Here is a 62,075-nt window from a genome sequence, read left to right on the forward strand (position 1 = left end):
CTTTCCGATGAATCCTGGAGCTGGTAATAAGCCACTGTTACTTTTCCATCTTGGGAAATAGAAGGACAATGACTTACTGTGTTCAAATGGACTGACAGCTATTTATCAAAGACAATTTAAGAGATATATGATTTATGTCCAAGATTATATGTAGGGACGCTAATGTGTTTACGTATTGAACATATCCAATCTTAAATCCAACTATTATATAGGCTGTCAGTGCCAACTATTGCTACAGATTTTACATTCTACAAATAGGAAAGAGCTGAATGCAGCTTAAAGATGAATTTGCTGCATAGAAGTACTATGAGGGGTGACTGTCATATACATATGTTTTCATTAGCCGGGTTAAGATGGATCTACTGTTAGGATCCATCAGATGAAAGGCTTTTCTCAGGCCTAAGCCCTAATTCAAAGCAATGTTGTTAAGGGACATTTTAAGGAATTAAGAAGAAGATGTAGGCATCTGGGACTTTTGTGTTGATGCTGGTTGGCATTGACTAAATCGGTGTAACACTCGTACAAGGCCTATTTATACATTCCTACATGGGCATAAATGAAATGTCCAAAAATGATCACTTATTACGACCATGCAGGTCTTCGCTGTACTCGGTCTTCATGGGTGACACCTTATGTCTAGAGATGAGCGAGCGTACTCGCTAAGGCAAACTACTCGAGCGAGTAGTGCCTTATGCGAGTACCTGCCCGCTTGTTTCAAAAGATTCGGGTGTCGGCGCGGGAGAGCGGTGAGTTGCGTAAGTGAGCAGGGGGGAGCGGGGGGAGAGAGTGAGAGAGAGATCCCCCCCCCCCCCCCGTTCCTCCCCGCTCTCTACCGCGGCTCCCCGCCCCCGGCCAGCACCCGAATCTTTAGAGACGAGCGGGCAGGTACTCGCATAAGGCACTACTCGTTTGAGTAGTTTGCCTTAGCGAGTACGCTCGCTCATCTCTACTTATGTCCAATCAGGATGGCATATTCCCAAACATGGAAACACGACAAACCCAGATATGCCAACACATAGAAATTTTATTAATATAAAGAGGGATAGCAATATAAAAAGTCAAGGGAACAACAACTAGGTATCTGGCCTTGGTCTAACAGGAAGACCTGTCTAGCAGCAGAGTAATCGTCTCGTAGGGACAGCCCCACATCAGGAACCTAGGACGACCCTGTCTCTCCCTAGGTGGCAGTAGAGAGCAGTGACACAGATGTTAGACTAAATAAAACCACACAAAACAGGAAAAAAGTTCTTGTAGTACTCCAGTTTACCAGTTTATATTAGATCTGCAGACTTATGCAAGTCAGGAACAGGTAATGCAGATAAGCCATAACACCTTCAGAGGAGTCTGCAAACATCAATACACCAGAATACAGACCAGAAGTCAGATAGAACTTGGTTCAAGTGGCTGACAACCCATTGGACAGAGTTCAGACAGAGTAGGGTTCAGGTGTCTGACAACTAAGGGTGACTACCAACTAGCATTTTTTTCCACTGCAAATTCGCTGCGGGTTTTTTTTTCCAATTGTCAATGGGACCTTCTAATGTTAAAAACGCAACACACAAAAAATGCAAGTTGCCGTTTTAGCGTTATTGGTACGTTGCGTTTTTAACATACGAAAGTCGCATTGACAATTTGAAAAAAAAAATTTGCGAATTGGCAGCGGAAAAAAAACACTAGTGGGTAGGCACCCTTATCGGTCGGAATTCAGATAGGATGGGATTCAATCCCTAATAGTCAGATATCACCCATTGGATTGCATACAAGCATAAGCACACATACAACACTCCTCTGACTGAATACAGACATAAGCAGTAAAGCAGCAAACCTCTGGCTGTATTTAGACACAACACAAAAGAGATATGCAACAGACATGACTCAAACATAAAGACGGCAGACAGAGAGCTGACCAGCATGCATGCTAACACCAGAATGAAGTCAGGAGAGTGACCAGCACCCTCTTGAAGGAGGGGCTTGAATATATGTGCTCAATTTCATGTTGATTGGCTGGCTGGGCTAATCAACCCCACAACCAGCTAAATTGACCTACGCCTACAGAGTTGTGCTCCTGTCTGTGCACAGTACCACAATAACTAGGAGCACAAGCTGACATACCGTGACAGTCAAGGTGCAGAGATTAAAGCAATGCTCAAGACAAAACTGTGTTATGCCTAGTGCAGAGACCAAGGGGGTGAAGTATACCACAGGGATTTTATTTCTGCTGTTATTTGAATAATTATGTCACTTGCCATCCGTTCAGGCCCTGTACAATACAAGTTTTCTTTAAGGTAATCTTCATATATAACTATCAGAGAAGAGCAAGTCTACTTGGTAAGGCAGTTACTGGAGCGAGCATCGCTCTTTTCGAGTAACTACTTAGTGATCCAAGCAGGCTCGGGTGGGCTGCGGGGATGAGCGGGGGTGGAGCGGAGCGGGGGGAAGAGAGAGATCTCTCTCACTCTTCCTCCCGCTCTCCCTCCCACCCCCCGCAGCCCACCCGAGCCTGCTCGGATCACTAAGTAGTTACTCGAGAAGAGTGATGCTCGTTCAAGTAACTGCCTTACTGAGTAGGCTCGCTCATCTCTAATAACTATCACAAAGAAGTATGCAGTTTTTCAGGAACCTCGAAGATCTATTTTAAGCCCTTTGACAATACAGTAAGTGAATATTAAAAGGCTATGAAAACTTTTGCAATTAAATTTGTTTTATAATTTGCTTCATCAAAAAATTCCTAGTAATTTAATGCTGTTGAGTCTGTGTAACTCCTTCACATAGCTGCTGTCTGACAGCACTGTTCCTACTTGTGCCTGCTCTCCCACTCCTTCATTATTAGTGATAGCAGCAGGCCAGATCAGAGCCTGGAGAGGAGGAAAACCATAGCAATCTACTGCTTGAGAGTCCATGTAACAACTTCAGAATGGGAAACCATCCAAGCCTTCAGGGTGGGCAGATCACAAGAGCTGTACAGGTATTAGGTTGTGCACAGGGGCAAAATCAGCTCCATTGCAGACTCTGCAAAAGCTGGAAGGGGGAAATTACACACTCTTTAGCATCTGTGGTTATACAAGCAAAAAAGATTCCTCATAGGCTGGAGAAAGAAAAAACATCACCGTAATGAAGCTGTGCTCAAGATGAGAGCTAATGAAGGCAGCAAGATCTTGGGCACACAGACCTCACATCCAGCATATATGACTGGAAAGGACACATCCACATAAATGTACATCTAGAAGCAGGTTACAAACTGCATATCAGCAGGTCTAAAAATTTGTGAAAAAAATGAAAATTGCTACCTCAAACAGTGCAACTTTTTTATCTCAAGGTAACAACTAATATATGCAAAAATCATTTTTCTATGTCAAATGTGTCCTTAGGCTTTAAAAGATAACTTACTGATGTACTAAAACACTTGTAAATTAGACATGTGACACACATGCACAAAAGGAGGCATTCAGGAGCAAAGAAAAGAGGTCCAGCCAGCCTCGGAGCTTAGTGATTGGCCAATTGTGACTGTGTAAAACATAGAATCTAAAGTGTTGATCTTTTTGGAATCTAAGGGGCACCATCGTAAACATTGCTGTTCTTATGTACGCTGGTTTGTATCTAAGGTCTATAGTGTTGACTTGCGTACTTGCAGTTACCTGCTGGAATGCTTCAGTAGAGAACATTTCCTATTTCAAAGACTTTTCTGTCATCACCCATAGGACTTATACTGGACATACAAGAGGTTTTCATCTGCTTGTAAATGCAGCTTAACTCGCTATTCAGGTTCACTGGCTGAAGAAAAAATGAGTAAATGTATATTCAGGAATAGTGATGGTAAACATTGAACATCCTGGTGCTTAATGTGTATGATCTATACAGTGTTTACTAAGGACTATAGGCTTATTACTCATAAATTGTACTGGATCCTTCCATTTTAAAGACATGTCAGACAATGACATTGTTGTAGGTCTAAAGCCTGCATACTAGACTGCTTCTCCAAGTGACGGGGCTGAGGTGCTTTTTTGAGTGCCTTAACTTCTCTGGTATCATTGTGGGAGTTGAAATGTTTTGTACAACATATGACTAAACTGCCATTGATTTACACTAAAACTACATGAATAAGCTAAAGTCTACAACAGAATATCAAACACAAGACTGCAAATTCTTGTTTTCAGTAATTGTATATATGTACTTGTAAGTGATAATAAGAAATGTGCCTGCCCTTCGACCATGTGAACACTATTTTGCCATTTTCTTTCAAAGATCTTCATGCTATCTCCAGATGATCAAACTTCTCAGCTCAAACTGAACAGGACCAGATTCCAATCTGATTATTTTAAAGAACTCATTGAGTTATTGGCAAAGAAAGTTGGGTATAACCAGTTAAGCTCCTCACCCTTCTAAACAATCAAGCTAAGTACTCAAATTGAGGTGGTAGTAGTGGGTTGAAGGATGGACTTATTCTTATTTCAATCACCAAGTTGTTCCGAAACATAAAACCATGTATAGTCAACCGTATAATGAGTTATACCAATCATGAATGTTGCATGAAAAAAGTAAAATCTTTGTGTAGGCAAAAGATCCAGTCCCATGATGTACACTAGCCTACTAAAAGTAATTGGACATCTGAGCAAGAATCATTAGTATTTATTTACATATGTTAATACTTAGTGGGGCCTACTTTGGCCTTAATGGCATTGGATACTCCCCGTGGCATACTTTTATACTAATGTTTGATGCACTTCATCTGGTATTTGCCAGTATTCATCTTGCAAAAATCTGGTGAGTTCTCTCAAAGAAGATGAACACTGTTTGTATTTCCTGACTCAAGGTTATAGTTCATCCCAATGATATTCAATGGGGTTCAGGTTGGGACTCTGTGCAGGCAAGTCCAATCGTGGAACATCCATGTTATCTCAAACCAACATAAAACAGCGTTGAATTTATGACAAGGCATGTTTTCTTGAAAGTATTACTGACCATTCCAAAAGTAAAGCCACATTGTGGCAGCACGTTATTGTATAGACTGTCAAGGTACACCTTCATGTTCATGGTTCTTGCCGCTAAAACCATTGGACCCAGACCATGCCACGTAAAATATCCCCAGACCAAAAGAGAACCTACTCTGTACTTTACTGTTGACTCAACACAGTCAGGCAAAAGGCGTTCTCCAGGCATCCTCTATACCACATGTGTCAAACACAAGGCCCGCGGGCCGAATCCGGCCCGCTGCCTCGTTTCATGTGGCCCGCGGCGTGCCGACGCTGCTCACCACTAAGCTATTACCAGCTGGAGTGCTGCAGCTCCCCGCTGGCATATTAACATTTTTCACAACACTTCTGCCCTATTCAGCAATTCCAGCAACCTGATTGGTTGCTTGGTGAATCAGCCAACCCAAACAACCAATCAGGCTGCTGGAACTGCTGAATAAGCAGAAGTGATGTGGAAAATGTTAATATGTGAGCGGAGGGGAAGCAGCGCAGACAGCAAGGAGGAGGTAAGTATGTGGTTTAGGGGGGCTAATGGTGGCTGCTGGGGGGGGGGGGATTTAGTGGTTGCTGCCGAGGGGGGTGTTAATGGTATTAATGGTTGCTGCTGGGGGGGGGGGGTTAATGGTGGCTGCTGAGGGGGGGGGGTTAATGGTGGCTGCTGAGAGGGGGGGTTAATGGTGGCTGCTGAGAGGGGGGGGTTAATGGTGGCTGCTGAGAGGGGGGGGTTAATGGTGGCTGCTGAGAGGGGGGGTTAATGGTGGCTGCTGAGAGGGGGGGTTAATGGTGGCTGCTGAGAGGGGGGGTTAATGGTGGCTGCTGAGAGGGGGGGTTAATGGTGGCTGCTGAGAGGGGGGGTTAATGGTGGCTGCTGAGAGGGGGGTTAATGGTGGCTGCTGAGAGGGGGGGTTAATGGTGGCTGCTGAGAGGGGGGGTTAATGGTGGCTGCTGAGAGGGGGGTTAATGGTGGCTGCTGAGAGGGGGGGTTAATGGTGGCTGCTGAGAGGGGGGGTTAATGGTGGCTGCTGAGAGGGGGGTTAATGGTGGCTGCTGAGAGGGGGGGTTAATGGTAGCTACGGGGAGGGTTAATGGTGGCTGCTGGAGGAGGGGGGTTAATGGTGGCTGCTGGAGGAGGGGGGTTAATGGTGGCTGCTGGAGGAGGGGGGTAAATGGTGGCTGAGGGGGGGGGGGTTAATGGTGGCTGAGGGGGGGGTTAATGGTGGCTGCTGAGAGGGGGGGGTTAATGGTGGCTGCTGAGAGGGGGGGTTAATGGTGGCTTCTGAGGGGGGGATAATGGTGGCTGCTGGGGGGGTCACTATTAGGGCTTGTTCACATGGGTATTTCGGTAGCACAAATACGCTGTGTATTTGCACAATCAAAAATTGCTAATGCCTGCATATTTAGGCACGGAAAAAAGAACGCAGATGGGCCCACTGAGATGGTGCCCAAATATGCAGTGAATACATAGGTTTCCTGCGCATTCACCACATATTTGCACGGCCCATTCACTTCAATGGCCTATTGGGGTGCGTAGTACGCAACAAAATAGGTCATGCTGTGTGAGAATATACATCATGTGAATGAACTCACTGAAACCAATGGCTTCTATTCACTGCATATTATGTACGCAAATACGCTTGTGTGAACGAGCCCTTACTATACTGTCTTACAATCGGCCCTTTGAAGGTCATCATAAGCCCGATGTGGCCCTCAGTGAAAATGAGTTTGACACCCCTGCTCTATACTTAGGTATGTCAATCTGATTTGAAGATGGAGTAGTATGATTCATCACTCCGTTGAACATTCTTCCATTGCCCAACTGTCCAATGACGACACTCCTTGCACCATTGTAGACAGGCTGATGCATCTTCTTTGAGAGAACTCACCGGATGTCTGCACAATGAATGGAAAGAAATACCAGCTGAAGTGCATCAGATATTAGGAGAAAGTATGTCACGGACAGTATCCGATGTCATCAGGGCGATAGTAGACCCCACTAAGTATTAACATAGGTATATAAATATTACTTTTCTTTGTGTCCAATTACTTTTGGTAGGACAATGTAACACTAAAGTTTCACTACCACTAGTGCCAGTATAGTAATAATGTGGAATTACGTTGAATACAGAGTCCATGTGCAATAAATAACCGATACAATAACTTGGCATTAGTGCATTAGTGATTCACATATGAGTAAACGGTCGCAGATCCTAAACCAATACGGTAATACTATATTGAGTCATGCTTATTATTTTAAAAGGAATCTAATGTTATATGCACAGATTATCCATAAACCAGAATAGTTTTACCTGAATGTACAAATGGGTGAACCAGTCCCAGATCAATCAACCAAAATGATTTCAAGAGTGTGTATAAAGAGAGAAAACTGATTTTAGATAAATAGTTCTGCAGATTAAAATGGATATATATTTTGTGCTCTCATTTTACACTGCTAGCAATTTCTGTACCCTCCTATTCAATCCACTTTAGATGATTTCTGTTTCAAGTTCAGTTATTCAAAATTCATATTAGAACAAGAAGTGAATTGTTGAGGTTTTTCATTTATGCAAATGGACAAGTTTTTGGGAATGCTGGTTGAGTGTGTTACTTGTTGGATTACAGTGATAGAAAGAAAAAGTGTCCCCATTATCAGTCGTCCTTTGATGAGGTGAAGAAAAAGAATATTGTCTATGTATGTGAAAACTTTGATTTTTTACAATCTGAGTGCAAACTACTGTAATTCTACTTATAGCATAGCAGTCATGCAGTGTGTCACATACCGTATGTGCTTGAGAGAGGAAGTGATGGTGGACCTTTGAAACCTGTTGCATAGCTTGTTGTAGAGGGTGGCCAATAAACTATTTACGTCAGTTATTTTGGTGAGTGACGTGCAGAATAAATAGATTGGCTGACTCTCATCTCCTCGTGAGATGTATAGCTGGTACGGTAAAGAAGTAAGTGGGAGCCCCAAAGTGGGACATAGAACATCATATTCCTTAACTTCTTTTACAATGATCCGTCTATAAGCCATCTATTGAGAGATGGGGAACCTTCGAAATCTATCCATGCCGCCCATATGGCTTGGGAGTTGACTGATATCTGGTCTAGCTCAAGGCCAGAACTTCTGAGGTCTTCCATATATTTGATGAAGTCCACAGTTTCCACCCAGGCTCTCCTTGGGATTGCCCCCCTCTGTCTCCAGTGTTGAGAAATGACGTGTCACAAAGCCATGATGAAGTGTCTCAGGAGGCCGTTTTTGGCTTGGTAACATGGAGAGGAGGGCGATCTCAGGAGTCAAAACCATAGGGGAACTACACACTGCACTGTACAACCTAGCAATGTCTCCCCAGAGAGAAGCAATTAGCGGACAGCTCCACCAGATGTGTAACATAGTTCCTACCTCAGAACCGCATCTCCAGCATTCGTCTGGTACATCAACGAAAATTCTATGGAGTTTGCCTGGGGTTCTGTACCATTGCGAGACTATTTTATAGTTACGTTTTTGAGCCTTGATAGATATGGACATCCTATGGGTTAGGGTGTAGGACTTGTTCCAGAGCTCTCTGGTGAGCCGTCTACCAAGCGACTCCTCCCATCTCGACTCGGCAAAATGTATTCTATCAAGTATCAGGAAATACTACGAGAAAAAGCCAAGGGCATTTAAGGAAACTGAAGTTTGGGCATCATTGGATCTTCCAACAGGACAATGATTCCAAGTATACCTTAATGTCTACCAAGTCTTGGTTTCAGAAGATGCCCTGAAAGATTTTGGAGTGGCTGTCATAGTCCTCTCACGTGAATCCCATAGAAAATCTCTTGTGAGATTTGAAAAAGGCCCTTTCAGCATGTAAACCCAAGAATATTAGTGAACTGGAGATCCCTACCCATGAGCTAATGGCTAAGGAACACTGTTGAAAGCTGGTGTCTGGCTATGCATCATGTATGCAGCAGGTTATAACAACAAAGAGTGCTCTAAGTACGCTTGTCATAAAGGGTTTGAATAACTCTGAGACTGCAGTAGTCATCAAAAGTGGCATTTTGTATTGAATTTTGAGAAACCACTTGTTATTATGGTCGATTCTGCTTTCCTGCTCCATTCAGGGAACAGGATAGGGAAATCCGTCTCTAGATGGAACTGGCCAGCGGCAGACGGACCCCATTGACTATAATGGGGTCCGGCCAGCTGCCCGGCTTTTGGATGCTTGATTTATTTTACAACTAGCTACAAGTTTGTCTATTTGGTAAATAAATCTAATTTGCAATGGGGGTTGAATAATATGATTGCAATTGTACGTAGGTTGTCCGGGCATGGTGAGAGCTGTAGTAACGCAAATGTAAAGCCACAGGTTGAAGACAACTGTTCTAGATATTCCAGCTCTACAGTATGTGGTTTCCCTTTCTTACAGAACACAGGTGAATGCACTAAACTGTCAAAATAGAACACTTCAGCGGGTTCAGTAAAATGAAGGATATCCAGTGAACTCAGAAAATGACACTTTCTAATGTATTGGTTTAATTACAGGCTTCAGAGGCAGAGATATGAATATCATGATAGAAAGGTTATTCACAGGCAAAGTCATATGCTAGGAGGGTACTTCAGAATAATTGCTTTAATAGAAAGATAATTATATATGTATAACATTCTCATTTTTTCAACTAATCCTTTATAGTCTTGTAAGACAGTTTGTTTTCCCGGCAGACATGGCATTTCTGTTACGTGTTAAAAAGAAAAAGAGTGTATGGGAAGAGCAAGGAGGGGGGATCGGCGTCTATTCAGACCAATTGCAAATGGCTCGTTTTTCACTACTGATTAGATATTGCAGAAAATATGTTTATTAATTATATTATTAACAGCCCCCCTGTGGGAGCCGTGTGATTACAGTGCTGGACGACCTAACCATACATATCTATATAACACTGAAGTTTTCCTATTCTAAAACTGTCAGAGGATTTTGACAAATCTCATATACAACATTATTACTGAATTAACTTTTCATGGTATTAAATACAGCGCAGGGACTGGCATCTCACAGCACTCCAAGCTGCCATGGAGATGCGATCGGTACGCTTTGTATATGTAATATGTAATGCATTTAAAACACTTCTTCTATCACATTCCTATCCCCTGGAAGATGCTACTCGAGCATGTGCAGATTGCGTACTATTACAATGATCCACACTGCAGTTAACTGCAAAACAGCTAAAAAAATGACAAAATACTCCATTATGAGACCATAGGAATGCAGGGGTATAGCAAGGCCCAAAGGAAATGTACAGGTGCCATATTACACTTTCATATTAGGCTAAGTCCACACCACCATATTCGGGGTGGTGTGCTGTCTGTGTTAATGCACAGACAGCATACGTTCACATTAAAGGCCTATGAGACTATGGAAAAAAAACTCATGCATGTCCTATTCCTATAGAGGAGAACTAGGATATTCCAATGCACTCAAAGATTGTGTGAAGCTGTAACATGGTAGCATGCATGAGCCTCAGTATACTCTCAATGAAACAGTAAGGGCTCTTTGGATTTTTTTTTCATACGCAATGCTGCTCTTGTCTATTGGCTGTGCTTGGTATTGCAACTAAGGGTGGCTTTACATAGGCCAATAGTTGGCTGAGTAATCGCTTAAAAGACCCAACATGGCAAGGGAGAGAGAATGGCTCGCCTGTCTAAGTCACTTGGTTTTCAGCTTACTATGTAAAAATGGGAGCGATATTCGTTGAGGTGGCTTTTGGGTGCTTAAACACCCAGCAGTCATCTTGTGTAAAGCCACCCTTATCCACCGGCCACTTTTGGCCACTTTGATCTTATGATTGGTGAAGATCATCCAGCAGATGGATCTCCACTGGTCAAACATTGGTGGTATATCATGGTTTCTTCCAGAGGCGTAAGTTGAAGCTCCTGGGCCCCACTGCAAAATCTGTAGCAGGGCCCCCAAGTCTGATTCTTTATTCATAGTGATGGGCTCCCTATATGGAAAAGAGAGGCCTAATGGGCCCCCCAAAACTCCTGGGCCCGGGTGCAACAGCATCCCCTGCATCCACTATAGTTACGCCAGTGGTTTCTTCTATAACTAGTACTGCTACAGTAAAAATTGTCTGCAGGTCCCCCCATCTGGTGACTTCCAGACCCCTGTAGTCTGGTAGACATTCCCTTCTAAAGCATTGAGCACTTATCTAAAAGTAGGTGCAATATAGCATTTCTACTGGAGTGTGGCACTTCAACATTTTAAGATCTGAAGAAAATGATAACCTCAAACTTCAGCATTATTTTATGCTTCTGATAAAAAAAAATGGCATAAGAAGCTTGATTCAGTGAAATCTAGAGATATAGGTAACTCCATCAAACATGTCTCTTTTGTTTTGGGTATTGGTACTCTATTGGTACATGATTTGATTATCACCCAAATTATCGCTGGAAATAGTGAATTTTGGAGATAATTGTCCCATAAACACAAAGCCGCCAACAGGGCACTGAGCGTGAAATCACTCACTTGTCAGAGTTGTTTGTTTTTTAGCAAAACTAACAATCAAGTGACTACAGGAGCAGGTCAATGTTTAAGTGACCTGTTTACTGCGAAAGGAGCAGGCTGGAATAATCCGACATCATCGCAGGTCATGTGTCCAGCTCTGTCAGTTTTTAAGAAAGTGAAGGACCTGTGATGACATCACCAACATGTGATCAGGGGCCGAGCTCAGAGACCCTAATGACTGATCCCATGATGGTGGCATCTTCACATGTAACTCACACAGTTACTCACTTACAGACAGGTGGTCGTTAGAATTCCGAGGTCGTGGGAGTTTGTAGGGAATGTAATCCACCCGTAATCTGCAAAGGGATGAAGGACATGTGATTACATCACCGTCATATGATCATGGGTGGAGCATGTAACTCACTCACGGACACAGAGCCCAGGTGACAGATCATATGACAGAGACATCATCATGGGTCCTGTAAGCACACGGCTGCTGCCAGGATCTGCATGTTTTATGTTTTAGGACCTTTGATTACATCACTGTCAAGTGATCAGGGGCGGAGTATGTAACTCACTCACTTCCAGAAAGACAGGGGGTCATTAGTATTTTGACTATCGCTGCTGTATAAGCATAAAATCGTCAGTTGCGCAGCAGTCCATGGGAGGGCTTTCGAATGCTTATGCGCCTGACAACTGTCCAGTATAAAGGGATCTTTCTACTAATAAGTACAATGCTAAAGGATACAAGAAGAACTTTGAAAATAATTTTTTAAGAAATTAGTTGGGGAATGGAAAATTATAAAAATTAAAATAAAGCAAAAAGGGCATAAACATATAACAATAAATTAAATAACCAAGATCATAACACAGAGAAGGTCACAAATCCAAAAATGGCGCATGGGGCATACAGATAGGGTATTAGTGTATCTTGACGCCACCATGAAGCTAGGGGTTTGACAGGGTTTGGTTGCAGGCACACCCCTGTCACACCCCCAGCTTCTGATTGGTGACTTTGCAAAGGTCCTGCTGAGCAGTGTGTTTTGCCATGGCTGGACGGCTACGGATTAGTGTAGGTGTTCAGCTGACATTATTTGCTGGAAAGGGGTGCATGTCATGGAAAAAAAATGTTAAGCCTAACTTGAAAACATCCCTAAACCTAATCCTCCTGCCAAGGCAAAACTCACAGCACTGGTATCATGGCGAACAGGTTGCTTATTGGTGTAGGTGGACTAACTGTGCAGGGCGCAAGCAGATTTCAGTTGGCCTTACCGGCGCTCTTCACCGCTGAAATGTTAGGACCAACGGCTCACCGCTTCCTGCTTGCTCTGCACTACAAGGGATTGGGGCCAAAATTTGTTACACTGCAGCCACCGGGGACTGCCGCAGGGGCCTCGGTAAGAGGAGGGCATAGTAAATGCAGCGCTGCCCACAGTGTGGATAGTGTTGCTGCCGCACACGTCGCCGGGAAAAGCACGAAGACTGACAGCCTGCTGGCCACAGTGAGGCTAGCGCTGCTGCTGGAAGGCCGCTGCCTCAGACACGGCCACCAGGAACAGTGACAGCAAGAAGAGGCGCAGGGGGGAAGCTGATGCTGGGAGCCCACTGACACCACCGCCAGGAACAGTGACAGGGAGAAGACGCTGCAGGGGTGAAGCCGCCGCCGGCTGTATGGCAGCGGCGCTATACTCACTTGACGAGACCGCAGTGGATTGCTGAGTTCCATCTAAGGGTGAGAAATATCAGCCTATCAGGAACAGGGGGCGTCAACCCCCTGTCAAGCACCTATTATCTTTTCACCATCCACACTTCCGGTGGCGTCAAGATACACTAATACTTACAGATAGTACAGTAAGGTGAAACACCAAGTAAACTGAAAGCAGGTATAAAACAGGATAACAGCAATATACAAGGGTGTTAAAAGCTGTATCCGGCACCAGACTGAGGCCACAGGCAGTTTTAGGTGTGGCACCCCATATCCTGGCTAGCCCCACTAGGATGTGACAAAGTATTAGGGTCATGCTGACCCCAGCAGGCAGAGGAAGGGTAATAACTAAAACTTATTTAATAATCACAATGCGTTTTGGAATCCTATTCATCGCTTTACTTGAGGGTGCAAACATAACCCTCAAATGTGATATTTGCATTTTGAAAGTAATGTAGTCTCTGTAACAATTTTTCTCCATGGTAATGTGCATACCTTTTAGTTCCAGCAGCACATCAAGTACTATTAGCTAGTTCCTTGCATCATCTGACCCAAATGAGAAGTATCTTCTTTCATTGGATGGAAGTAGCCGAATCCTTTATATCTTCATGCTTTTCTATGCACTGCTTTGCACTTGGCCTATTTGATGTCTACTACTAGTTTGGGATCATTGATTTGGATGTCCGGTACTACTATGTGAATTGCCTGCTTGTACTATCTCTCTAGTTCTTTCTGTTTCTGGGAAAATAGGGTCATAACTGATATAGCTCCTATTCGTACACCCACATGAGGTGTTATCCAGCTTCTCTAGAATATTTTATAGCAAAACTGTTTGATGCATAAACAGGGAACTTTACCCTTCTGAACTTGGAGATAGCACTTTTTAACTACAGATCCCAGCATTCCAAAGTCCACTCATAGCAAAGCTGGTTTCACATGAGCATATTATGGATAAGTGTCCTGGTCCAAATGTTGGTCTACTGAACCAAACTCACAGCGTTCCTATGATGTTCGGATCAATAGGCCCGCAGTTGAACTGTGATACTTGTCTGTATTAATTGCTCATAAATGCGCAAATAATATGCTGATGTGAAACCAATCTAAGAGGAATTTCACTGTGACCTGAGGCAGGGATGGGGAAAGAAAGACCTAGTAATGGAGAAATTGGTACCATGACTAACAATGGTGGCTATCAATTAGCTTTTTGTCCTAGAAACTGAAAATAGAGGTGTGGAACACAAATGACTGAGGTTTCAAAAGAAAGACTGGACACTGCGAAAAAGTAAGGGTGGCTTTACATGGGGCAACTATCGGCAGAAAAATAGCTTAAAAAAACTCGAGAATCCCACGGGGTACTAAGTAAGAAATTGCTCAGTATTGGCTAGTCACTTCATTTTGGCTCGCTTAAAAAATACAACTAGTCAGCGATTTTTTTTGCTTAGTGTAAAAAGGCAGAATGACTGCCTGTTCACAGTGAATGGAGGTGGATGGACTGAAGAGATCTCAAGCATGCTCTGCCTCCATTCAGTGAATGACTGTGTGGAAGCACAGGAGCAATAAGTCTTGGGACAATTATTGGGTGCTTATGCACCTGACAGTCATCCCATATAAAGCTACCCTAAAACTTTAATCCAGTTTAAAATGCTAAAACCAAAAATGTTTTAAATACTTTCCTTTAGGATTCTCCATTGTTCCTTCACTGCTGCTGTTCAGATTCCGCGCTGCACCTCTCATTACCTAACTGCGTTACCTAACAATTTCTCCATTGGTCTATGACATTAAGTGAGCGGGCCAGGCAGTCATAGTAATATCACTAGTAATTATAAGAATATAATAGCACCAGTGTTTCTGATGGCACAATGCGCCACACAGCTCTGCTACATGCACGTCACACACACAGCTCTGCTACATGCATGTCACACACTGCTTTGCTACATGCATACATCTCACACACACACAGCTCTGCTACATGTGCATGTCACACACACAGCTCTGCTAAATGTGCGTGTCACACACACCACACATAGCTCTGCTACATGCGCATCAGACACACACACACAGAGCTCTGCTAGATATACATATCACACACACACAGCTCTGCTACATGCATGTCACACACAGAGCTGTACTACATACATTCTTCATTAGCGTCTGCTGGTTTAGGATCTGTGAGGACGTCACCATCATTTGTCAGGGGTGGAGCTAAGAGCTGGTGACTATACCATGATGGTGACATCCTCACAGGTCCTGGCAGCACAAGGCTGCTATCCGGCTCTGCAGGTTTTTAATACACCTGTGATGATGTTACCATCATGTGATCAGGGGCAGAGGTCAGAGCCCAAGTGACTGATCACAAGACAGTGACATCATCACAGGACATGTCAGCACACAGCTGCTGTCAGGCTCTGCATGTTTTATGCTTTAGGACCTGCAATGATGTCACCGCCATGTGGTCAGGGGTAGAGTATGTGAAGCAGTCACTCACAGACAAGTGGTCGTTAGCACTTTGACTATGGTTGACATGTCATTACATGGGCCTGTGATTGGCCAACATGCTCACTTGACAGTCTGCAGTCTTGTTAACAGATGAAGCGGAGAACCCAAACAGTAGTATCAAGGGAATGGAGAAGAATTTTAAAGGGGTTTTCCAGGACTAAAATACTGATGTCCTGAATCAACAATCTGATTAATTGGGGGCCGAACACTCCGCTGATCAGCAAGTGCTATAGCCTCTTCTCAGGCCTGTTGATTTCATGTCTTTCGGTTATCTGGCTTATGCGCAGCTTAGTTTACATTCAAGTTAACAAGACTTAGTTGAAATACCAAGTAAAGCCACTATGAAGTGAACAGCACTGTGCCTCATATACAGTAAAGAAGGTGCAGCGCTCATCTGAACACTGTAGCCTCTTCAAATAGCTGATCAGTGGGGGTACCAGATGTCAGACCCCCACTATCTCATATCAATAACTTAGTCCCAGAATATCCCTTTAAAAGTAAGTTTATTGAGCTGGAATTGAGTTAGAATTTTTAGCTTTGAACACCTTTTACTTGGAGGTTGTCTTGTTTACTTATTGATTTGTTTCATCTGTTTACAGTATATGTTGTCTATTTAAATAGCCATTCACTAATCTTTAGTCTACTGTTCTTTTCTGACAATGCTAGCCGTATTAATGATTTCACAACTCTTCATCTAGTCACAATACATATTATTTTGGTATTCTGTTATGCCCTTTTATAACATTTACAGAGACTGTTAGTAAATAGTATTAGTGTGTTATTTCTACTATCATTCCATACTAATATGTGTGTATATTTCAGCTGTATTTTGAATGGTAAGATGATACATGTAAGTTCTAAAAACAAAAACTTGTGTACGAAGTACCAGTGAATTGAAATATCCAACAGATGGCGCTCTTGTAAAGGCACACTCGCAATGTGACAAAACCCGTCTAACCTTTCTGCATAAGTAACTCTTCTTGTTACTAATGTAATCATAAGGATATAAATATTACATTGTCCATACAGCAAGTGTTTTAACTAATGCGCTTCGTATATTTATGTCTCATTTAAACAACATCCATTTTCCTTTTATTATTTAGATAAAGGACATTTTCCATTTTACGTGTGAACAGATCTCCCCAAAGCCTCATCACATTAATGTTCTTAGGGTGCCAGAGCTGTGCTATTAATTAAACATAATTTGACTGGCCCTAGGAGTGGGCATTTAGTTAGAGGAAACTGTTACAGGGGACAGATTTAAGGCCTGAGGAAAGGACAGTGACTATTAGGCTTTGTAAGGCACTGACTGTTCATTAGATTCAATTTGTCAAGAGAAAACAAGTGGTTGCATAGAATTTAATACAATCTCTGTATTGTATCCATGTAGATGTATGCCTGCAGGATAAACTTGGTCTCCTCTATAGTCATACATGTATCCTTCATTAAAATCTAATTAAGGAGGATTTGGTGCCACCCCTCGGGGAATTTAAGGGTCACCATTTGCTGTTCTATCACTCCACTGGGACATTGGGTTTGTGCTCAAATAAACATAGATATTATCGAGCTATGGATCTAGACGAAGGGACTCTGTTATACGCTCTTTTTATGCTCATCTCTTTTGTAATATCCATAGGCAAAAAATGCAAGAAATATTTTTCAATTTCTTTCTAAATTGAGTTCACATCCTGTGAACACTTGATGGATAAAGTTAATAGGAAAGGTATCAATGCAGGCGACAGTTAGAGGGGGTACACTTACCTTCCGGCACATTAGGAGTACAGTTTTCCATGATTGTAATTTTTACATAATGAATGACAGTACTCGAATTAATTGCAAGATAAGCGATGAGGGAGTGAGCGTACAGGCTCAGGTCAAATACTCGAGGCATTTGCTGTATATATGTAATATAATTGAGCACATGAATACAAACCATTATAGATGCAGGGAAACACTTTGGCATCTTCTCACTTTGTATAACTTCATAACTTTGAGCCATTCTTGACTGTTTAGTGCCTACATGATTGACCCATTCTAGTTCTGCACCATAAGTGGGTTGAGTAGTTAACAGGTATGAGGCCAGGTGCAAACATGTGTACAATTTGTCTGACCTTTTGGCCAATGCAGGATGTAGTTATAAAGACTGATTCATCACTGTATCTCAATACTGGTGTCCTATATTGAATTCACCATAGTGTATTTGAATAGGAAGACATGAAGCACTACACTATGGTATAGAGCACCCCGGAACATGAAACTCAGTGTTGTATTGTGACCCCTGCAAAACATGGAGAGTAAAATCCAGTTATAAAGTTGAAGAGTAGCATGTGGAAAGTAGAAATCTGCTTTCTTCATCTCTCTAAGTCCCATAGGACCGCTGCTATGACTGAAGTATGGAAAGCATACTCAAAGTGCCCTCCTTCTGCTACGATAGGGGCAGATCATCCAGGAAGACATCCATTGTCATCTACAGGAGATTCAGGTACCAATCTGTATTGAGAGTCCCTGGAATGAACACAGGTCCAACGACGGCTCTATGCACGCATCGTAGCAGAAGGAGGCCACTTCAAGTACTCTTCCCCTACCTCAGTCATAGCAGCTGTCCCACGGGACCTAGAGAGATGCAAAAAGTAGATACTACTCTTCAACTTTGCAATTGAGTTATACTCTTCATTTCTTATAGGGGCCACAACACAAAATTGAAATCCATGTTTCAGGGCCCCCAGGGTCCCATGTGCCATACCATCGTGTAGAGCATCCAGGCCTTCTTCTTCAAGTACACTATTGTTATTTCAATATAGGACACCAGTATTTTTTGATTACACCCCGTATAAGCAGCAGTGTTCCTACACTTACATATGCTAAAATTATAGTGAATACTACATAGTAGAATGGCAAATGATTTGCTATAGGAGTTCAAGGAATGTGTGACAATAACAGATTACATATGGCCCCGACGTAGGAAAAAGAGGGACAAGAATCAGAGAATCCAAGCTGTAAATTTAGCCTCAGACTTCCACATACCTTTGGCTGAATGGATGCTATGGGCCAGCTTTATCTGCTCCCATGTACTTTGCTGTATTGTTAGTATATTAAACAGGTGTTTCAGGAACATATGTTCTACTGGATATCTTGGCTACAACTTGAAACTTAATTTTCAGACATACCTAACCAGGACAGATTACTCGGGGGGGGGGGGGGGGGGGGGTTACATAAAAGAACATCCTCACAATACAGGCAGGTTCCTAAAGGACGCTTGGCCAATTCACATACCATTACAATGAGGATTATCTGCATGGTGAAGTAATACCCATCACATCCAGACCTTATAGCACAGACCCTCCTCACTTCATCCTTTTCTATATACAGTCCTCATGATATTGTCCGCATGATCCTCAACCATCCATGAGGTCACATCACCTATGCTGAATGGTGTAGCTATAGAATAACTCTATTCTTACAGAAGTTGACACTCTTGTGGTCTAAATATAACAAATCTGTATATGCACGATCCATTCATATGTGGTCAGTGAGAAGCAGTTGTCTGTTTACCAATTGAGACCATACAAGAAAGTCTGTTCAAAAACGTAAAAACAACATTAAAAAAAAAGTTAAAATGGGATAATATACATCATGCACCAAAGCTTGGCATCCAGAGTCCATGATCCATTTACCAGAATTTGGACTGGACACTTTTTTTAAAAGTTTGGCGCCCTTGACTAAGTATATTAGGCTATTTGATATAAAAATACAGAAGATACCTTACAAACAAGTCTCTTGCAGTAACATATTCTTCAACATCTACATATATCAAAGGCTTTAAATTAACTCATATCAAGACCATTATATAGAGAGACAAGAGTATCCCTGGGGGTGAATGAAAGAAGGAAATATACACTAAAAAATATGTTTAACCTATTGATGAGTTTACCCCACCCGTCCTGCTGAATATGTCTTCCACACTGTTCCATGAGCTGTGTGACACACAGCTTTAAAAGCAGCTTCTGAGGGTGATATTACAATGCTTGGTTATATATGTATCACTTTGATGCATTTACATTAGGAATAAATATGTCATATCACCTCAGGAGCACTCAGAAACATTTATGGCTAGAAAAGAAAAACTTATTTATTTTTTTTTTTTACTTTCTGCTTTTTCCCCTCTAAAATCAATAATCACTTAATGGCATGTTCCACCTGCGAAATGCGGCCTTCACCTCCATTAGCGAGCTACTTCTGCCAACAATTAATAACTGCGTGAACACAATATACCCAACATGACTTAGAATAACTGTTAAATTAAAAACCCTATGTCCTCAGAATGAATTGAAACATTGTTACAATTGTATTTATCTAACGTGTTCATTATTTCTAAAACATTAGGGGTTTTTGGAAAGATGGCATTTCGTATGGCATTCTTTCCTTTTCTGTGTTCTAGATCCCTGCCAAGTTACCATAAATATAATTTTTTTTCCCTTATTGTTAATATTTTGCTAGTTTTATTATGCTAATCAGATTATTTGGATAAGAGATTGCTGTAACCTTTTCACATGAAAAATAAAATGCCATGGCTGTAAACAAACTGCATTCTGATGAATGTTTAGCTTCAAGGCTCCGTGTATGCATTAAGATTATGGCCCCAATCAGTCCCAGGTTCCAATAACTTGTTATGAAGAAGACTGCCTTAGCTGTGCATCTATACTCTGAGATACTATGTTTCAGAAGATTATAGAAGTGTGGAAGAATCGCACATAGCAACCAATCAAATTCCAGCTCTCATCTTTAAGAGACTCTGTTGAAAATAAAAGCAGCAATTTGATTGGTTGCGATAGGTAATTGCTCTACTTTTGCCTTGCACTAGTTTTGATAAGTCTCCACTGCTATTACCTGCTGTTCCTTATACATAGAGCACTTGCCCCTTTGTTTTTAAGAAGCTAGGCTTGCATCCAAAAGAAAGGCAGCATGCTGAACAGGAGAAAGGACCCAGGAGAAACTTTATTAAGGCAATGTGCTTCAGTGCCGCACTGGCACCTTCAACCGGCTATTAACCATTGATTAATAGTTACTGATGACAAGAATGGGGGCCCCGGAGGTCCATAAATGAATGAAATGGTGGTCACACATGCACACCGCCACTCCATTCGTTTCAATGGGACTGCTTGTACTCAACTATCTCCAGCAGTTCAATTGAAGTGAATGTAGTGGTGGTGTGTTTGCTTGATGGCAGCTCCATCCATCTGAAGACCTGCGGAACACTTATTCTTGGGATCCGTGGGGGTTCTATTAGATGGAACCCCACCGATCAGATATTTATTCCCTATCCTGTACATCGTCAATGGGGTACAACCTTTTCAAATCATCTACACAGACAGCATATGATGGCATGTGGACTGACTACACAGGGACTCTATGTGACATTGTATGGAGTATGCGCATGTCCCAATGGATGCTATGATGCTTCCAATTTACACAGTGGTCAGTCTTTTTTAATTGGATCATAGGGAAGGAGAAGAGTGATTTGATGAAAGTAAGAGAAAAATCATGTATTCATACAAATAAAGTATGGAAGATTAGCTGCAATAAGGCATATATAAAGTGACCAGTATTGATTAACCAACAGTGTTCCGTGATGGTACATAGAGATCCATGCAGGCTTCTGCACTGACATCCTGGATAACAGGGCTGGTTCTAATTACATATAGGGTTAATGTATCCTATTGGCTTCTAATGATCTATATGAGCCTTCCTTTGATCTTTATAACACGTGTCCTGGATTAAAACTCATAAAAAAAGAAAAAGTGAAGGGGGGTGGGGGGAGGCAGCTAAGTCTAAACTACATGTCGACCAGTTTCATCTATTTTTCAGTTTGCTCAACAGTCAATACAGGATTATGTAAATGCTCAAAGCAGTATCGTTCCAAGAATTTTGCAGGCCTGTTCCTTCCAACAGATGCTAATAGAAATGTTGTGATACTGTTACACGAAAGTCCCAATTTCCACTAACTTCTATGAATCATGATTATATAACTCAAGGACTCATTGGCTATAATGGGGTCCGTCTGATTGTCCCCATACAATCTTCTACATGTCTCCCTGCTTACACAGAATATGTGAATCCAAGCTAAGAGCGTTTTTAGGCTATATTCATATGGATGATCATTTCCTGCAAGTCCGATATGGACAGAACTTGCAGAGTGGGTTCATTAATACCAGCAATTTTTTACTGAGTTTGAAAAATTGCTTCATGTCCTATTCTTCTGCGATTCTCGGACGAGATTAGGACATGCAAATGTGCAGTATACCCCACAGTGGACAGCGCATGGATGGGGTGCCTGTGTGCTGTCCGATATGAGTTGCACCTGAGAACTTTGGGCGCAACTTTCCCTTGCATAAACAAGTCGATCAACTGAGCATTTGCTTGCTTATTGGCTGACTGTTGGTCCCTATAAACAATCCAATTGTTGGGCGAACGAGTGTTCAGAGGAACGCTCTGCCCAATCGGCCATGTAAGGGACCTTTCACATGGGATGGAATAGGCTGTGGATTTTGATGTGGAATTTAAACTAGCTTAAAACCCTCCTGCAATTTTTCACCAGATTAACATTTAGCCCTGCGGATTTTGATGTAGAATTGCGCAGCTGTGGATTTGTTTGGTCCTGCGTCATAATTCCATTTTGTGTGAAAGGTCCCTTAAAAGATCATTAGACTGGAAAGGTCTGTCTTGATAAACCAAGGCCACAAACATTAGTAGATGACACTTGCAATCTCTAGGGATACACTGAGAGGTGCAAAAGTTGCATGTAAATGAGATTTTCATACAACTATTGCGCAATAAAAACTAAGGGACATATAGTTAAAAAAAGGGACTTTTCACATGTGCAGAACATTTCTACAAGATGCACCTAAAGATGCAGAAAATTCTGCACCAAACTCCTTCTGCACCGGGGTTATGGCGGGGTTATGGAGAGGAAATCCGCAGCTGATTAAGTTGTATCGTTAGGTGCGGATTACGGAAATAGTCTGTTCATCTGAAAGCATCCTTAAAGGGGTTCTAACAGGTTCTATCTAAACATGCAGCATCCATTTCCATCCGTTTTTCATTGACTGCGATATTAAATAACGCGCATACATTTCCATATTTTTTTCTGTGGGACGGAAAACTTTAATAGGCGACACTTTTCAATCCCACAACGACAAATAAAAAACAGCATAGAAACATATACGGTAGCTCGCTAAACACAGTCATACGTATGCACTATTTAACTACCTTTAACCCATTCTAGCCTAAGGATCTGTGAAACGCTACATTTTCCCCTAAAAAAAAAAGTGTGCATTTCACGGATGACCATATGTCATTGCAAACCTACCCTAAGGACTCTCTTACACATGCGTTTTCCTTCGGCCGTATCTCCCACGCAATGCGTGCGAACAAATCTCCATAAACTATTTGGCGGGTATATATAATGCACGTTGTGTTCTTTATTTGGCTTCCTATCTTGAAAGTCATCTAAAGTTTCTTCCACGTAATCTAGAGAGAGTCCTAAGTGACAACGTATCACAGATGGATCAGCAGCAGCACACATTCTACTCCGCATTCCGCTACAAAGACACATTGTTACAAAGTCATTGTCTTAATAACTCCCTCCAAAACTTCTGGTTTAACCCTATCGCTGCCAGAAGGTTAATATGTTACATGATGTCCCCCAAGTGTAATGGGCAGAAGCTCAGATCTTTACTTAGGACTGGATCTCTCAATTAAATGACTTCTAAAGAGGGGAAAGCAGAAAAAAAAAAGCTTCTTGCACCTGATCTATCCATCATCCTGTGCTCAGCCCCCAGTCTCAGCACTGGCCTTCCCTTGGCTCATTTTATTATTCCGCCTGAACAATCAGAAAAGGGGATTGGGCTGGGAGGAGCTGGGGAGGCAGCAGTGCTGGGTTAGCTCCGTCAGTAACACATGTCAGGCTGGAGAGAGAGCAGAGAGCTCATAGAGAGAGCAGCAAGAGAGCCGGGGCCTCCAGTGTCTGCAGCTCCGCTCTATGCACGCCGTATCGGGGACACCCTGCGCTGACTGTGGACTCCGCTGCGCTGACCGCTTCATCCTCCTCCTCCGTTGCGCCAGACCCAGGAGTTGAACAGTGATCAGGAGCAAACTTGCGGGTTGTATTGCGCAGGATCTGCGCTTGTCGGGAGCTAGCTGCGCCTTGGATCGCAAACCTATTACTGGAGCTGTGCATTCCCACTGCTGTGCTGTGATCCCAGCGTCTGCTGAGCAAGAGGGGAAACCGGGAAAGGTAAGCAAAGCCTGGATCTCGTTGAGTTCTCAAGGGTTAATGGAAGCCTAAAGTACAAAGCTGAGAAAGTGCAGAGCTGCTGTGTGATCAGGTCCCTGGAGGGTCTGACATCTAAAGTAGTGATCATGGGGGGGGCACATATTTTTTTTGGACGTCCTGTCAGTAATCCCATTGAAGAACATTTAGGATTATTATTAACATCAACCTCCGAATGGCTGCGTATAGACATAACAATAGATTGGATTCTGCTGCTCGGCTAATGGAGAGGAGGTAGACTTTTAGGGTTTTCTGTAGCGAATGCGCACTTTAGTTTGGGGCTTCGTGACCCTCCAGCTACCCTGGCATCATGTGCAGGAGCGTTGGCCCCCTTATTCCTGCTCTGTTGTGGGACTCTTGCAGAGATAATGAAGAAATTCTCTGACAGTAGCAGATATATGTGCCCCCTGGTCTAGATGCAGAGCTTTACTAGGAGGTTTCAGTCTTCTCCACCCCTTCCTCTACTCTGTTTTCTGTGGAAAGGATTCCCTAGCTTAATTGTAAATTGGGCGATCGCCACCCGCCTTCCAGACGGGAGAACTGGAAAAGCCTTTATTTTTAAGAAACAGTGGCAGGAGGATCAAAGTGGCCCTATGTCTCTGAACTGGGAATCCACTGACTTGGCTAATTATAACCCAGCTTATAGTTCTTTTTTTTTTTTGTATTACAAATTACCCTCCTCCCCTCTTCTTCTTCTTCAAGAGATCTCCATTAAACAGGAGACGTTGCTCTTGCCTCTAGCTGCCACTACTGGCTTCCCACTACATTCCCTAAATTGCCTGGCTATATAATTTATGTAGCAGTTCTATTAAAGTTAAAAGGTTTTTATTTCCTCAACTGCAATGAAACTTGATGAGCGCCCTCCCTATAAGTTATCTTGAGAGTCCTTTCTGGTCAGTAAAGAAGGATTCATCTCTAGTAGATTTAATCAGCATTAAGGTATTGCTTGTCTTTAAGAGCTTTACTTAATGTGGTTACTGGATGCCTGGCACAGTGTCACGTTTCTTTTATTATTTTTTTTTTTGTATTTACCTTTCTACAAGGATTCAGGCCGGTCATAGGCAGTCCTTCTAAAAGAAATTCGAAGCGAAGGGGGGAGAAAAGACATGAAAACACTTGGTGGACTCTGGGCAGGAAATGCAGATTCATTTAGGGGTTGGAGATGAAATTGTTACCAAAAGCCATTCCTTGAGTAATGCATCAGATAAATCAATTTACATAAAGGTATGATGCATTTGGGTACACAAAGATAATGGCTTTTAGAGTGGTTCCGTTTCCCAAGTCCTAGTGTTTTGTTACAGCTTAAAAGGTACAGTTCTGATTATAGCAGATTATGTGGTTTATTTACTGTCCTTTGCAAAATGTCTTCAAATATTGCCATTGACTTCACTGGCTGTCTCGAAACTTTTTTTTCTCCATGGTATGGAAGTGTGAAATTGGAAATATAAACAAGTATGTAGCATCATGTCTATCTATAATTCACCTAGTGAAGTGGCATTATTGGCTTGCTATAAAGTCATTATGGCATTTCACAAACCATTGATTAGAAGACACAATTAGGTCATTCTTGAAATATGATATTCTTTCTTGATGTAGTGATGTCTACTGGGTTAAGCAACAGGACTGACCTCAATTTTGGCTTCTTTTAGTCTAATTAAGGTTAAGAAAAGTTAAAGAGCCAGGTGGACCTTACCAGGGTAGTAACAAAGTTTAGGTGGCATCGTTACAACTATCTGCAAACTTGGTTTATCTAGACCTACTTTTCGAGATGGTCCCACTATTGGGTTAAGAATGGTTTCGGTGGCTTATGCTCACTTAGACCAGGAAAGCTGGTTTGAAGTGGCTATATCCGGTGATATTACTACTTATAGTAATAGGGAGAAGGTAGTTTTCTGCTTCTGCAATTGTGTTGACAGCTGTTGAATTCAGACTCTAGCTTCAATTGTATCTCTTCTGACTTTTATCTGTAGATGGAAGCCTTTTGAAGGTGTTCATTCATTGCATTTAAATTGCTGATCAAGGACAGATTAGTGATACAAAAGTGTTATTTGTTTGTCTAGCGAGTTAGCAGGGCTTCCTAAAGTTCAACTGGTTTATTTGCTCCTAATTCCAAAATGACATTCATTGATCGCTGTGAAATCAAATGAGATTTCAGCTGATCCAACAATAATAAGAAATTGATTAAATGGCGAGCATGACAAAGGGAAAATAACAAGCAAAAACAAAAAAAAACAACCCAACAAGTTTTTTTACCCCTCACTGATGAATATGATAAAACACTGTTGCTAGTAGGTCATGTCTAAAGAGGAGCCCTAAATGATCTGAATAGCTTGAAATGTAATCTTCTTTAGTGAGGCAATAGTTATTGCTATTTAATGAGGTTTCTTCGGCAAATGCAATGCCAACCCTAGTACCAAACTGTGCCTTCTATCATCAACTCGTCTTTATATCTGAAGGATGTCTTTTCAAAGATATCCTCCTGAGGTCCTGACACAACTTCAGACAGTTGGGAGGAGGACTATCAGTAAAAGTGATCTGGTAGGTGTCACCTCTTACTGAGACCACTGACCCCAAACAAAATAAACTAGCTTTTGTAGTCTCCATTAATTAGCTGGATCCAGTGATTTGCTACTGTTTTAGAAAGCCATGAAGAGCATTCTCATTAACTTGTGTTTTTCTCTCTATCCCCCTCTCTTTTGTTTTGCTCTGTCTTCTTAGACCATGGTGAACCCAGGTAGTAGTGCCCAGCCTCCCCCTGTCACCGCAAGCACCCTGTCCTGGAAAAGGTGCGCTGGTTGTGGGGGCAAGATTGCAGATCGGTTCCTGCTCTATGCCATGGACAGCTACTGGCATAGTAGATGCCTTAAGTGTTCATGCTGTCAGGCTCAACTTGGAGAAATTGGCACCTCATGTTACACAAAGAGTGGAATGATTCTCTGCAGAAATGACTACATCAGGTACGTGTCTCTTCTTATTCGGCTTATATGTCTTGTTTTAAGAGTAGTGTACCTGGTATTTACCCTCCTGATGTTACTAGAAAGTAGTGTATAAAACGGCTCAGAACATTGTCTGAGCCAAATCATGTGATGACATCCAGAGTTAATGGTTCTTCAAAAATAAGTGAAATCTTCTATGATCTTATCTACACATAGTTCCCTCTACGCACATGATGGAACATGTTTAATATCCTAATTACCAAACTGGTTTGGGCATCGTTTACATTCTTTTCCTTTTAGAAAATGATCCATTTCCTTACTTCTGGATGTAATTATCTTAAGTAATAACCCATTAATTGCACAAGTTGTACGCTTAGATTAATTAGATGCCCATCATGATTCCTACTGTCATTTTAAAGCTGGGAATCAATAAGGATATTGTGCCCATGCGATCTTTCCAGGTGAAACCAAGCTTCGTAAGCCATTAAACTGAAAGGAGTTTGAAGGATTACATATTTAATTTAAGCGAATGGTTTAATACACTGATGCACCTGGATGCCCTGCACTTTTTAGACATGTTCCTCTTCAAGATTTCTTTTAAGTAGTCCATAAATAACCATCTAACAAAAGCAGAAAGCTATTCCTTAAGATACTAGCTCAAGTTTGCTCTTGAAGTATGGGATGTACTGGAGTCTAGATATGCCATCGGTTGGATTTAAGAACACGGTAGACCTCGTTTAGTGTTAAAATGATGAAGTCCAAATGCTCTAACCTATGTCCTGCCGAATCCCACTGTCCTCAATCAGCTAAATAGAAGTAATATGCTCGCTGAAAAGGCCATTGAGGGATTGCAACATTAATTTCACTAAGTGGTTTTTTTAGACTTAAATATTAGGAAATCGCCACATGCTTTAACAAACTGGAGCCCATTCTATACTTCTGTGGCTGCGAGAGCTACTGTAGGCTTGACAGAATTTTAATTAAATGGAGCAGAACATGGGGGAAGAGAGCCATTTGTTTGAAGTGGAAAAATTGACACCACTGTCTCAATGCTTCCTATGCTACAGATGTATCTCGCAATAAACAGTGTTCTGTAAAAACTAACCTCTGGGTACTAATTACAGAGTTGGTGTGATCATCTGGATTTCATCATCAGTGTTACTGTATACGTATGTTTATTAAAACCATAAGGGATCGTTCACATAGCTGGATCTTCAGTCTAGAGCCCTAAGTGGGAGGTTGTATTTCACTTTTTGGATTCTATGTTGTGATATTAAAGCAGAACCCGGACTTATCGAAGAGATACATTTAATTGTTCTGTAGCCTTTAAGGATTGTACAAGCACAGGGTACGTAACGTGCTCTAATAGTGTCAAAACCTGATCTATGAGTACTGAACTCGGGTACCACGGCCACATGGCGTAATATGTTTTTGTATACTTACGCCATACAGTCTCTTGAGATATGTTTAGGAAGATCTCAGTGGATGTCTTATGTTAGATCCACCTGTATCGACGGACTTGCTGTGTATAAACAGCCCCTTGGAAGTTGTGACTCCAAAGTTTCTCCACCCCCAAAGTGTTTTTGTAATGCTCATGTGATAATTGGAGCATTGGATATACTGTTGTTAGAGTCTTATTTACTAAAGCTCCGGTTCCATTATCAGCTGTTAACGTCTTCTGTATCCTCTCATGTATTATTGCATATTTTACTATTCCATACGAGAAAAGGGACTAAAAATGGTGATCCTGATAGGGTTAGCAGCATTGATTACACACTGTATCGGGTGTGTTGGCCTAAATGATAGAAGTAAGAGGCCTGTCAAAATGGTCAAACACAAAGGTAAGGGGCTGGGCAAAACATCTTGAGAGTTTGATGTGAGGATATGATTGTCTTTGAAAAGCACCTTCTGAGTAAGGCCAAACAAAGTGCTTTAGCTCTACCCTTCATTTCGTAAAAAAAAAAAAAGGGGGGGGGGGAGGCTTGAAATCCACCTCTTCCATTAATGAAAGTGCTTTTGGTGGGAGACTGACATGTAGCTTACAATCATAGATTCAAGATAAAACAGCCTGACAGTGAATACACACAATTAAAAGCTTTAATTAGTGACTCCTCCATTTTCTCTTAGTCCTGATAGGTTTTATCTAATGAGATCTGGGCCCTGGCTTAGATCTGCTCGGAATGACGTGTCCGAAATGAATGAGAGCTGCATTGCAAACAAAACATTTAATTAACAAAATTGGCCTGTAAGAGAGGGGATTATTAACCAGGGCTGAGGATTCAGACTGTTAAAGGGCCAGTGTCTGATGACTGGGAAACATTAAAAGGATTTGGAGAGATGTTGATGTGATTACAGAATCTTCGATTTGGTGCATCTCTAAACATTACTGCCCTGTCAACATGCACCGTATCGGCAAGAGAGACTTAAAATACCAAGGAGGAGCTTGAGTGGTTCACCTACATCTTTACAGTACAATAGGGTTCTATTGATGGTTCTTTACTATCGATTCTCCTTGGCTGATGGGTCACATAGGGAACGACAGTTTAATGCCTGTTGTGTTATTGTCTAAACAACGTTTGCCATGGTAACCCTTTGCGGTCCAGATCTCACAACTTTCACTTCCAAGCAAACTTGTAGCCATAGGTTATTGTTTCTGGTGGGGTTTATAACTGCCCGTATTCCTCCACCAATTAAAAAAAAAAGTTAATATCGGAAATATGTCAAAAACATCTACTTGCTCATTGCCTTCTTTCAATGATAATGAATAGAAATAATTAAAATCTGGTGTAACACTTAAGTGTCTGGTGCCCCAGTCCTAAATCCCAGTTTAGACAGAGGTCTTCACTGTAATTGCTGAAGTATTACGTCTGGTAGCTGCCCCCCTAGAGCCCCTCCTCGTTTCTTTAGAAGGAATCCAAGAGACATCATGCAGAGAGTTAATTTCCCTGGTAATCAACAGCAAGCTGCTATATTCAGGGAATGCTGTCCCTTTAATTGAACAGGCTAGGTAATTAAATGGCGTTTTTCCAATAGGACGTGCTAGGTAAATCTAATAGTTGGTTATTTAATATCACTTTGAAGTCTGCCCACTCAAGCACAATGACAGCACAGGAGCATGTGAACTATTAGCTGGGAGAGAGGGGAAAAAACTGGATCTCAAAAATTAATTAAATCGCATGCAATTTAGGGGGAACGTTTATCTTGATTTGTCATAACAGAATTAATTCAAGGCCTCCAATTCACTTGGGGGCAGATCTGTTACTCTGAATTAACCAAGCGTAATTTGGCAGATTTTTTTTTTCTCCTTCTCTTCTCTAATGTAGCTGCAGCCATTATGCACAGCCCTTTTCTAAGTATCAATAGCTCCTAGAGCTTTTAAGGTGCCTTAGTATCCAGTTAGTATGAAGTACCTTTAATGGACTTGGCTCTTGGCATCACTTTGTAGCATTTAATACACCTCCCATTAACCCCTGGAGAGCTGGAGGTTAATGCATTGCACTCCTCTGCAGAAGGGACTTAAATGAAAAGGCAAGACTTATATAATTGCTTATGAAACCGGTTAACGCTAGAGAACAGTGTTTTATATGAAAAATGAAATAATGCATATGACCTTGACGCCCATAAATTACCCTTTAAGCGGGCACAATCGTGCTATTTTAGGAACGACTGTGACGCTACCAGGAGAGGATCAATGTTTTTATTAACAGTAGGATATTTGTTCGTTAGGAAGTAGGTATGCCAAGCTGATTATTGCTTTTAAGACCATTTTTAATGAGAAATTGGTATTTATAGTATGCTATATATATATGGAATGGCCAATGTTTGCAGGCATTATCTGCAGGGCAGTTCTTAAGTATGTAATTAAAATGGTAATTAAATAGCATTGATTAAATATGCAGGCATTTGTGTAGGGACTTTAACTCCCGTTTCTCCTACGTTTGAGACCATATTATTACTATTGAATAACTTGGCCTTTATAAATATTTGTCTCACTTTATTACGTATTTAGCCAAAATCAATACTCTCAATAATCCCGCTAGGCCAGGATTTGGTGCTAAAATCTGTATAATTTAAGTGACATCTGGGATATATTTTTTTAAAGTGTCCTGTGGCTCAATCTGCTTCTCTAAACTGTTCTAAAATAGTCACTAGTACTGTGTCTGGCCCGACCTGTCATACATGAGCGTCACTTTTGAAATGTGTGGTTGATCACTAAACTTGACAGGTATTAGCTCAACAATTACTTCCTGTCTATCCATCAAAAAATGCCAACGTTTCAACATATACACAAACGCCTTCATCGGGGAGGGAGATGCAAAGTATATGCAACGGTAAACATTTCTGTACCTTCAGAACCTTATGTGCTTAGACAATCTCCATATTTGTAAGACTGGATTAATGTGAATGCTGGAGGCTCCTTTTTGGAGACCCGGGCATAGATCTAGGATAAAATAGTGCAGCATGCTGATAAAATACCTGAAGGCATGTCAGAAGCCAAACGGACGCTGTTATAGTGAATAGGGTCTATCTAACTCTGTAGGGTCTGGCACATCCGGTTTTTCAGTTGTCCAAATTCTAGAATGAAGCTGTTTGTATTATACAGCGCATACATATACATCACTTGATGGGTTCTTCTGACCCTATTGAGGCGCAGTATCTAAATTCCCCTATTTATGTTTTTTGGAGTGTGGGAGGAAACCAGATTATCCGGAGGAAACTCTCACAAACACGGGGAGAATATACAAACTCCATGCAGATGTTGTCCTTGCTCGAATTTGAACCTAGGACCCCAGCGTTGCAAGGTCGCAACGCTAACCACTGAGCCAGCCTAATCCGTGCATCTGCTGAAACAACCTCATTCAGATGCATGAAACTGATTTAGTCACAGAAATTTCTGAACTGAATCTGCCACGTGTGAACACACCGTAATACGTCTTTCCTTATTGATGTTGCACAGGTGTGACTATTGGGCTGCAGCCCCATCGCTCACTTTGCAACTCCTTTCTTGGAGGCCGGTATTCGTACGCGCTTCAGACATTGAAAGCAATATTAACAAATGTCTCATGCCAGTTTTAAAGACTCATCATAATTGGCCTGCTTCACAAATCACGATTGCAAGAATTAAATGGCTCCTTTATGGACATTACATCTCGTCTCATTCACATCATGTCAGCATTTACTGTTGGGGACTTAAGTATTGATGTCTTTCATATTTTGGAGTTTTTGTTACTTTATTGCATAACCTATAGACAATATGAATTTTCTTCCCATTCGGACTGAACTCTTTGAAATACTTTTTGTGTGTGCTCTTTTTTTTTTTTTTTTTATTGCATTAACTCTAGCGGCTTCTGTAGATTAGATGAGATCCAGTGACACCAAGCAGTGGAGATCATTAAATAAAATATTTACATGTAGGCAATCTCTTATGTCAGATCTAGCATTCAGAACAATGATCTGCCTGTAATTGTAAATGGTCTCGCTGTATTGGGCACATCTTGCTGTTTTGAGATTGATTGTGTTCCCCAAATGCTAAAATATTAACGATCTCCTCCAGTCTGAAGACCTTAACAGAGGAAACTGAAACCATTTCTGTCATCACAATTAAGGAGTCCCCTGGCTTTAATTAGCCTGACCTGGGGTGTATCTCCCCCCATAGCTGGAGTTGAAGAGGAGGGGAAGAAAAAGCCCATTAAAGTCCAGACTGAGACTGATAGCTACTTAATTGAGCACCTAAAGCCTCCAGCCTTTTAAATCAAACACTGTCCTGCACAATCCCCTGGTTAGATAATTAACTCTCCTGCCTCACAGAAACTTTGTGAAAACAAGTTTTTAGAAAAAGGCTACAGTTACATAGTTGCCTTCGTTCTTGGCTCAAAGTGAAAAGCAATTACTTCTCGTCATTTACAAGGGTTTACATTCACTGAGATTTTTCAATTTCCAGAAAATGATATAATTAAATATTCGGTCTTATACAGACTGATGTGAAAATTCCCATGAAAGAAAAAAAAATTGACCAATCTTACGTAAGGGAGCGTGAGAAAGGGAAAAGCAAACATATCATACTGGATGACATTAGGGAAATTGGGGTTGACCTACAAATGACCTTCATGCACTAAGACTGATAACCAACATCCAGGCAATTAAAAGAGAACAATAGATGGCATTGTATTGTGTAGCCAATATGGTCTTGGGTGGTTATTTTGTACAAAGGAGTGAAGACAACATGGAACATACAATAGAAACCTTGTTTAAAAAGTACTAAGGACTTCTCTGGTCTGTTGACTGTACTTGTTGCCGAATGCAACTCGGTTGTGTAGCCCCCTATGTTCTTCGGTGATCACGATGGAAAAGGCGTAGCATGAGCTATACTTGACAGATTGTTTGGAATGATGACCTTGTACCTGTCCAGAACGAAACACAAAGGATACCGGTTTGTGATGCGCATCTAGTTTAGAACGCGGTGTTTACTGTACATTAGGTCACACTCCTAGCAATTGACAGGTTTTGCTAAAGTTGTTGGAAGTTTTTACATAGTGGCAACGCCTGAGACCTATTTAAACTGTCTCGTGGCTTATGATAAATGTGTGAAATACCACAGAGTATAATAAAACAATCACACGCTCTGTTTTCTGTCTCACCTGTCAATCACTCTACACAATGGTAAGTCAAAATTTCTCATTGATAACCATCTTGCATGTGACAGTCAAGCCACACCTGCTAGAAAGGGCGAAATCCAAAGGTGTCATATACAGAAGAACAAATGTCTTGGGTGTTTTCAAACTATAGAACAAATCACTTAGCGGTATAGAATAAACATCGCTGCCTCTATAGTGTTGCCCCCAAAATCTGCTGTTGGGGAATGAGTCCTTATTAGAGATGAGCGAGCATGCTCGGTTAAGGAAATTACTCAAGCGAGCATCGGCATTTTCGAGTAACCGCCTGTTCATCCGAAAATATTCAGGGGGTGAGCGGGGAGAGAGAGATCCACCCCCCCCCCCCCCATGTTCCCCCGCCGCCCCCCGAATCTTTTCGGACAAGTAGGCAGTTACTCGAAAATGCCGATGCTCGCTCGAGTAATTTCCTTAGCCGAGCATGCTCGCTCATCTCTAGTCCTTATAAAGTTTTTAAACTTGTTTTTTCTGTTTGTTCTTCTATATTTGACTCCGAATAGCATTTTGTTTTATTAAACAATGTAGGAGTCTGTAGGCTGCCCCCTATTGGTTTATACTCTGGTATGTATTACCATATAATGTATACAAAGTGGATGGTGGTAATTTGAAAGGCATGTGGTTGGAAGGTGTCCCATCCCTTCTCCCCTTCACGCTTACTCCATTGGCTGGAGGTTGCCCACTGAAGACTATGAAATAATGTTGATCACTTACTTATTTCCCTAATGTACATACTTGGCCACCATCTCCTACAATTATAGAGCACAAAACCATACCAGTTATTAATTAACATTTTCCTGGAAGTCGAAGGAATGGCAACAACACTACGGCTTATATCATTAATTATGTTAGTGATCAGGCTTGACATTTATGTATGAATTACAGGCGTGGCACATCCATGAAGAGTAGGATTTATTAGACTTGATCGCTTTATGTATGTGAACTTATTTATATAGATTTTTTTTTCATTTTAGTCAATCCTGGTCTACCTGTTTATAACACATTTCAGTTGGGAGAACACTAGATGACCTCTGGTTAGACAATAATGGATTTTATAGGGTTGCTCAAAGAGTTTGTATGGGACTAGAATCACTTGCTTTTTTGAAAAAAGTGGCATTCTTGTTCATGGGTCGCGAATGCTTAGAGATGAGCTGCAATTCCAGACAATGCCCCATGTCCAAAAATGGAGCTATTACTGAAATATAAAGTAGTTTATGAAAGTTGTCAATCCTAAAGGTGCCTTCACACCTAAAGAAATGACCTTCGATGAGATGGCTCATGGAGGCTTGTTAATACAGGCAGGTAAATCGTTGGGTCGTTCACTCTCTACAACCTCCAGTCGTTCTCACTCACTAGTACAGTGACTGAACGACTGAAAGCGAATGAGCCAACAAAGATTCTGATGCTTGCATGCATTGAACTATAAACCAATTCTCGTTCATTGCTCGATCGTTGGCTGTGTTTACACTAAACGATTGATTTGTTTTAACTTGTTTTTAAATGATTTTTTAACCGATAATTATCCCGTGTAAACGAGCCTTTAGGTTTGCCATAAACATCAGAAGTTGTTAGGCTTGTTCAACTGATAGCAATCTCTTCCATCATTCCCCTCCCATACACAATTATACACTTGGCTTGGTCGCGTGTGCGTCAGCTCTGAACGAGAAGTGGAGTAAGCCGCTGTCAGAAACTTCTAGCGACTCTTTTCCTGCTAGAGCAAAAAGTTGGAAGTTGAAGTTCAACTTCATGATCCTTGCCCTCCGTCTGGAGAGCGTTGGGACGCCCCCTTACATCTGAGATGATTGGCTGGCCCCACCTACATCAGCAGTTTGAGCTCATCTTTATAAAATGGGAACGGCCAACTTTATTTAGGCAAAGCTCACACAACCGGATTTGCTGGCATGCCTAACACGAGCACATACACAATGACATGCATACCTTCTGCATGCCGCCAATCCCCACACACTATCCTGGCGTGCATATGTGCCAAGATAGAACATTCCACAATTTCTTTTCTCGTGTGAGTGGCACAATTGAAAGTCTCTTGGGAGATTGATACTGCATATTATGCACAGTAGCATACGCTCATGTTAGACAGCCCTCAGTACATGGAGATACACTGTATGTATTACAACTCTATGATCACAGATGACGTTTGTTGTAGTTGTAGGGGTCCAGCATGGCAGTGGGTTACTACTAGTAGGATGGATACACACAGCCTTCTGTTCAGCATCTGGATGCATTATTGTTATGATTGAACATTCTTGGGTGGATTGTCGCAAATATTGATACATATAAATGCAGCCTTAGCGCTCATTCACCCCGATTTCAACCCGTGAATACTTAATTGCTTTGTAATTACGCATTCGAAAACCCCCCACAAGCACGGCCCATTGGTTGTGTAAATATGCATGTATCATACGGATTTATTGCGTATTTGCGCATTCCCATTGACTTCATTGGGCTATTTTTGTCCTTAATATGTACCAAAATAGGAAATGCAGTTTTTTTTCCCCCTGCAACTGAAAATCATGTGAAAAATAAGCACATTCGAATTAAACCATTGAAATCAAAGGGTTCTATTGACTCCGTATTACACGTGTGAATGAGCCCTTAGCAGGTGGAATTTTCTCTGCATCAAGGCTAGAGTATAAATGAACTTGATCCAGTAGCAGCCGACGTACCAGTCCTGATCCAGATATAATCCCCGGATCCTATGCCATCTTAAATACATAAAAATCCCTGTCCCTTATGTTACATGTATACATTGTCATTCTCTCTACATCCTACAGGCATCCAAGGGTCTAAAGCCTGATAAGGCATGGGGTAAATTGACTGTATCCGCATGCAGAACACCAGACTGCAGAAGTTTAATGTGGCTTACAAACTTGTATAAAGGTCCAGTAATTCACTTAAGTGATAAACGGCTATCAGTAGAACAATAGATGACATTTTAATGCCTTCTAACGAAGATAGTTGTTCATGTACCACTCTGACAGCTGCTTGTTTACAACATGACGTTGAATACTAGTTATATTACAGTTTATTGCGCAATGTTCTATCCTTATCTGCACAGCGGATATTGATGTAATAGAACCTCCATTATTTATTAGCATATCCCCATAATCTGTATATAATCTATCGCTGTATTCTGTAGCTTCTCCAACCACAAATCCCAGCATGTCCCTACGAGCTTGAAGCTGCCAAGGCTTGATGAGTGGAGTTTCATTACAAAGTAGCGATTTGTAGCCTGCGTGTTTTTGGGAGCGGAATCTTGCAGAATGCCTGCTCTTTTCATTGGTTCATATTCTTGGCCTGTTCTTTCATATAGTCCCTGACTCCCCGATTTTAGCCATTGGGACTAGCTGTGAGCACAGGTAGCGCTGGACACATAGCCAGGTACAGGTAAGAGCAGGATTATTTGCATGGCTCCATGCACTATCCTAAAATAAAGAATGAAGCCCTTGTTTTGGAGATTTGACATGCAAATAACTTCTGCTGTAATTCCGTTTTTTTTTTTTATTCCTTCCATCCTGCAATCTTACAGGTTACCCCGGCACTCTTATATATTCTCTATCACTTACAATACTAAAGAAAGTTTGAGATCCCTGCCACTGATACCTGCTGCATCTTGTAATAGAGGTGCCAACAGCATCCCTACTGATATAGATATTCCCAAGATACGTGTAATCATTTTTGTATACTTGCAGTCTTTTTCTCAAGTGGCTGAAAAAAGATAACAATAGCTTACACTTGCAAAATGTAACCACATCACCAAACATCTCAGTCTGGTAGATACTCCTAGTATTCACTTACAGTTACCAAGTATTCTTACTAGATATGACGGCAAAAAACATTTATAAGGGGTTTTATAAACTTACCGTATTGTACTTTTTGCCTTCAGTCCTTCCCAATAATTTGGCAGTAGGCTGGGTTCACACAGGGCGGATTTGCCGCGGGTTTTTCCGTTGCGGTTTCGCCGCAGAAGAACTGCTTCTGCGGCAAAACCGCTTCAAAGGTTAATTTTGGCTTGCGGATTTTTTTTGCGGAAAAATCCGCAACTGTTTTTTTCCGCAGCGCTTTTTTACTTTTTGCAGCAGATTTTGCTGCGTCCATAGAGGTCTATGGACAAAAAAGCGCTGCGGAAAAGATAGAAGAATGGACATGCTGCTTCTTTAAAAACTGCGCCGCAGTTGCATTTCCGCACTGCGGATGTGCGGAAAAAATCCATCCTGTGAGAACAGCTTTTTTCCAAAACTCATTTGCGCTGCATTGCTCTGCAAATGCAGCGGTTTTGCCGCAGTGCGAATATGCAACGGCAAACCGCGGCAAATCCGCCCTGTGTGAACCCAGCCTAAGACTTCCGTCTTCATTTAGGAAACCTGAACTGCGACACATGGCTGGTCGATGGGCATAGACGTGCAACTCTTCTGCAGATCTCACTACTGTTGTGGCTTCCATCTATAACAATAGCCAAAGTGCTCTACCAAATCCATTGCATAATGGGCACCGCCGAACCCCGTTGACTTATTATGGGGCCTATCGGGCTTTGCTTTGGTTTCCGTACTTCTGGAGCCTCTTGACAGCGGTGTGATCTTGACCTTAAGCCATTTTCACATGGGCAAGAAAATCCTGTAAGATTAGAATGGGGACACATAGCCATTTTTTTTTGTTTGATTGTTTTATTTCCACCCTCTTATCGAGGCACGGGGAAAAAATGGCAGCATGAACTATCTTTGGGCGTTCCCTCGAAACGCATCACGCATTGTTTTCAAAGCTTTGGAAAGCATTGTGATTGCGATACAAGGTTTCCCATTGAAAACAACGGGAAGCACTCAGTGATCGGCCGCCGCCACTTTAGGATCACTACTTTCCTGAAGTGATTGGAGTCTGTTTTAGCACAGACATCCATGGGCACATGGCACATTAGCAGGTTCGATATCGGGCAGAGGTTCACGGCCCGATATCTCATTCGTCCATGTGAAATGAACGCCAGGGTGCTTTTACACGGAGCGGTCTATCAGACAACAGATGCCTGACAGCTCGTCCGAGTGATAATCGCTACTGTACTTTTACCAAGGAATGAGCATCGCCAATGAATGGTGGCGGAGCCAGTCAGGGATGGTTCTGGTCCATCCGCCTCCATTCACAGTAAGCAGACCGTTCATAAGTGACCTGTTTACACGGAACAATACCTCGTTCAGTTTTCTGCATTCAGAAACTGAATGACGAATGAGAGGTGAAAGAATTCTTATTCATCATTCAGTCTGTGCATGTAATTAAACTGAACTATAAGCGTTCAGATTCTCTCTGGATCATGAGAATCCGAATGATCATTCCGTGTAAAAGCGCCTTTAAGTGAATATCTGCCAAACCCACCAATATTGTAGTGTGTCTTGCCAAGAGAAATTGGGTCGAAATGAATAAAGTTTTTCTTTGTGGAGACCACTTGGCAGGGGTGAAGAGACCTATAAGGACATCCATGCTCCTCTGGGAAATTTTAATATGCAAATTGCAGTTATAACAATGCCTCAACAGCGCCACCTATTAGAGGGTAGCAGTCCTGCAAATTGGTGTCAAGCCTTATAACAATGAGTGGGAATATAAACCCGAGTCGTCTCCACAAAGAAAAGGGCAGGAGGAATTGAATTGTAAACTAAGTGTTGTCCAGCTGAACTAACAGACCAAGAAGTATGTGCGCCCTCCAAGACCGATACTGCTGGGACTTCTGCTTTCAACAACACCCCCACCCCCCAAAAAAAATAGCAGGTTGCATAGTAAGCTGATGTCTATAATGGGGCTTACTTTTCCGACTAGCTATTGTACAATACCCCAGAACATCACGCAGGTTGATGGCGGCAGCAGATTCTTGTACAGAACTGCTGCTAGTTTCGTTACACTTGCAGCAGGATGTCACAAACCCTCTCGAAAGTAGTTACAAGCAAGGCTCATTTTAGCCATTAAGGATTCCTTAATTTCCTATTCTTGCCCTGCCTTGGCTCTCCTCTCTATGCAGTGGGGCCTGGCAGCCAGAGCCTCCTGTCCGGAAGTACCACATGTTCTGGGCTCCCCCCTCCCCCGCTCCCACCACCCTGAGCATTCTGCAGGAACGTGTCAGCGTGCGATCTCGGGCCTCAGACTAATTAGTTTTGAAATGGAGTTTTGATTGAACTCTCCAAATCGATGCTGCTGCAAAATTTGTTTCTCGGGCTTCCTATTAAAAGCCATCTTAAGGGGCAGTTTTTACTACTCTCCCTGTCGTTCAGTCGATACATTTAATAACAACTTACAGGCTATTTTCAATAAAGTGGCGACAGCAAATTAGTAGTTTGAACATGACAAGCCTCCTGCAAGATCAGATTCAGAAAACTCCGGGCAATTAGTTTTTTTTTTTTTTTCCTTCTTTTTCCTAAGGAGGAAGTATGTTGCTGTAATGAGAAGCACTCGTAGTGGCGAAGACTCATTATTAACCCCTGCTGGGCTGCTAGGCAGAGCAGTACATTCCGACTGGGTGGCAGAGGGACAGTTGCAGTCTCGCTATTGTGTGTTGTAGACCACCATTAATTATCTTGAAGGCTGTCTCTTCAACTGCAGGACAATTCAATTGTAGAAGCTCTTTAAAAGCACACTGGGCATTCCTTCGTTTATTTCTGAGATGTCCTGGGGTAATCGTACTTGAACAAGGCGATTGTATTGAAAGACGGGCCTAGTTTGGAAAGTTGTAGGTGGGCAGCCTTTGCAACGCTTTATGCTTAATGTATTTCTGTAAACCTAGTTTCTTTTTTCTTGGCTTTAAACAATTGATAACTTGTGTTCGAAAAAGTATATAGGAGTAGTTTTACGGTATATTAAAAGTTTTGTTGAAGCTCATGGGATGGTCTTTCATCATTGTGACAGCCCGGTGCGCACTGCACAGCCAAATTGTATGGGGCGCAGTGGCTCCTTACTACTGTGCCGCCATATGGTGCTCTGTACAAAGGGATGTTTTGGAGATATCTTCTACAGATTCCGGGGGAGGATACTTCTTTAATACAGCATACCACACTTTCTTTGCTAATGGAATGAGAAGTTTCTTTAATCGGCACACCACCAACTGTAGCAAGTTGCTTTGACGCTTCAGCATCGGTAGATGACATATGCAAATAAAAAAGGGGGATCTCGGCATACTTGGCTTTCATTAAAAAAGATAAATCTTTTATTGCATACTGTTAAAAACAAAAAGGATTCAGGAGCAGGAAGAAGACAGAACGCCCCTCCGCGCTTCTGACTGATCTCTTTTGGTCCTCTGTATAGCGGCCCCTGAGACTAAAAACAGAAAGTACATCCTGTTAACACATGGCATAATTACCATGAATTGATTTTTTTAGGTCCTTTTGTTGCATATCTCGCACTTTTTTATAGATAATTCTATGCGCCCTGTTTGTTATTCAATAAATGCACATGAGATCTGACTGTACAATGAGTTATTTTAGATGTATTCTGTCAAGGACCCAAATCCACTGGGCTTCATGATGCATCAATCTACTGCAGTCACCTCCTCTGGTGGGTCGGGCGACTTTCTCTACTGCTATGCCTGAGAAGGAATGTAAATTGCCATGCTGTGCCACCTGAAAATACCTTGATACTGCTGTTGGTTGGCAAGTGCTGGCATGGCGGACATAAATGTGTAGGTTGATGCGTTTCCACAAGGACCTTTATCACCAGAATGCTCCAAATGACAGGGTGTGCATGTAATGCCATATACTATGTGTGTAATGGCACAGTTAATGAATGACCCTATAGGAACAAGATAAATTCCTGTAAATTTTACCTTGTTCCATGCTGCCACTCCAGCACTCGCCAACCATCAGCCGTATTAAAGAGGTTGCCCAGTAGTAAACGATTGATGGCCTATCCTCAGGATGGGTCATCAGTAGTAAATTGGCAGGAATTCATCTCTCAGGACCTCCATTGGATCAGCTGTTTGCTAGGTTGGTGCATTTTGTGTACTGAGCTAACTTCTCAGGAGGCAGACAGCTCCATTTATTAAAGCAGTGGCCAGGTTTGGTATTGCAGGTTAATTTTCCATTGCCTGCAATACCAAGCCTGGCCACTGCAGTAGTAACAGAGCTGTCTGATTCCTGCAGAAATGAGTTCTGTGCATAAGCACGCCAACCTGGTGAATGTTCGTTGGGGATTATGCCATCAATAGAAAATACACTACCACCAATCTTCAGAATAGAGCATCAATAGTTTACAACTTGACAACCCTTTTAAGGCATTTTCAGGGGTTATTTAGATATTATCTTAGTAACAGCAATAGAGGAAGTTACCAGACCACCAGAGGATGTGATTGGACTTAAAAAGGTGCATCATCGTGAGGCACAGTGGATTTTGGTTCTGGACAGGCATCCAAAAGGTCTCCACTTACGATTGAATCTCATGTATATTCATTGAATAGCGGTGCGTATGATTATTTATAGCGTGAGATATGTGGACAGCATATGATATATTTTGTATAGAATCAAGTTGGTACATGTAGGGTTCATCTAGTTAATGTTATGCTATATATGTGTGAAGCCTGTCCTCATAAGGGCCTATAGCTCCTAACATTTCTGAGGTTGTGCAAGTGCCTTATACTAAATGCTTTATTCCTGTTGCCTTTTGGGGAGGTCAACACTTACCATAAAAAGCTCTGCCGTGGATTATGCTGCGAATCCATTGCAAATCTGTGTTTTCCATGCTGATTTTGTTGGGATTTGCTACAGATTTCATCCTATGCATTGTGAAGGGTGAAATCCGCAGCGAAAATCCACAGGAAGCAAACTTCATGTTTGAAATCCACACCGGAGGTCAATTTCCACACTTATTATTATTTATTTATTTTGCTGCATCAATATCGAACATTTTACTACTACGATACGCTGAGGATTTTTGCACACTGATCCAGATGAAAAATCCACATAATTTCCGCTTTGTGTGAACATCCGCGTATAGCACTGGTATATTCTGCAATGCTGCATCATTCATATTGGGGCCCCACAATCTAATTTCCCCATCTAGAACACATGCACAGCTAAAGCCAATTTCATAGGAAGCCATTTAACCTATTGGAATGCTCTTTGAATGTGGGAGGAAGCAGCAGTACCCAGAGGAAACCCAGGAAGAACACACTTGCTCCATGCAGATGTTGCCCTTAGTCACATTGTGACCTACTATGTTATCCTATAGCTTGCAGGTTTCCTGCAGAAGACGTGGTGTGTGAAGTGCAGCTATTGTTGGACCATAGGTAATATACTCTGAACTTTTTGTTTTGCTCAAACACCAATGGGGAAATTCATAAGCGTGCTTTTACTACTTCATTGGTGTATAAACGCAGATTTTGGTTCATGGTTGTGCCAAAATTTGCAACTGTTGGCTCTTCGTGCTCCATAGAAACTGGTGTAAATAAGAGCTGGAATCTTCACCAGCTTGTAGTTGGCATAGGTTTCAGTTTGGTAACATGTTCCAAGTTTATTCAGAAGCATGGAGTTCTTCACTCCAGGGCGCTCTTAGACCAGAGTATAAAACACTCGTCTAGGGCCTCTGGCACACTTGCGTTTTCAGTTTTTTTTGTTTTTTTTTCCATCTGTGTGTAGTGCCTTATACTGACTACATACGGACACATATTCTAAGTTGCAACAACACACTACCGAAATTTTTCACGCAGACAGGCACTGCATGAAAAAACTCATCGCATGCACTAGTCTGTTCCGTTTTACAGACAAGATTTGCCCATTCAAGTCAATGGGAAGAGGGGAAAAACGGATGGCATATGCGGGCTGTCCGTATATAAATATTCTCTAATAATGCAAAAAAAGACCTTTTTTTTCGGATAAGAAAAATGCACAAGAAAACTGAATACAGAGGTCACATGACGCTGCGTACATATGCAAAAAATCTACGTTATTGCAGACATGTCAGGCTTTTTTTTTTTTAAATAGAAGTGTGCCTAAATTTACTTAAGCACCTAGCCCAAGTAAATTTACCTAAAACTACTTTTTTTTGCAGCTGGCTTTTTTTTCTATAAAATAAACCTTTAGATCGCGTTGAGGGCAAATCACGACCATGACTGCTGCATCGTTGGGTAAAAGCCGCCGTCCTTTTTGGATCCACTAAGCATATACTAAATATAATCCCGGAGGTATATTTGACAGAAACTCTTGTTCAAATTTAAACACCAATTGAACTATTCTAGATATCAATCTCGGCCAGCACCTCCTCAAGGGGTCACTTGGAATTCACAATGGTGATAATGGGTATTAGGGTAAAGAAGCGAGCAGGTGCAAGAATACAAGATTTACAGTAACAATGCAACTCTTGTCTGGATTTGGTATTGCAGCACACCCTAGAAAGTATTAGTGTGCTATACCAGACACCGCCTGAGGACAAATGTAATGCTGCTTCTCGAAAAAGTCTTCTACAACGTCTTTAATTATAATCCTCTTGAAGTGGAGAAAAATCAGCAGAATGCAGGCTGCCACTAATGCAGCCTGTAGTCTTTCCATGGATTGCAGGCATTAGCGATCAGTGAGAGTTTCTTGATGGATGGAGATTTAATATTGTATCTTTATATCTCAAAGTTAAAAGAGAAATTCCAAGTTAGAAATTTTGTGAAAATGTGGCCTCCTCGAAAGAGTATGGCTTCCAAAGATCAGAGGCAAAACTTGAAGCCTGTAGTCCTATATTTAGTCCCCCACCTAACCAGCAGTTGCTATATACCGATGTATATGATGTCATGTTGTCTAGGAGCTATATATACACAGCAAGGGTTCATTTGTTTAGCTGAAGCGTAATTATCTAAATCACATGTTACAACATTGACTTTCCACATTGCCCACTTTTTTAGCGTTGTCTTTTTTTAATGGAAACCGGTAGAAAAGAGGAGTTTCCAATTTATTACTTTTTTAGGGTGTCCTTCAGATATACAATTAAAAATCTCTCCAGTCTATGCTAATTAGGCAACAAGACGGATAGGAACTAACAAAATTGGGTGGTCACCTTTCTGTTTTTGCTTTTTTTTGAACTGCCAGTAGCCATTTTCTATTATAGTGCACTCTAGAAACTGGGAGGGGACCGGGGTCTATAATGTAAAAAGTTGCTGCGTTGCAACAATTTTTTTCAGAATGTATAGAAGACAGTAGCCTTATAATGAGAATTTTCAGTCTTGATTGAGTCTACCGTATTATAGTGAGTGTTTTTGTTTAAGTGTCCAGTTTCCTTGGGTCAGGACCACTATAGTAGGTCTATGGGGTGCCTCCTCACTCTTTCCCCAACAAATTCTCTTTCTCAACTGAGGCACTGGAAACATTAAACTTCAATGCCTGATCCTTTTGCTTTTCTTGGAGATGCACCGCCACCAGTGGTGTCTGGAAGGGACTCGGGGTATTTTTATACCCTGGGGAATTATCATGCGAATAACAAGCTGATGGATGTCTGGTGTACATGCGACCACCGAGAAATCGCTCACCTGTTGAAGTCATTTTTGTTTTTAGCTCACTTTAAAACCAAATGAATATCAATCCTCGTAAACAGGCAGTTGTTCAACTATGAATGACTGCCTGTTGGCAGTGAATGGAGGCAGGTGGCTGGAACAGAGCTCTGGCTGCTCTGCTTCCATTCACTGAATGACTATCTATACTGTGTGAAAGCACAAAAGCAACCTTAGGCATAGAAGTGCCCAACAGCTGACTCGCCTAACAGTCATCCCATGTAAAAACACCCTTAGGCCTTAGATTTGTGTGTTTTTTTTTTTTTTTTCCCCATTGCATTGCGATGCGGGAAACAAATCGCAACATGTCCTATCTTTGGGTGTGCCGTAGCATCACCGATTGTTTTTAATGGGCCGGTAGCAGCATTGCACCGCATGCGACTTGAGGTTTTCCCATTGAAAATTGCTACTTCCCCGAAGTGATGCGGTTTGGCTTATTTCCCATAGCAATCAATTTAGTTTAGAAAGTTGGGCTGTTGTTGCCATGGGCACAATTTTGAGATTGTTTTCAAGAGACTTAAAAACCCTGGTGAAGACCTAAAGGGAAGCAATTAGCAATCAATAGAAATCCAGCGTTTCAATATTTTTCTATCTACTGCATGTTCAATTCCTCCTCCCATTTGACAACCAGTTGCTATGAGCAACTTCTCCACTTTTTGCCCCGTTTTAATGCATAAGGCCCATTATAAGATCCTATTAGACAGAAGAGAATATAACACCATTGTCCTTTCATTGTCAAGCATCCAGTGCTCTAATCCGCTCGAAATAATAGGCAAGCCAATCTTAAGATTCAATTTAGGATCCGCATAAGCTTTCCCTTTAAATTACAAAAATCGTTCAGTAATTAACATCTGTCCATTTAGAAAAGACTTATCCTTGGGTTGTAGATATTATGAGCCAGCCACTAGTGCCTTCTGAAAGGCAAAATGTCAAACGAAATTAACTTTTCGCTTGCGTGACGGAGGTAAAATGCAATCTTCATTAACTAGCGTGTGCACTGTTTTGGTGAGTGCTTAAATGTATTAAGAAATTATGTATATAATTTTTTTTTTTCGCATTCCCCCTTTCTACACTCCCCCCTATGGCAGATGTTGTGGTCTCATTTGATTGCATAGGAAAACTGCAGTGATACAACAAACACCCAGAGAGATATGATGACAAATGGGTCCAGATCCCGGTAAATTACTTTCTGCTCAAATCGAAATTTCATTCAGTTTGTTGCTAGCAGAGATGAAGTAATCTAAATTGTGGACTCAGGAGCAGATAGAGGGAAGTCGGAGCAAGCATTTCATTATCAAGAGAGAGAGAGAGAAGGTTAGAATGAAAGAGATGAGCGGAGGCAAATCTAAAGTGTTGACACTATGATTGAAAAGGTTAACCCATACACATTATATATCAACCTGGATAGCAGTGACTTCCTAATGGAAACTCTGCTCTGATGGCGGTTTGCTAGAGTTTCAATACACAGAGCATGATGTCTTCTTAGATATACAATCAAATCCCCTTAACCCCTTTGATGACTCATATCTCTTGATATGATTAAACCACAAAAAGAGAGTTCTTCAAATAATTTCAAGGACACAATGCATTTAAACTCCAGTCATGAATTATATCTATTTTATTTTTTTTATGATGAGCCTGGAAAAATCTGATAAAAATGTGTGTAGAACAGAATTGTTTTGTATTTGCTTGAGGTATAAACCAGTGTTTTTGATTAAATCCCATGGCTCTTTGCAACTCATCGGAAGGTTGTATTTTTCTGCCGATTTCCCAAAAAATATTACCCCCCTCTTCCTTCCCCCTCCCATCTTCTCTTCTTCAACACTTGTGATCCATCCTTAATGATTTTGGAGGTACGATGTGTCATTACAATAATCAATCCTTATTTTCTACCTTGTCCTCTTGTTGTTATAGGTTATTCGGAAATAGCGGTGCTTGCAGTGCTTGTGGGCAGTCAATTCCAGCCAGTGAACTGGTCATGAGGGCACAAGGAAACGTCTATCATCTTAAGGTACTTCTACGCATTTGCTATCTAGGTAGCTTTATTTTATTTTTTTTTGCTTATGTGGCCGTATTCGATAATGTCTGGCATCGAAGGGGTTAATATGAAGCCCTACTACATCTTGTTAAGGTGTTTGATTGAAGCTATGATCTATAGTATTGTTTTATCCACTTTTTTCCTTTGATTAATTTGTTTCTATTACCTTCCTTCTTCTGCCGCGCAGTGTTTTACGTGCTCAACCTGTCGGAATCGCCTCGTCCCGGGGGACCGGTTTCACTACATCAATGGCAGTTTATTCTGCGAACATGATAGACCTACAGCTCTTATCAATGGTCATTTGAATTCACTTCAGAGCAATCCACTACTGCCAGACCAGAAGGTGAATACTTGACTCTTTATTAACAAGCTTTTTCCAAGGGGGATAATTGCCAACAATTATCTTTTTCCATGTTCTATTTTTGCATTTGGGTATCAGATACAGAACAGATCTGATTTGTTTCAGGCTCTTGGCTTCATGTTTTCTTGAACTTTTTCCTTTAAGAAAAGGGGGAAAAAACTGCAATCTTTTATATTTTGCACGCTTTACAGTAAAATTACAAGTATTGGGTAATATCAGATGGGCATGAAAAGTTATGAAATTAAGATAGAAATTCTCCCAATCTGGTGCAATTCCAGATTATCCTTTTTTACCATGAAATAGGTATCAAACCGAAGGAAGTTTAGCCAGGTTTTTTTTTTAAAGTTTGGCTTAAATGATCTAGTAACTGAGACATAGACCCCAATGTAAAATCAGTAACAGTGCTGCATACCTTCTGGAGCCATTATAATGATTATATTGTCTTCTTAGGAAGCAGAGAGGTCTCTGTTCTAGAGATGAGCGAACGTGCTCGTTTGGAACAATTACTCGATCCAGTATCGCTATTTTCGAGTTATTGCCTAATCAGGCGAAAAGATTCAGGGGGTGGCAGGGAGTTGCGGGGGAAGAGAGAGCTCCCCCCTGCTGCTGCCCCCCGAATCTTTTCCCCGGTTAGGCAGTTACTCGAAAATAGCGATGCTGGATTGAGTAATTGCTCTAAACGAGCACGCTCGCTCATCTCTACTCTGTACCCCTAGAGCTATGCCCCCGTCAGTCATCCGATTGAGGGACCCAATACTCTACATCTGATCAGCCTGAAATGATGGTCCGCAACACTAGAATGCATCATATATAGAGTTTAGTTTTATGAGCCTTTAAGGCAGGGGCGTGCCTAAAGGCTCATGGGCCCGGGTACAAAAGTTTATCTTGGGGTCCCCCAACTTCTTCTAACAGCTTAACACAGAGGCATAACTTGAAGCTCCTGGGTACCAATGCAAAACCTGTAACAGGGCCCCCAACGATAATGCTTTATTCATAGTACTGGGCTCCCTATATGGAAAAGATAGGCCATTATGGGCCCCTAAGGCTCCTGGGCCCGGGTGCAACCGCATCCCCTGCACCCTCTATAGTTACACCAGTGCTTAAGGTATGTTCAGACGGGTTGGATCCGCTGTTGATTTCAGCAGCTGTAAAATCCACACCAAATCGTGCAGATTTTGCTGCGCATTCAGTGCAGAATTAACTACATCATTTGAAGCGGTGAAATCTGTTCTAAAAATCCACACCAAAAATTCACGTACTATGTTTTTACAATTTGCGGCGCAGATCAACTTGCGCTTTTTTGCCCTGCAGCACTTGAATGGGATTTCATAAAATCCCATCAACCTTGCTTACACTATATAAAATATATAAAATGCTGTGGATTTTCCACAGCCAGTTCTACTGCAGACAACTCACAGCATTTCTACAAAGGTGAACCTAGTCCTTAAAGTGACACTTCAAGAAGAACGAGCCCCATCTCTATATCAAAGCACCTTGGAAACTGTCCTGTTGCTTGTAGATTTCAGCAGGAGATGCAGCTTGTAATTCTTGAGTTGCTTTGAATTCTTGTCATCTGGTGTTATTAATTTCAGCCCTAGATTATTGTAAATTACCTAATGCAGCAAAGATTCCCTACGCATGCACAATGCAGGAAAAAGCGGGATTATAATAACCGCTCCAAGCAAAGTGAAATAAATACATGCAAATGCATGTTACAGTAGATGATATACAAATAGGTTGTCACAGCACACTCTAGCGCCAAGAAACACACATGCCAACTCCAAATGTGTGAACTAAAAGCAACCTCTTCAGATGGGACCGTACGTTAACAGACCTTTCTCTTCTGGCCTCTCGGGGCAGATGGGCCCTCATATTTTGATCCTATGTAGTAATTGTTCTTCATAGCTAAAGCATGGGGTTTCAGGGTTTACATATTCTGTACTGTCTGCAAAGTTGAAGCCTACAAGTTTGAAATCACACCCCACCAATGGGCTTGGCAATTAATATATTAAAATCAATTCGAATGTACCCTTCCAAGGTAGTAGACCCCAGGTGAGAAGTTTTAATTAGCCTTTGATTAAAGTAGGATGAGCTAGAGGTGATCTGTATGTTTTGTAGCTAGTGACTGCAGCTGTATCCAGGAATTAGTAAGATTAGCACTTACTTGCTACATTGTATCAGCTCTTTGATGGGGGATATGGCCAGTTTTGCAGCTCTGCTTGTCACCCAGCTCTTCCAGACTCATGGACTCCAGATCTGTCTAGTTATGAAGCCCCGCAGAGAACATGATGTATCGCTGCATAACTAGGCAGATGAGCTGGTAGATGACCCCTTAGAGTTATAATGGTGGTCATATTTGTCAACAAGCCTTTTTAGAAACAGATGTAACTAAGAAACTGCTGAATAGAAAATGAAGCATTTCCACTAGAGTACAACACAAGGACTTTTATTCACAAGGGATTTTTAATTATAATTCCAGCTGAAATAATTAATGAGCTTTTTTATATCTGTTTGCCGTTAATTAAGCCCAGGAAAAATAATCTGTGACCTCAGAGGGTCTGCCACCAGACAGGCTCCTTTATGTAGTGTGTATTAATGTATCTATAAAGATGCTCTAATTGGTCTATGTTATTGGATGTAATTGCACCCACTGAACGTGCCCCTCATCCCCACTACATCTTATAGTTGCCCTGCAGTAAGGAGATCTGTCTGGTGACAGTCCCATCATCCGCTTGGTTAATCTTACATAAAACCGCTACCCTGTGGTAACTTGGAAGCGCAGCGCTATATTTAAGGAAACTAAAAAGCTTCTTCCTGTTCATTGCTTATTACTATATGTAGCCCATGTGTATTTCCTACATATGGTTCCTGATAGGAAATGGATGGGAAGTGATCTCACTTCTCGGCATTAGGCAAAGCATAGTAATTGTCCTTTCAAGACTTCCAGTCTAGTAGAGTAACTCTTTTGACAAGACTTTGGGTTTATTCACACGTACGTAGATTGGCCGCATTTTCACGGCCAGCCGATATACACGACCATCTGATGCATTGGATTCCAATGCATCAGTTTAGATAGCCGATTTTCTGGTCCATAAAAAAAATGGTACGCATGTCGGTCGGCTGTTTTTACTCCAGCCGGAAAAAATAGTTCTGGAACTAAACTTCCGTCCGAAGACTCCTATGGGAACCTGTAAGAGCTGACTGAAAAGGGAGGTGAGTCTCTCAGAGGCTTTGCTAAACTCCCTCCCCCTCTCCTCCCCATTCTGGCTGCCAGCAAGAGGAAGGGGCGGGAGATTAGCACACTAGTCCCGCCCTATCTCCTCCCCTTGACAACAGCTTGAGAGGGGGAGGCAGTTTAGCATAGCTAAACTTTCTCCCCCTGCGCCAACTGTATTCCGGGTGCAGTGTATACTCACCCAACCTGGGCCATCTATACGGGCCCATAAACTGGAGATGCTGCCACTCGCTCATGTGATTTTCGGTAGCGCTGCAGCCGTGATCCGGCCAACCCAAAATCGCAGCGCCTCAGCTTGTTATTTCACTTCCTTTTTTTTTCTGGCGATATTAATTAGAGGAATTAATAATCTACTTAAAAGACCAAATGCATAATTACTAGTTGTAGGACTTCATAGACCCAGACTACATGTCTACCTGCCCACCACATGAGGGTGTATCATACACCTCCCACTCTGATCTGTATTTAAAGGGACCCTCTAGTTTGTGACAATTCTGACCTGGGACAAGGGGCATATTGCCTACTGTTATTCTGATTTGCTGGTTTATGGTCCTGTCATCATCTGTCCAAGATGGCAGCGACAATTTCCTAATACCTGATGCACATTGTGCACTGCTTTTTGATTGGCCAGTTGTGATCACATGAGCAGCTCTGGTCTATCAGAGCAGGTAGAGTATAATAGTCTAAGGCCCTTTTATATGGATTGGTTATCATTCAAAAAAATCAATTAAATGAGTGCAAGTGAATGATCATTTAGTGTAAACGCAGCCAACGATCGAACAATCATTCATTCGCTTATCGTGTATTTCATGCAAGTATGGAAATAATTGGCTCGTTCGCTGATCAGTCACATAAAATACAGAATATAGGTGTTCTCATTCACTGGTACGGTGAATGTGAACACCTGAACGATTTAGCGAGTGAACGAGACAACTATTTATCTGCCTGTATAAATGGGCTACGTGAATGAAGGAGCGAACTCTGACATCGTTCGAATGATACATCATTAGCTGTAAAGACACCTTTACATTACACAAAGTGGTCTGGGATCAGGTAGTCTGAAGATCGCTTTGGCCATCTTGGGTGGTTGAAATCTGGATCGGTAGCGGGGGATTGGAGGGGAAGCAAAGAACAGCTACACATAATATACCCATCCTGTCCTGGGCAAGTACCATATCCAAAAGGGATCTGCAGATACTAGAAATGAAAACTGATGGGTTTACGGATTTTATGGCCCTATTTTTCTATGGGTAGGTAATATTAAAGGGGTTTTCTGGGAGTTTAAAAAAAAATGGCATAGCAAGTGTGATAAAGTAACCAATACACACCTGTCAAATCCACTGCAGCTCTGGTGGTCCTGATGGGTCTTTTTTACTTTTTTTGCAGTGATGTCACGTACATCCATGTGAATGTGGCAGCCAATCAGCTGGCCTCAGCGGTATAATGCCATACATTCAGGCACGACTGCTAATACCAATGACTGGCTGCAATAGTCACATGGATGTATGGAATATCATTGCTGCAGCAAAGCAGGCAAACACTGGGGGATCATCAGACTGGTGCTGCTGGAGTGAGGGGGATTTATCAGCTAAAGCTTTTTTTTTTAAATCTCATTTCCTACTGTTATGCTAACTTGAAATTCCTGGAAACCCTTTTTTTTGTTATTTCCTTATCCTTGGAATACAGTTTTTTTTGTCCTTGAACTCGTTATTGGGGACTTACGACGCATCGAAATATCTTATGCTTTCAGAAACTGCTGCAAAATCTAAAATTGTCATAAAGGGCTCACACACACCACACTGCAGTAACTCTTAAGTTGTATATAATATTAGGACCTCTAGTGTACCCATTTTTTTTTTGTATGCCTACAATTTTAGGTTTCATTCACACATGCGCATATACGACGCATTTTTACGGCCGACTGATATACGCAACCATCTGAGGCATTGGTTTCCAATAAATTCTTTCGCATGTGCGAATATACGGCGCATATTTACGTTGCACCATGAAAAATAGAACATATGCAAAGTAAATACATGCTGACGCATATACAGTTCTGGAACTATCTTTTGCCCGAGATATGGCAGCGGCTCCCATAGACTACTGTGGGAGTTGGAAAAAAAAAAAAAAGGGAGGGGAAGCATTTTAGCAGCGTCCGAAACTTACAGGTGTCTCTATCTAGGCATTTGAAGGCATCCCAAGGGTTGATGTCGAGCGGGGGTTTTCCGGGGGTATTTGTTGTTGCTAAAAATATCACTTACGGTCGTGTGAATGGGCGAGAAAACACTGGCCATGTTCGCAAGAAATCGTCCGTTCATGTGATTTTACGGCGTGGCCGAGAAAACGTAAAAACGCATACGGCCGTGTGAAAGAGCCCTTTTATAGAGGTGTTATGTCCTGTCGAATGCTATATTAGAAAGGTGTATCTGTAATACAGAGCAAAAGGTGGAACAAACAAGGCTTCGTTCTATAGAGCGACTCCATTTTCGTATGTGCTAACCCCATGCACACAGCTCTGCCGTGCGTTCGCGACCCGACTCCCATTAGCGCTGCTTCGGTAAAACAAATCAAAAACATGCAGTAACAAACACACTAAGAAAAGGGGCAAAAAATCCTGTTTTTCTGCATTTGCATACATTCTCCCCTTAATAGATGACAGGAATGCATCTCGATAATGCGTGTATTGAGAACGGCAATTCAGATCAACAGTTGTACAATCTCTCGGAGAGCGGGACTGTTTAAGATCTAGCTTCATTTTCCTAATAAGTCTCCTTGCTATTCTAGTGAGTGCATTTTGATAACTGCTGTGTCTAATTTGTACCAATTACTGTCAGTTCTTACCAAGTCTGTTCATTCCACACTGGTTCAGGGGAAAAGAAGGAATGCACGACTCCTGCACATAATTGTATTCACATCATATTTCATACTGATTATGTATTGATGACATTGATTCATTTACTCTTTACAGCTCCACTTGCATGGGTAGTAAATCTTATTGACCACATATGAATTTTAATTTCAAATTGGTGATAGATTTTTCCATCAGCTCTGATAGCGTATTTGACTTTTTCATCATTAACCCAGGCAATCACGCTGCACTGAGTTATTGCAGTGAAACAAAAAATGCATACTTCAATTGCTGCTACTATATGGATTTGCAATAGAAACTTCATTAATGTGCTGAGAATTAAAGAAAATGCTTTTATTCTTTTGCTCTGCATAGCCGAATAAAATAATAACCCCCGGATTTTGTAAAGCGTTCCCTGCAGAGGGAGCAGTATTTTAATACATATGTATCAGTTATAGAATTATTCACATCATATCTTAGCACCATTTCCCAAAAGCAATTACCTATATAGGATTATATGTAAACACAAACTAATGGATTTATTACTGCTTTTATTTGTGCAGCACATTTAGCCAGGAAATAAGTAAGCAGACGAGAGGCATTTCCTTTCCATATAGGAACACTAAATTAGTGGACGTAATGAGAGATGTGTAGCGGGGGTAATGTAGGCATATGTGGACTATTCTTATTGTCTAGACGCATCCAGATAATTGCTGTTAACTAGGAAGGGTGTAGGACTATGGATTAGCGGTAGTGGTTTGGAGGGGTTTTATTTAAAAATGCAAGAAAAGACAATGAGATGCTTATAATTCAGCAATAGGGTTATTCAAAAAGAGTGGTGCAAAGTTAAGCTGATTTTAAGAATAGATGAACTGAGATACAATAAAAGAAAAGAGAGTTGTTCTTCAAGTTTTTATTGCACCATACAGATGTTTGATATGGGCACTTTTTGAAGACGCTGTACGTAAAATAATACACTTCCGCTGAAGTGGAATTAATAACTGAGGATATGCCAAGACGTGTCAAGGCACAACTGGACATCCGACATCTGCCATGTTATCAATAGCACACTGCATTAAAACCTGAAGAGTAGTTCTGTCTTTTCGTGTCATTTTGGATGTTGTATGTGAATTCATAAATCGGCTTTTCTTTTGCACTCTTCTTTTTGAATTCCCCTGTATGTAACATGATATGTAAGGCCCAGAGGCGTAACTTGAAGCTCCTGGGCCCCAATACAAAACCTGGAACGGGGCCCCCAACTATAATACTTTATTCACAGTACTGGGCTCCCTATATGAAGAAGAGAGGCCTTATGGGCCCCCAAGGCTCCTGGGCCAGGTGCAACCGCATCCCCTGCATCCTCTATAGTTACGCCCCTGGTAAGGCCAAAAAAAGACATATGTCCATCCAGTTCAGCCTATTAACACCCCACCACCACCCCACCCGCTAATGTTGATCCAGAGGAAGGCAAAAAAGAACCCAAAGAGGTAGAAACCAGTTTTCCTCAATTAGGGGAAAAAAATTATTTCCTGCAGTTCAGTGATTCACTATCAATAAAACATGCATCAGGTTAACATCTAAATTATACCTATGTTGACTTGATGAGTCTTTAGCAAGACCCAAATCTGCTTTTATACCAATACATTCTCCATTACTTGATTGGGAAGAAGAACGTTTACATACTGATCAGCACAAATGCTTTGGTTGCATTTATGAGTTTAATAGGAAGTAGCTATAATTCCCTTTATGGTCTGTTATGTGACAGATGTTTGGGAATATTTAATACATTAGATTACAATTTCCTGGTTTAATTGGTTTTCCAATCTTATAAAGTGATAGCATATTCTAGCCATATGTTATCACTTTGTGACTAGTAGCAGGTGGACCTCTAGGACCCCACAATTCTATTTTTCCTCCGCATAGTGGGTCCAGGCCTTCTGTCTATGCAAGGACCTGCAGTCCAGCCACCATTCAAATGAAGGGGGTTGGTTGTGACTTCCTGCACAGGAGAGTATCCGGGAGTACTGCCATGTAGGAAAAAATTCTAGGTGGCTGAGTACCCATTTTTCTCTGGATAACTGGGTGTCCCAGTGGTTGCATCTTCATTTATCATAAAGTGATGGAATATCCTAGAGAGATGCCATCTCTTTATGAAATTGGAAAGATTCCTTTAATCCCTTAACACCACATGGCGTACATTTACATAATGCGTGTGTTGGGTTTATATGCAGTACGATCCTACTCCATACAAGGCAGGTGCCGGCTGTCTGTGATAGCGGACACCTGCCCACAACAGCTGTGATCAGCACTAATGCTGATTGTGGCTGTTAACCCTCTAAATGGTACTGTCAATCCTGATAGTGACATTTAAATGCCGTTATCATTCGGGGGGGGGGGGGGGGGTTCCTAAACGGTCTCTTACAATGCATTTGCCCAGTGCTGTTCTGTTACCATCCATGGCAGTTGGCCTTTTGAAGGCTCCCAGGGCTGCTATGAATAAATGCCTATGAAGGTGTGCATGTGGCAAGCCTTCATAGGCAGCCGGTCAAAATGTGGTATAACGTAATACTGTGGTATTACATTATACTGTATGAGCGATCAAACGACTGCAAAGTCTCATTTTCTATGGGAGCTAAAAAATGTAAGTAAAATAACCTTTTTCAATATTAAAAAAAATATATAGGAAAAAATAAAAACCTATCTATCAGGGTAACGCATTATTCATCCCGCACGGTGACCGTCATCCAGAAAAGCAAAATGCACAATGCCAGAATTGCTCATTTTTGTTCATGCCTTCTCCAAGAAAGTCACACAAACTCCAAAATGATGCCAAAAGAAACTACTGGATCTACTTTTGATGGTCATTTCAACATTTAAGTGCTCCATAAACATTAGATGATCATCAGCCGAATTCTTATGTTGGTGATATTGGCTGATCAACAAATGTGTATCCCAACTTTCCTCCGTTGGCAAATGAATGGAAGTAAGGGGGTTAATTTGGCATGTTGGATTTTAACATGTCCAATCCTTTACTCCCATGGGACTGCCAGAGGTGTTGCAGCAGCTTTTTTCCCTCCCTCTCCCCATTGAGAACACATGCATGCTCAACCTAGTTGAGTGTGCATTTGTATAGGTGGTTTGAGAGGAGTAGCTGTAATGTCCCCAGCTGTGAATGTGTCTCGCCAACTGTAGGCATCATTGAGAGTTGTCTCCATGTGTAGCCAGTTGGAACAGATGACTTCCCTCAGTCTTTAATTATAGTCCTGTATCTTCAGGACTAAGTAACAACCAAGTAAACCATCAATTGAAGGCCACATTCATAACTTCTGTGGAGCTCCAATATAATTTCCATTATTTGGATCTGGACAGTGCCAGATATAGTCAATGGGGTCCAACTAGATCCATTCTGGCTTTTGGCATGCAACTCTAAACTTCTCCGGCTGAAATGGCACGGTATGCTATAGTATTCCATGCTGGGTTTTTTGCCGGATCTGCATCGAAAGCTTTAAATGGAACCTCTGAAACTGAAGTTGCAGCTTAGGCTATGTTAACATCCATGGATTGTCAGTCTTTGGAACACATCTTCATAGTTTTTCTGAAACTTAAATGAATGTTAAATTACCAACACATTTATAGCTGAAGAACAAACTATTCTATAAATTAGGATTGAAAACCAAAACACCTATACGAAAGGTCATACAAATACCAGCTTACACTTTAATTAATATACAGCTGAATGTCAAAATGTACAAGTAGTATTAAAAATTCTAATTTAATATCAATGAAAATTAAAATGGCAGAATTTGTTTTTGCCGTTAAGGCCACCAATCTACACACTCGAAGAAATAATAATGAAAAGCCTACCACTATCTGCCTTGTTTAGTTTGAAGTTTCCGTACTGGACCTGGAGTTTTTAATTTAGTTTCCACTTTGTAATTACAGGCCTATCTGCTGTTGCATGTAGATGTGCCCCTCAGTATTTACTTACTTGCTAATTAAGTTCTTTGTTACGTTGTGTTTGGCAAGGGGGTGGGAGAGAGCATGGCACGGCAAGCAAACTCACCTGTACAATCAATCAGCATATAGAGTATTATGTTATCTATGGGTTGTTTTAAACCAAGGTTTACGCTATTCACTTTATGGGTTATTAAAAAAAATCTTCTAGTTTACATATCACTCAACAATTCCCTCGTTGTTATATAATTGGAGTTGTCTGTGTCCATAGTAGAGGACATTTGATGCTCATTTATTAAATATGCTCACTGGCTGCTCTCTAATCTCTTTGTTCTGGACAGCCAAATTACCTTTCTCACACTGAGCTTCAACTCTTGGGAATTGAACCTCTACTCCCGCACCACTTTAATTAGCTTGAAAGTATGGTGCTCCTGAAGGAGGGGGTGGGGATCTTGAACTTATTCAGAGACCTCAAGTTTTTACTAACTTGGTACTCTTGTAGGTTTAGGAGATAATTTTCAAACTAATTTAAACATATGATGTGTTGCTTACATTTTTTTATAGGTTACTCTTGAGAATTTCCTTAAGTTGGTAGGACTAGACAAGACATGGAAAAGTGGTTACATTTGAACTTGCTTCATTCAGCAATTTTTTTTTCTAACATCCTAATCAAAGTTAAAACAACTTTGGCAGAATTAGTTTTTTTTCCCAATATGGTGATCTTCTAATTGAGTTATCACACATTGTGAATTAGATAATTGCCTCTGATATGCACACTGTTCAGCCATAATTGAATTACAATAGAGGATTTTTTGCAAATGTCATCGTGGCATGTACAGAACACCTTAATATTCTGTTTCTCATAAACTTTCAATCGGGGCTGAAAAAAGGTTTTTATATGAAGGCATTCAAAGCTTTTTTTTTTGGTCATACAGCCTTCTTAAAGAAGTAGTGCAAGTATTTCGAATGGGGGGGAAAAAAGGGCTGGGCATGATATAAAATAATATAAGAAGCAGTCCTTACCGCTCTTCTCTCCCTGGGAAATAGCAGAGTGCTCTGGTGAAGACCCCACTGTTGGCATAGATCAGAAGTCAGGTAATCACTGTCCGCCAATCAGAGATGCCCAGGATGTGAGCATTGATGCCAGGAGAAGGGCGGTCACGCTGAAGCCTGTGATTGGCTCCCGCACCACTTTAATTAGCTTGAAAGTATGGTGCTCCTGAAGGAGGGGGTGGGGATCTTGAACTTATTCAGAGACCTCAAGTTTTTACTAACTTGGTACTCTTGTAGGTTTAGGAGATAATTTTCAAACTAATTTAAACATATGATGTGTTGCTTACATTTTTTTATAGGTTACTCTTGAGAATTTCCTTAAGTTGGTAGGACTAGACAAGACATGGAAAAGTGGTTACATTTGAACTTGCTTCATTCAGCAATTTTTTTTTCTAACATCCTAATCAAAGTTAAAACAACTTTGGCAGAATTAGTTTTTTTTCCCAATATGGTGATCTTCTAATTGAGTTATCACACATTGTGAATTAGATAATTGCCTCTGATATGCACACTGTTCAGCCATAATTGAATTACAATAGAGGATTTTTTGCAAATGTCATCGTGGCATGTACAGAACACCTTAATATTCTGTTTCTCATAAACTTTCAATCGGGGCTGAAAAAAGGTTTTTATATGAAGGCATTCAAAGCTTTTTTTTTTGGTCATACAGCCTTCTTAAAGAAGTAGTGCAAGTATTTCGAATGGGGGGGAAAAAAGGGCTGGGCATGATATAAAATAATATAAGAAGCAGTCCTTACCGCTCTTCTCTCCCTGGGAAATAGCAGAGTGCTCTGGTGAAGACCCCACTGTTGGCATAGATCAGAAGTCAGGTAATCACTGTCCGCCAATCAGAGATGCCCAGGATGTGAGCATTGATGCCAGGAGAAGGGCGGTCACGCTGAAGCCTGTGATTGGCTGCAGCAGTCACCTGACTACTGGCCGCTGCTGACAGCTGGGTCTTCCCTGGAGCCATTCCACTGTTTCCCAGGGAAGCGGGATAGGGGTAAGCACTGTTTTTATTTTCTATCATGCATGGCCATTCAAATTTTTATTTATTTATTTTTTCTTTATATACTCTGACAACCCCTTTAATGAAAAAGACATTCTGTCTTATTCATATATTCTCAGCAAATGGACCTGTAGGTCTTCAAGTGTCACCATACAAGGTTAATGCACTGGGGTTTGCCATGGGCATCAACCTTTTAGTGTACTGCATATGAAAGGCAAAGTTTGTCAGTCATGTTGTATCCTTTGGTTAATGTATGCAGACTAGACTAATAAAATGTTTCCCCATTTTTGTTCTTTTTTTCTCTTTTTTTTAGGTTTGTTAAAAGGTCAGAATAAAACAGAATGCGTGCCTTCATCTCAAGTTCTGTTCATCGCAGATGGATCCCATATGTCTCCAGTAGACAAGTCACCTTTGTAGCTAGCATCAGTGCCAGCTTCATGCCATTGCACCTTTTTTCTCTTCTTGGTTGCCCTTCCCACATTTTATTGGTGTATGAAAATGACTGAAGACACATATTAAGGATTCCATGAACCTGGGCTAATTGGTAGACTCTTGGAAAAATTAAAACGAGCAGTTCACCAGAGGACTTCTTGACGAGGGTGAAAATGACTGATGAAATCAATTACAAGATGCATTCAGAAACTGCTTACTACCCTCATTACCGATTAGCAGGGCACTGGCCAGAGTTTGCACCCTTTCCCTTGACAACTCTACTCACTCTTTTGTCTATTTTACGTGCTGTGAGGAAGAATGTTCCAATCAAAGTGAACATAAGATAAAGGGGAGTTGTAGCTTTTGTGGTACTTTATCACAAACACTTTTATTGTATCTCTGTAAAATACAATGTACGTATGCATGTATGTGTTATTTTATTTTTTTTTTATTTTTAAATTTTTGTTTGTCCTATTGTTCCTGCTTCCCACGGCAAAAGGGAAGGGGCAGGAAAAGAATCTGCTATTGTGTAGAAATTTTCACCTACTTGCTGATTGAAGAAAAAACTTTTATTTGTGATATTTTCAGAGACTTGCTCTAGTATGGTGTATTTAAGTAATAAAAGATTAAAATGCTATAGTTAAATGGAATCTTACATTTTATAATTAACTTACACTGACCATTTTGTAGCTTTTCTCTGTACAAGAAGTACCAGTGTAGACATACTTTTAAAAAGGTATAACTAGTTAGGATTAGAGATGAGCGAGCGTACTCGGAAAAGCACTACTCGCTCGAGTAATTTGCTTTATCCGAGTATCGCTGTGCTCGTCCCTGAAGATTCAGGTGCCGGCACGGAGCGGGGAGCTGCAGGGGAGAGCGGGGAGGAACGGAGGGGAGATCTTTCTCTCCCTCTCTCCCGCCCGCTCTCCCCTGCTCCCCGCTGCGACTCACCTGTCAGCCGCAAGCGGCACCCGAATCTTCAGACCCGGAGCACAGCGATACTCGGATAAAGCAAATTACTCGAGCGAGTAGTGCTTTTCCGAGTACGCTCGCTCATCTCTAGTTAGGATCCCATTAACCCTATTCAGATTACATACGTCATAAAACTACTATCTCATGATGTCATCCCCTATCCCCATATCCTGTTAATGTGAACATTTTTAGGGAAGGGGCTTTCTCAAGACGACTCTATGATTCGGCATGGAAAGTGGCTCAACCATCCATGTATTACATTACAGCTAGAGATGAGCGAGCACCGAATGCTCGGGTCCACGTTATTCGAGTTGAGCTTTTCGTAAAATTCGAGAGCTCTACTCGAGTAACAAACCCCATTGACTACAACGGGAGACTCGAGCATTTTGTATGTGGGACACCGGGACCCGAGCCTTTTTTTTCCTCTTGGTTTTCTCTCTCCTCTCCCTCTCCCTCTCCCTCTCCCTCTCCCTCTCCCTCTCCCCCTCTCCCCACTCCCTCTCCCTCTCTCTCCCTCTCCCTCTCCCTCTCCCTCTCTCCTCTCCCTCTCCCTCTCCTCTCCCTCTCCCTCTCCCTCTCCCTCTCCCTCTCCCTCTCCCTCTCCTCCCCTCTCTCCCTCTCCCTCTCCCTCTCCTCTCCCTCTCCCTCTCCCTCTCCCTCTCCCTCTCCCTCTCCCTCTCCTCTCCCTCTCTCTCTCCTCTCTCTCTCCTCTCTCTCCTCTCTCTCTCCTCTCTCTCTCTCTCTCTCTCTCTCTCTCTCTCTCTCTCTCAGAGAAAAAAATTGCCAATGACGAGCGCTGCATCGCAGTGGGGAGGGGCCAAAAGCTGGGGTGGGGTCGAACACTATTTGATGCTCGTTCAAGTAACGAGCACCATCGAGTACGCCAATACTCGATCGAGCCTCAAGCTTGGCAGAGTATGTTCGCTCAACTCTAATTACAGCCAATTGTCAGACCGAAGGTTCCAAGCTCCCTACACCTCTTCACTGCAATAGCAGTGGGTAGCAGTTTGAAAGGATTGGTGGTTGAGCTAGGCCCTGGCACTCTATTCAAAGGCGTATTTTAGGCAAACCACATGGCCATTAA

General features: G+C 41.6%; 1 protein-coding gene across 1 annotated transcript; it reads left to right on the top strand.

Moving 5' to 3' along the window:
• The first annotated feature begins 23,562 nt into the window (after positions 1–23,562).
• LMO4 (LIM domain only 4) lies at positions 23,563–60,664 on the top strand. Its single transcript, XM_066597320.1, has 5 exons — positions 23,563–23,940; positions 26,695–26,933; positions 47,004–47,100; positions 47,315–47,470; positions 59,901–60,664. The coding sequence occupies exons 2-5, from the start codon at positions 26,698–26,700 to the stop codon at positions 59,907–59,909; spliced, it is 498 nt and encodes a 165-aa protein (XP_066453417.1). The 5' UTR covers positions 23,563–23,940; positions 26,695–26,697; the 3' UTR covers positions 59,910–60,664.
• Positions 60,665–62,075: the final 1,411 nt, after the last annotated feature.

This window comes from Eleutherodactylus coqui, chromosome 3, assembly GCF_035609145.1.
Source record: "Eleutherodactylus coqui strain aEleCoq1 chromosome 3, aEleCoq1.hap1, whole genome shotgun sequence".
NCBI classification, from domain to species: Eukaryota; Metazoa; Chordata; class Amphibia; order Anura; family Eleutherodactylidae; genus Eleutherodactylus; species Eleutherodactylus coqui.

What these genes read in the sequence shown, in the direction of transcription:
- LMO4 (XM_066597320.1), top strand. Translation starts at nt 26,698, where the DNA reads ATGGTGAACCCAGGTAGTAGTGCCCAGCCTCCCCCTGTCACCGCAAGC. An exon ending in TGCAGAAATGACTACATCAG is followed by an intron (nt 26,934 to 47,003) that starts GTACGTGTCTCT and finishes TTGTTGTTATAG; the next exon opens with GTTATTCGGAAATAGCGGTG. An exon ending in GAAACGTCTATCATCTTAAG is followed by an intron (nt 47,101 to 47,314) that starts GTACTTCTACGC and finishes TCTGCCGCGCAG; the next exon opens with TGTTTTACGTGCTCAACCTG.